Raw genomic sequence first — 72,089 nt, forward strand, 5'->3', positions numbered from 1 at the left:
TCTACTGACAGATTTTGCATTTATTGTTGATTCTTAAAGATATAAAGTAATTTTCAGTGGGCACCTTTACATATGCATTAATGTGCTGTAAATATGGCACATTAAGTTTAGTACCTGTAATAAAAGGTACTAACTTAATGTACCATAACTGGCACTATTGCGCATTAGCGTCGGCTCATGTCTTTTGCATGATTGATACTAATGCTCAGTAGACTAATTCTACTGCACATTAGTGCGTTAGCATGGCTTTCACATGGCTTTAGTCTACTGTACTTCTGGCATCTTGTGTAGATGCACCCAGTAGCAATAAAAAAATTGGGATGCAGAGATGATTTGGTAAACTAAGGACATGTCTACATGAGATGCTACTGCACAGTAGTTACTGTGCATTTATTTAGTACTTGTATAATCAAGTGTTAAATAAATGTGTAGAAACTGGAGTTACTGCACAGAAGCACCAGTGAACACCTTTTAAGTGACACTGCTGCGCAGTACCCTAGTAATACTGCACAGTAGCTTTTTTAGGACTGTTGGTGCTGAGACACGTTACTGCGCAGATTATTTTGCTACTGTGCAGTCAGCACCTCATGTAAATGCACTCAAATATGTGCTTTCTGCCTGATTTAGTTTGAGAAAGCAAAAGGATATCCAGGAGGAATTTTAGGAGATACATAAGGCTGTACAAAGAGAGAGATATCCGAAGAGGAAGAGAGACAGCAGCATAGAAACAGAAAATGAGAGTACCTAAGTTATCAGGAATGTAAAAGCAAATGAAGGAGCCCGGGTCCAATAACAAATCCTTGGGGAACAAGAACAAAAGGAGAAATTAGAGAACATAGTAGTGTACTTAAGGGGAGGTGACCAAGACAGATGCCACAAGGGCTGCCTTAATCTGGGGAGGGAGGTAGAACAAAAATAACTATGACTGCAATGGTAGCAGATCTCACCACTGTGTTCAGCACTGTTGCAGCTACCCTAGAGGCCACACAGTTGCCCAGGGCATGGAACTGACCTGCTATATCCCTGAGATGACAGATCTACACAGCCCATGAACAGATCTAGACTTTTGAAAAAGGGAGTGCAGTTGGCAAGGTGCGTCCTCACATATAAAATAACACATTTTTCTCCAGTTAAAAATAAACCTGAAGCTTTACTAATATGTTAGGGGCCTAGGTCTGTATTATTCATTTTAAGATTGAAGCAAAAACGAATATAACTTCATTGGAATGAATTAAAAACAATCTATAGGCCTAGGCAACTGGTAGGGGGAGCATGGGGGGACATGTGCCCCCCTGACAGGGCTGTCCCCGCCACCACCAGCCACATCTGCAGGTGCTCACCAGCCTTGTCGATGCTGCCACTGCTGCCGCTCCCACTTCTGTGGGTGACCCCCCCCAGACTCAGGAGGCACCAGTTGCCTATGCTTATAGGACTGTGAAATAGGCCTATTTGATGCATTTTGGGAACATGGGCCTTATGCCCACAAAGCAACGGTTAGCTTTCCCTGTAATTACCTGCCACACGAAAGTCTGTGGGGGAAGGGGCCATGGGAGGAAGGGAGTGAGGCTGGGGCTGGCACTGGGCAGGGACTGGGCTCAGGGCCAGGGTCCACTGCACCCATGCAACTGCCCCTTCCCCCACATCAAGGGGTCATTACCCAGTGCCGGCGTCCGCTGTCCCCCAGCCCTACACTGGCCCTGGTTGCCTTCCTGCACCAGAACCGGTTTGGCCGGCTGTGGCACCACACCAGAGATGGAGCCCGTGGGACCCCCACCCCACCCCATCTAAGTCATCCCTGGAAAGTGCCCGATGGATCCTGCAGAGTCCTGGTGCTGGGGAGCCAAGGCCCCCTCGTTCCCTGATCATTGTGCAGGGCAAGGGCAGGCTACAGCTGCGAAGTGAGCTGGGCTCTGCCTGCTCTGCACCTTGCTGCAGCCTTTGAAAGCAGCGCACCGCCATGTGTGTCCCTTAACTGGCCAGGCCAAGCCAGGCAGCAAGGCACATGGCGCTGTGCCATGCCACTTTCAAAGGCTACAGCAAGGCGCGGAGCAGGCAGAGCCCAAATTGCCTTGCAGCTGCAGCTTGCCCTTGCCCCTTGCAAAGATTGGGTGGGGACATATGCCCCCCTTGGCTCCCCAGCACCACAACTCTGCAGGAGCCACTGGGCTCCGCTTAGCCCACGACCCAGCCTGGCCAGGGCTCCATTCACCATGAACGGGGCCCTGATCAGGCTGGGTTGTGGGGCAATCAGAGGCCCGCTGCTCATCCAGGGCTGCAGCACACTGGGACCAAGGGGTTGGGGGAACATGCTGCCACACCCCCAGCTCCTCTGCAATGCACGCAGCGGCAGGAGTCACTGGGCTCCAATTGCCTCGTGACCCAGCCCAGCTGGGGCCCCATACTCCATGAATCAATCCCTACAGTGCACCACAGAGCTAGGCAGGGGCAGGGATAAATGATTTGCCCCTGCCCCTACTCTGCACCCTTCTGCACTGTGGGAATCTTGATCTCCCCACCCAAGTAGAAACCTTATCTACCTGCCTCTGCCTGCTGTGCTGAGCCACTGTTCCCCCTGCTGCAGCAGTCTGCAGGCGGGTTGCCCAGCAGCAAACCTGGAAGCACCACCTCAGTGGGGGCACGGCCAATCTTGGTGAGTGCGCGTGCACCACCTACACATTGCCAATACGACATAGCTGCCTTACAGCAGCCCCAAGCACATGATGAGAAGCAGGCCCAAGGCGTGGGCTGCTGCCAGCCCAGCTCAGCTTCCCAATTCGGCAGATGCTGAGTGAAGGGACAGGGCCTGCTCCTCGCAGGTGGGCCTGGGGGCAGCCCTGTGCATGCCTTCAGAACCAACCAGGCAGCAGAGCCATGGGAAGTTGGCACCAGGGTTGAATTACTGGGGAGCTGGGGGGAAGGGGCTGAGCCCCACATAAGAGATGAGAGGCCCCCCTGTATCACTGTAACTTGCAGGAAGGGTCTCCGATTATATTAGAGCATGGTGATGGACAGCCCAATTTTTTTTGCAGACCCCCGGGGACTCCAAGTGCAATGGCTGCCTGGGCTGCAGCAGCCAAGGGCGGCGGGGCCTGGGCGGCACATCTGATGCCCCCACAGCTCTGCACTTCGCTCATCTCCGTGCGCACTCGGAGACTCCCGCGCCCCGCGCTTCGGCTTTCTCCGTGCCCCTTCGGGCCCCTCCGCCTGGCGCGCGGCGCTGCCCGGCCCAAGCGCTTCGTGAGGCCTTCGGGCGTTTCCGCCTTCGGCAGCGCTCGGGCGTTTCCGGCAGCACTCGGGCGTTTCCGCGCGGGGCCGCGGCGCGCTCGGCGCTTGCTCCCTGGCTGGCGCTCCTCAGTCGGCCGCTGCCTGCCTGTCGCCGGGCTGGGAGAGCCCGTGTGTGTGAGTGACGCGGCGGAGGTGTAGTTTGACGCGGTGTGTTACGTGGGGGAGAGAATAAAACTGCGGCGAGATCCGAGGCGCGAACGAAAGCAGTGACGGTGCCGCGCGGAGCCGGTAAGGGGAGGACGAGCCCGGCCGAGGGGGGGGCGCCGCCGGCGGGGACCCGGCGCCAGGCGCCCGGCGCGGCCCGGCCTGCATCGCCCGCCTCAAAGATGGAGCCGCGCCGAGCCCGGCACCAGCCCCGCCGCCGCCGCCGCCGCGAACAAAGAGTAATGGCGGATGGAGCCGGCCCGGCCCGGCCGAGGCCGCTCGGGCTGCGGGGGGGCGCCGCCGCGGGGCCCGCCGCTGCCTCCCTCCCGGAGGGGCCGCCCCACTCCGCTCCGCTCCGCTCCGCTTTCCTCCCGAGAGCGGCCCCGCGGGCGGCGGGTCCCGGCCACGCGGGGCGGGGGAAGGCGGGGGGGTTGTTTTGTTTCGTTTTGTTTTCAAAGCGGCGCCGCCGCCTCCCTCCTCCCGGCCCCGCACAGGCGGATCCAGCGGCGGCGAGACGAGTCCGTGGCCGCTGCCGCTGCCGGGGGGAGGCAGGATCGGCCCATCCCGGCCCCGCGCCTGCTCTGCTGCTTGCCGCCTTTTTTTTTTTTCCTCCTTTCCCCCCTCTCCCCTATTTTTCTTTAACTTATTTTTCATTCCTCCAAAGCAAACTGGACGCAGCTAGGGCTGTAGGGCCTGGTCGGTTGCCTCTGCCGCTGCTGGCTTGGCTTTGCCGGGCTTCCCCTCCCTGTCCCCCGCACACGGCTCTGCAGGCCTGGCCCGCCTGCTCTACGTTTTGGCCCCCCCCCTTTTTTTTTTCATTCTGGCTCCCACCTCTACACTAGGAATTACCGCCCCCCCCCCCAATTTCCAGATTGCTAGGGCTGTGCGGTTCACCATCCTCCTCTACCGTTATATTAAAATATTGTGCCGCTCATTTTAAAGGCACAGTCTTTCCAGTCTTATTATTCAGTCTCATTTGTGTGGGGGGGTTTTTCTTTGACACCCACAATTGTCACATTTGTAGTTGGTTTAAAATGGATTTTGCTTGTAGTTTGACCGAAGTCATGTGACTGGTCTCTTCAAAAACCATTTCCACCCCACCTCCCCTTTTAACACATAAACTCTTGCCAGCAACTTGCTGCTCCTGGGAAATCTCTGGTCATCAGCCAGTGCAATGAAGAAAGTTCTTAGGGAAAAAAACACTTCAAGTTTTCCAGGTCTTGCATAGAAGTCTGAAAATACTGAGCATCTTTCAATCCTACAGAGAGAAAACTAATAAAGGTTTATAATACCATGTTTTGAAGGTTTTTTGTGATTAAACAATACCTTCCTCTGCTGTCAGGTACTGGGGGATGGTTGGGGGCGGGGTTGGTGAGTGGGTTTTGTCTTGATGGGCTTTTTTGGAGCCATTGCAGTCCTGAGTCCTGCACTAGATCAAGTTGCAAGATGAGGGGCCTTTGAAGTATAAGAAGATTTATACAACTGAAATCCCAAGTTTAACTTTTTTCCCTAAGCCAAATTACATGCAAAATGGTGGATTTTAGTATGTGAATTTCTCTTTTCTGTCATTCTACTGCATTGTGTCTGGTAACATGTTTTGGTACCCTGGAGTGCTGAGAGTACCATGCGCACCTAACACTGCTAAGGCTGTTAGGTCTGCAAACATTTACACAATTCACTCGATTGAACCCAAGGATTTCAAATAGGAATCTATTGTGTCACAAATATTCTGACCTGTGTTGTCTGAGGTCTTTGCAACAGAACACTTGCTTTATGTTACTTTTGCAGAGTCAAAAAAATGAGTAAAAGCTAAGAGCTGGCATTTTTGGAGTGGTGCCTTGTGTCTAAAAAGGTTGAGAGCCACTGCTCCATTGCTTTTCCTTTTGGAAAGGAAACCAAAAAGCATTTGTTTTGTGCTCTTCTACCGTCAAGTTCATCGTGCATATCAGAATGTTAAAATTAAGAGACCTGGTGCAAAACCCACTGAAATCAATTAATGTTTCCATTGTCTTTCATGAGCAGTGGACTTTGTCCTCGAAGTATGGATTGGCTAATAGAAATTTAAATACAACATGCTGCTGTTAGGTGTCACCATCGTGGTAGGAGGAATATGCCTTTATTAATAGAAAACAGGATCATAAACATTTGTACCTTGGTATACAGCTCCTTTCTATCCCCAGAACGTTCTACTTGATGGAAGAGTAGAAGTACCTAGTTCATTAGTTTTATGTCTTCCAAGATATATCGTTAAAATATTTGTATCCCTCAAAACTGCTAAAGCTTAACCTAGTTTGCTTTGAAATTTTACTCATGTTTTGCCAATTAAACTAATGCCCTTTTACTGTTTTGTGGGGAATTTTGCCCTGGGAAAACACTGAGCTCCTAAGTGTGTAAGAAAAATGCCTTAATCTCTTTGGAGGTTAGGTCTTGGCTACCCTACTGGACAATGGCTCTAGTGTGGTGAAATAAGGGTGTCACTTGAGCCTTGTAGCTTCTTGGCTTTATGCCTCAGAGGGAGGAAAGGGTTAGTGCTGGTAGAGTTTGTATCCCCCCCTTCCCCCCCCCCACCCCCAACCACGACTCGCTCAAGAGCCTTAAACTGAAATCTCTCATCGGTTGGGCAGATGATCAAATGTGATTGTTCTTCGTGTACTTTCTTCAGCAGTGCCAAAGCCTACGATACTGACCTTTTAGACTATTGTCATTTTTATAGAAAATAGAGTTGCACTGATATATCGGTCCGATATTGGATCGGTACCAATATAAAGAAAATTTGCTTTGTTGGATATTAGCCCAGTGGGGCCTGATAACTAGGCTGATAAATGCCTGTGCTGTGCGCAGCTGCAGTGCAGCATGGGGCAGAGCCGGCAGCTTGGAGAGCTGCCTCTAGCTGGTAAGTTTGAAGGGGAGGGGGCAGATCAACACCCCTGTGGTGAGGGAGAGAAGGGGTAGGGAAGGCCTGCGCTGCCTGCGGGGGCGTGAAGCTTGTGGGGGGGGGAGGTACAGCGGCTCCCACTGCTGTTTGCACCCCAGGAGGGGGGTGGGGTGTGCCCCCTGGGTCTGCACAGGGTGGGCTGCATGGAGCTCCTCTTAGTGGGGTCTGGGCTTGGAGCAGACACCAGAAACACTGGGAAGGGCTGTGGCCACCCCAAATTTAATTTCTGCTCTGCTTCCAGCCCCACGCCACTAGGTGCAGCCTAGCTCCATGTCCCACCTCCACCCATACATTGGGAAGAGCCGAGACAGTGCCAGGCAGCTGGTGGCAGTGGCAGTGGTGTAGGCAGAGCTTAGGCAAAATTTGGGGTGGCTGCAGCCATGCGCAGCACTGCTGGTACCCACTCCAAGCCCAGCCCCCGCCAAAAAAAGCCTTGTGCAGCGCCGGCTCCAGCCCACCCCGCCTTGCCCTGCACAGATCTGGGAGGCACCTCCCCTCCTGGGGCACAAGTGGTGGCAGGAGTTGCGTACCCCCCTCCGTCCCATGAGCTGAGCTGTCTCCTGTCCTGCCTAGGCAATGCCTGCCCCCTCTTTCCCTCACCATGGGAGGCATTGATCTGCCCTCCTACACCCCTTCCTTCCCGCCTCCTCTTCCACCACAACAGACATACCACTTGGAGGCAGCTGTATCAGATCAGTATCAGCTAATATGCCTTCTTAAATATTAGCTATTGGGATTGGCCCCCAACATCTCTATCAGTGCACCCCTAGTAGAGAACACTGCATCTGCCTTGGGTGAAACTTGCACCAGTGTGGCTATGCTGGTGCAAAAATGTAATGTACTGCACTGACCCATCTTATTTTAATTAATCAGTCTTCTACTGGAATAAGTATCTCAGCCATGTCTTGCAACACTAAAGAACAGGAGTGCTCAGTCTGTGACCCATGTAGTCATGTCATCTGGCCTGTGGAGCTCCTCATGTAACCTTGGTGACAGGGTAGTGGTGGCAGTTAACTGCCACCGTTTCCCTGTTGCCAAATTTCCAAGCCCTGAGGGCCAGATGACATGGTTGTATGGTGTGGCTCAGGTCATACGAGCCAAATTGGGGCCCTTGCTGTATCAGGCTTGCAAACTGAGACTGTATTGCTCATCAGACCCATGGGGTCAAAAGGTTAGGCATCACTGATAATGCAGCATTCTCATGCTATAGCTATGTAGATGCATATTTTTATAATGTAGACACGGTTCTAATCAGGATTCAGTGCTGCCATCCCATTGAACACATTTCGCAGTCTTTTAAGATCTGTGCAAGCAACCAGATTTCAGTTACTCATGTCATGTATTTTTCAAAGTTTCTACAGCTAGAAGGCCTGGCTGGAGTTGTGTGTGCATACTTGAAAGCTGAATTCATAGAAAACAATATGGCAGCATTTAAAAAAAACATCAACCTGGCCCAGTTTGAGCCTTGATCTGACACCAATTTTGTGCTGGTATTTTACAACACTTTTTGTACTGCCAATTTGTTGATTCTTTTTAAAATAAAGTGTCATGCTACTTGTCTTGCATGTGAGTATAAAAATCTGTAATCTTCTCAATAATAAGAAAACTTTCTGAAGATGACAAGTGTCTCTTGCCCATTTCTCTAATTTAGTTGACTGGTAGTCACTGATAACTGATTTGGAACATTGTATTTAGACCACATGTGCATTTTTATAGAAAGAGAAAGTTGGGATGAGGAAAAATGCCTTAGCTACATCTCTTGCATTCTTCTAAAACTTCCTTGTGATGCCTTGTAAAAAAGACTCCTGAGTGCACATTCTCATGCTGCTTTCCCATTGATGCCAAAAGAAGCAATGGTGTGAAACAGGTGAGGATTTCCCTGGTATCGTATTGCTACAGATAATTCTGTTTAGCCTGAGCATAGAATGGTATCCTCAGAATAGAAAGAAGACAACAGGTGATGGAAGAGCCTCTCAACACGAGAGGCTAAGGAAATTGAATGAAGTGCTATATATTTAGTTTCAAAATACAGTGACGAATATAAATTTGGTACTGTGGCTGATTCAGTGACACACGTGATCTCAAGCAAATTGTAATTAGCATGCTTCAGTTTCCCCCTTGAGTAAATGAACGCATCTGCCTGTCGCACAGTATTTTGAGATTTGACATTTGCTGTGTACTTTGAGATCATTGGTTACAAGGTGATAAAACATGTACACTTCAGTATGTCACTCTAAAACTTACCATTCTGGATCATAACAGTGGACAGTCTGGTCTGATTTATTTCCAACTCTAGAAAATACCAGTAGCTTCAGATAAAAGTGCAAGGCACCTTCTTATTTATTTATTTACACACTGCCTATGGGTTTAGTCTACATCAGTGGTTTTCAACCCATGGGCTATGCCCCCCCAAGGGTCCACGAAAGATGACTGATCAATTAGAAAAGAATGTGAATACATACGTTTGCAATTCAGAGGTGTTTGCACCTCCGTTCAACATTTCTTCCATTTGAATTTTTTTAGGGGTCCACAAATGAAAAATGGTTGAAAACCACTGGTGTACATTAGAGGCACTGCTGCCGTAGCTGTGTCAGCATGGCTATGTTGGCAGGTCACCCTGGTGGAAATGCAGAATGTAGTGGAGATGCCAGCTGGCAGAAGCAGTTTTTCTTTTCTGTCAACTTGACTATACTACCTGAATGACGAAAGCTGTGGGCTGACAAGTCCTTTTCTGGTGTATGCCAGCAACAGTTTGTGAATTCAGCTCTATCTCTGTTGGCCCAGGTGGTGCAATCTTTTCACGCCTGTGGCTAACAAAGATATGCTGTGAAAAATTTGTGCCATAGATTATACCTATATCGTTTGTACTTTTTATAGGGTATTTTTGTATGTATTCTGATAAAGACCTAATATTTAAATGCTAGTTTAGCGATAGCCTATTAGGTTGAGGACAGAATTCTGTCCCTCATTCCTATGGGAGTAAGAGTTGAGATAGGATCTTTCTGCGCCTAGAAATAAAAATCAGACATGGATTAGAGAAAAAGTGTTATCATCTGTTGAACTAGGACAAACAAGGGCATAGTCTGAAATTTGCTTGCTGCCCATCAGATTTATGTTTATAAGTTAGGATAAGCAACATAGACTCTGATACAAGATTTTATTTATTTGGTGGCAATACTGATCTTTGTTTCAATTTTTATATATGCACAGTATAAATAAAAATGGGAGGCAGTAGATTCAAGTTATTTACAACCACATGAACACATGTCTTATCATAAATACATATTTATTTATCTTGCTCTGACATTTTCCCTTTTTCATTATTCTTCCTAGCCTCCATAGACACTTCCTTGATCCTATTGTTTTCATGTGGTCTATGCATGATGTTAACCTCTACCCTCCCTGCCTGTTCCATGTGCTTAGTGTTGTTGCAGTTTCCCCAGTTTTCTCTAGCTGTCATAAAACTTTCCAGCTTTCCATCCCTTCTGATAAACCGAGAACACTCTAATCTTATGTTTGATCTCTGTGGTAACAGAGAAAGGGACCTTTTCTTCAGTTTACTGTTATTACCACATCTCATCTGGAGATTAATATGAGAATTCTTCCCATCTGGCTTTCTGTTAAAACCAGTTGACTAATAGAAATTCTTCATTTGCCTGTCTTACCCCATGTTGTGGTAAAGACTTCCTTTAGTTCTGCTCTGGCTGGCATTTATAGCAAGGGCTTGGGAGCTTATGGCCTGCATAGCTATTCGATCCAGCCTAAAGATGTGGGGCTTCAGTAGCAGTTGCTTTGCCTATGCTGCCGTGGGGTGAAGCAGCAGCAGATGGATTCTAGGGCCTGCCTGCCTCTGACCTGAACTAGGTCCTGGCCTGAAGCCTGAAAAGGTTGCCAACCACTTTATTGTGGGATAGAAGCAGAGTTTGAAAAATCTACATCTCAGTGCAGAAGATTTCTCTAGAAAAAAGAATTAAGCCATTACCATGAGCATAGGAGTCTAGTCTTTTCCCACAAAGCAGGTTGCAGGTTTGTCCATTTCATTCTTGTTGCTCCAAAAGTTCCAACAAAGTTAAGATAAGAGAAGGTAAAAGAGGAAGTAATTCCCCTTCTACCCTATTCCCACAGTGATACCAGTACACAAAACAAAACAGGTATATTGTTACTTCCAAGTTAAGGCAGAGGCAAACTTCAGTGATTACTTTCTTTCACTGTTTTTGTCCGTGGTCATGTTGGTTTCTCTTTTGTGTTGTAGGGAGGTGAAGAAAGTGAGGCAGAAGTTTCAGAGGCCTAGGACATACTTGTATGGGGAAAATAGCTGTTCCTTTCCCAAATACCAAGAATAAAGTGAAAAGAGGAGAGAAAATGAAATGGAATCATCATCCTCTTGAGTAGCCAGGTGACAATAGATGGGAGATCAAAAATTTCAGGGTCTTGCTATCAAAGCTTATATTATGAAAGCATCTTGAGTTTTATATGTGGTCCATACATAATACACTGTTTTGTGAAGATACCAAAGTTAGTTCTGAATGACCTAGCTTGGGTGTTCAAAGCAAAGTAGTTTTATTAGCAGTTTTCGGGGATAATTCGCACTACTACGAATGTAATACAGCTCTGCACAGTACTACAGTGTGCTGGATGGACATACCTTTTATCTCATCAGTTCTGTTGAAGATTTGGAGCGAGACAGATGGTATGGGGGTTTTTGGTTTTTTTGTTTTTTCACAGAACACTGCCCCTGTATCTCATTGATTATACTTATATTTTGTCAGACATTGGTGAGTGCTTTCAATATTACAAAATTATAGGCCTCTTGGCCTTTCTTGCTTGCTTCTTCTTCCTCTCCCTCCCATTTTTAAAGTAAGAATAATGAGTAGAACTGGATTAGCAGGAATGTTGCAAGTTAGGTAAAGGCATGTTATAGAGCAGTTCATATCTCCTAGCTGATGAAAGCCACGGAAAATAATGGTGCCCACTGCTAACAAATAAGATACCACATTAACTTCAATATAAGACAAAATTTCTCTGCCCCTCCCCCCATCAGTATGGGGGGAGGGGCAGTGATGCAAGATGAACGCGAGGGGAAAGCCTCCAGACCTCAGGTTGGGGAGGACCGGGTTGGAGAGCTTCTAGAGGGGGTAGACGTGTTCAAATCAGCGGGTCTAGATGCTCTCCTCCCCAGGGTGTTGAGGGAGCTAGCAGGAGTTATTGCAGGGCCCTTGACACGGCTTTACGAGGGCTCATGGTGCTTGGGCCAGGTGCCAGATGATTGGAAGATAGCCAATATGGTCCCCGTCTTTAAAAAAGGGAGGAGGGAGGACCTGGGCAACTATAGACCCATCAGTCTTACCTCAATTCTAGGGAAACTCTTTGAGAAGATCTTCATGGAGCACATCTGCAATGGGCTGGCCTCAGAGATGATGCTGAAGGGCAACCAGCACAATTTCATTAGGGGCAGGTCATGTCAGACCAACCTGATTGCCTTTTATGATCAGGTCATAAAAGCATTGGATGCAGGTGTTGCCATGGATGTAGTTTTTCTGGACTACAGCCAGGCCTTTGACACCATCTCCCACCCCATCCTCACTAAAAAATTGGGTGACTGTGGCATTGATGCCTACAGTCAGATGGATTGCAGATTGGCTGAAGGGTCACACTGAGAGGGTGGTGGTGGATGGGTCATATCGACCTAGGGAGAAGTGGGCAGCAGAGTCCCCCCAGGAATCGGTCCATGGGCCCGCGCTTTCAATTTCTTTATCAGCGATTTAGACGATGGAGTGAAAAGCAACCTGTTTAAATTTGCTGATGATACCAAAATTTGGGGTGAGGTGAGCACGCTAGTAGAGAGGGAAAGACTGCAGCAAGACCTGGATAGGTTACAGGGGTGGGCTAACAAAAACAGGATGCGCTTCAACACTGACAAGTGCAGGGTGCTACAGTTGTGCAGTAGTAACCAGCAGCACACTTATAAGACGGGAAACTCCCTTCTTGAGAGCATGGAGGCAGAAAGGGATCTTGGAGTCATTATTAGCTCCAACATGAACATGGGCCGACAATGCGAGGTCACGGCTGGCAGGGCTAACCGGACCTTGTCATGCATCCACAGGTGCATCTCTAGCAGGGACAAGGAGATAATCCTCCCCCTCTGTGCAACATTGGTCAGGCCATGGCTGGAGTACTGTGTCCAGTTCTGCGCTCCCCACTTCAGGAGGGATGTGGACAACATTGAGGGTCCAGAGGAGGGCCACCCGCATGATCCGGGGACAACAGGGCAGACCCTACAAGGTGACCTTCTATAAACTCGCCTGGCATAACAAGGAATAACGGCCACAAGTTTTTGGAGAGTAGGTTTAGATTAGACATCCGTAAGAACTACTTCACAGTTAGGGCGGCTAGGATCTGGAACCAACTTCCAAGGGAAGTGGTGCTGGCTCCTACCCTGGGGATCTTTAAGAGGAGGCTTGATGCCTACCTAGCTGGGATCATTTGAGCCCAGTTTTTTCTCCTGCCCAGGCAGGGGGTTGGACTTGAAGATCTACAAGGTCCCTTCCGACCCTACTTCTATGATTCTATGGGGGGGGAAAACCCATTGTCTTACATTTGCATACCAGGAAACCTCACTAAATACGTTGTCTACCATCAAACTGCTGCCAAAAGCAGCATGTGCTTAGAAATCAAGTATGAAGTTGACTAAATGCAGCCAACACTGAGCATTACTATAAAACACATGGTTTATATGGGGCAAACATACAGATGTAAATCCTTTTATTTTTTGTGTGGCTCTTAAAAAAAATGAGTGGGTGTTCCCTCTTCAGGGAACTCACATGACCTGGAGGTATTGCAATACCAGGCTGGCACCAGGAGGGTCAGCCCTGACACCCTACCCCTGCTACCAAAAATGCTACATTTAATTATAGCTAAAAGGCTGTGATGCTAATGGGAACCCACTACAAGAATAGGTTATTGCACCCTATCTGAATAAATAGTGTCCATTGTGCCCAGTCCCCCTCAGAATTTTCCATCATGGTGAGCTGCTATACTGCATACATTTTGACTTCTTCACTTCCAAAGGTGAGCTGTGCCTTTCTTTCCCATACCCAATGAGTCCTGTTTTTTAACCAGCCTTAAATGTCTGGCAAACATCATTGAACAAGGCTCCAAACAGTCACCCAGAAACCAAATGTTGAATCCTCTCTCAACCTGTTGCATATGATTAGTGTGGCCCTACACTCTATGAAATGTAGTTGGACATGGACCAAGTTGTCCTGCACCTCATCTGCATATAATTTTTGGAGGATCCCATGATTTGTGACAAGAACACCTGGTTCCAGTCATGAATGGGAGGCTACATGGGTCCTTCGTTGGGCGGGGTGGAATCTGACCTACTGAGTAGTGCTCAGCTTGGGGGCCACCATAGCTTGAAATGCTGTTGTCTCTGCCCAGCCCAGTGAACCATGTGGTAAGTCACGAGCCTTTTGGTTTTAGACTAATGCAGGAGTGGGCGAAATGCAGCCTGCCAAGCCATTCTATCCATCCTGTGGGGCCCCTAAAAAATTTAGAAAATTAATATATATCTACCCCTAGTTGATTTGTGGCCCTTGATGGCTTGCCCCTACTCAGTAAGCGGCCCTGCGCCTGAAATAATTGCCTGCCCCTGGTAATGTCATGCATAGTTTGTAGTATAAACAAGTAGATGCCAAAGTGCTGCCTAAAAGCTTGTTCACAGAGTATGCATGCTAAAGCTTGCAGCAGTTTCAAAAGAAGTAAAGTGCATCAATTCTGGATGAACTATGGGTACCTGTAGTAATTTCCCTCTATGTAAGTTACTATAGGTGTGTTTACTTCCAGGTCAGTGTTTTTAAATTTGCTTCTCACTTCCGTGTGCTCAGGAAGAGCAGCCTGACATTAAGGAATTGGAGAAGGGGCTGCAGGGGAAAGAAGTTCAGAGATGGGGAGCAGAGGACAAGGGGACTACCTGGCCCCAGATTTATTTTCTCTACTGTAGCAGTGAGAGGGGGACAAATTCAAGGCAAAACTCCAAAAGTTGGATTCTGTACCTGGAAAATGATAACAAATTTATAAAATTTCCATATGTGGGATCGAATATTGGGCTGTTGTCTTATAATCAAAGTTGTCTTGTATTTGAGTAAATGTGGTAGTCTTTTTTTTTCCAGAGAAGTTGCATGAAAAATATACTTATATTTCTGAAAAGCTTTGAAGTTATCCTATCTCCATCCTTCTATTGTTTAGCAATGTCATATAGTGATAACTGAGGAGGAGGAAGAGTTGTCCAGGTAGTGAGTATCCAGCATGTAGCCTCTATCAGTCTCCTGAATGCTTAGCAGTCAGGCTTCATAACTGAATGCAGCCAAGTCCAGCAGAGTTGGGTAGCTACCTGTTTTTAATACTCTTACTGTTAGCTGTGGCCCTGTAGCTTTGGCCACAACTAGCCACCCACTTTTCTATGCAACATAGTTAAAGCTGGGAGCAGAGAATTACATTGGCTCAAATTATTCTCCAGCAGGACATGGAGGGTAATGATGCTTCTTGTCCCAAAAACCTTTCCATAGAAGATCCCTTGAAGATCCCTCCTGTATCCTCCCCTCTTTAATATCTACATCGGACTGCATTGCAAGTCACTAAAGACATTGGTGCCAGTGGAATGCCAGTGATACCTAGTTCTTCATTTTCTTTCCCAGTAATGCAGCCAACAGCACTATAAGGAGCTACAGTTGCTTTAAGAAATAAATACTAGGTAGCTTGCTTAAACACAGTTAAGTCAAGGCAGAAGTGATGCTGGTTGGAACCAAGGGAAACGCATTTAAGAACTGACCTACCTGAACGTTTTCTTTCATTACCATCAAAAGTATCCCTTCCTTCCTGCACTGATGAAGTAGAAAGGTTTGGGATTCTGTTTTGAGTGCACGGTTAAAACTAAGGACTAAATGGCATTGGTGCTGGAATAAAACACCTTATTAAGCAATTCACCTCTTTGTCACAAAGGAGGAACTGGACACAATTATCCATGCATTTGTTAATACTAGATTAGTTTACTGTGTTTCACATTATCTGGGACTTATGTGGATGCAAAGCAGAGGCTCCATTTCATATAGACTGAGACTTGCCCTTCCTGAACAAGAATAGCTGCTGCTAGCTGCTTTTCTGTATGCCTTCAGCCCCAGAACCTACCAGCTCCCAGTCTGTTTCAATTACTACCATAGTCTTGATTTTCAAAGTCATCAGCGTTGTCACGACCACAACTATCTCCTACCAGGCTATGCTGCTGTGAAGTAATATAGGATACATAATAATGTAATACATAGTCCAAGATAAAGCATCATGAAATACATAGATCAGTTGTTCTTGATTGAGGCGGTTTAGGCAGAGAAGTCATATTAATTCAGGGTGTATCCATCTGTACAGCACATTGCAAGAACCTCCTCTTTTGAGAAAGCGTTCCTACTGTGACCACAGTTTTAAAAGATGTGAAAAATAAAAACAAAATGCATTGAATGCATGTTAAGGCAGAGAAATTTTGACTGAAGCTAGGTAAACAGGTTTTTTTAAAGGGGGAAATAGTACTGGAAGTGCTTCAGAAGAATTTTCACTAAGTTATAAGTCGGGGTGGGCAATTATTTTGAGTGGAGGGCCACTTAACAATGTTTGGTGAGCTTTCAAAGGCTACCTGAGTAGCCCTGCCCCTTGACAGTTGCCCTGCCCCCTGGTCATCATCTTGGGACCAGAAGTCCCACCCCTAACCCCTCACTTTTACCACCAGAAGTCCTTCACCTTGCCCCTTTCAAAGGTGGGGGAGGTTGCCATCTTAGAACCAGAAAAAAAACCAAATTATACACTAAAAGTCAAACACCTACTATAACATTTTAATTTTATTACCAAAACAACTTGTTTTGTCATGATTTGAGGTTGCATAGTGTATATAGAGGCGATTGCATAATAACTTGAAAATAAAGTCGTAGTCTTTTTATGTTGTGTGTGAGGGGTGTGGTTGGGTGGTGTGTATGGGGAGTTGGGAGGTGGCTGTGTGGGGGTGCAATAGTGTATGTTGGGGGGTGTTTATGTGGGGGGGTTGGGAAGACAGGGTGTGGGTATGTGGCAATTGTAGGTGTAAGGGAAGGTGGAGTTGTGTGGAGACCCCCCTGCACACTCCCTCCATGGTGTGCAGTCCTGCAGGAAGCTGCACCATCTTCAGGCAGGGGCACTCGGGGTGCCAGGTGTTGGTGCCCGGCAGCATACAGTGCTGGCCAGTGCTGTACATGGGGGCGAGGAGCACAGCCCAGCCAGGTCGCTTTCATTGCTGGGACTCCCCACTGCGCATGGGCAGCCCCCACACTGGAGGGAAACTCCACAAGCTGGAGGCAGCTGCCTGTGCCGCTTTCTGCCATGCAGTTCCTGGGACTCCTGGGAAGTGGAAGGGAGCCCCAGCCTCACTTCCCTGCAGAGTCCTGGCACCTGCCCAGCAGGAAGCGGCACAGGCTGCCGGCTCCAGCACGTGGAGCTTCCCTCCAGTGACATGCGAGGGCTGCCCACGCGCAGCAGGAAGCCCTGGCAATAGAGACAGCCCAACCGGGCTGTGCTCCTTGCCCCCATGTGCAGTGCTACCCAAGTTGCACACTGCTGAGCACCAGTGCTTGCACAGGGTGCAAGCACCCTGAGTGCCTCTTGCTGCTGCTTCTACCACCTGTGGGGCTGTGTGCCATGGAAGAGAGTGTGTGGGGGAGAGTCCCCACGCTCCCCCACCCTCCCTCATACCCTGCCCATCCAAGCTCTGTGCTCCCATCAGCCCCCCTGGGTGCAGGCTCCGTGCTGTCACCAGCCCCATGCTCCCTGCTCCAGCCCAGCTGCATCTTTCCCCCCCCCGCCCCCACTGATTCACTACCTGCTACCCAGAGCAAGCAGGATGTTAGGGAAGCCAAGCAGGTCCCCTGGCGACAGCAGCAGTGGCAGCAGCTGCCTCACCAAGAAGCTACATGCTGGTTGGGCCAGGCCTTTCTGCCCACGAGGGTGGGAGTGAGGCGCAATAAGGTATGTTGGCGGGTGTGTATATGTGGGTGCCTCCCACCCTTATGGGCAGGGTACAATGCTTTGGTGGGCGTCGCAGGCTGGATGACGTGCCAGATTCAGCCCGCGGGCCATATTTTGCCTGCCCATGCTATAAGTCTTCACATACTACTATAGAATGAATTTTAAAAAGTAGTTAATTGATGCAGCTCAATTGTAACAAGATGCTGTTACTGATAATTTTATTTCTGGAAGCTGAAGCTGTTGGAGGAGTAATAAGCATGTTACAATTTGAGCTGTGGCCTAAAATGCACAAACATTGTCTTTGGTTTAACACTAATACATTTTGTGAATAGAAATAATTCAACCAGAAATAAGAACCAGACTTGTAGAGCCGTGATATTTTTTCCATGTGTACTTGGGATGTATTATACTGTAGATTTTTTGGCAGCATAAAGAACTAAATATACATTGCCAGTCTGTAAAGTTAACAAAGAGGCACTTTGTATTTAAGGAAGAAGTAAAACTTCTAAGTTTTAACACACTTTTATATTGGCCATAGGTTTTCACTTTAGTGCACTAAACACAATTGCCATTCTTAATGAGATAGACAGAAGTTTCTGATAATTACCAGCTTCTTGTAAATAGCTGTTTAATTTTAACCATCTCATAGTTAGAGTAACCCATTAGAGAATTTTAAAAAATCATTTGGGGGCAAATATTCATTTTTGTTTAATTTTCCTTCTGAACCAAGAGGTTTTAAAATAAAGTCTTGTCAATGTTCCTTACGTGATGCAATTTAATATTCTTGTCCTTTGTGTTTGAATACTTAAACTATCATTTATATTTTGGACATCAAACGGATAGAAAAAGTTTTGACATTGTTTATGCCTGTAAAAGCTGGGAGCTTATACATGAAACTATATTTTGTATCAGCTGATTCAGTGTGACCAATGGATTAAATACATAGCAAATGAATCTGAATGTTCTTACTGATGACCAAAATCTGAGCACAGAGACAAGAACTGTTGCCTGAAATATGTTCCATATTCCCTTTTGATACCATGTAAAAAATAACATTCCTGCACTGAACATTTTAACTCAATTTGGTAGCTTTCTGACACAGTGGGTAGGCTTACAAGAGACTCTTTATTGCGCAGTAGTGTAGTTTACTACCCAGTAAGCATGTGCGCCTATACATGTACATACTTAGTACATGATTACATTTTTAACCTGCAAATGCAAGTAGCAAATTTATGTGTGATTACTTATGGCACAGTAGCGCTCATATAGAAGCCTGACTGGAAGCAAATCTGCTCTTGGTCAGCTCGCCACCAGGGGCCAGGAGATTGCTCCCTGCCCCGGGAGCTGCCACCGAAGCCTGGTCAGAGACTATGTGCCCCTGCCCCAGGAGCAGACAGCTCCAAGCCCCCCTGCTTCACCATCATGATTGGGATGAGGATATAAGGTCTCTCAGTGCCAGCTCTGCAACCATGTAGCTGGTGCTGAGAGGGGGCTGGGGAACCTGTTCTCTGCTGACCTCCATGATTGCAGAGCTGGGCGGGCAACAGACTCCCCAGCCCCCAACCTGCGATCATGGAGTGGAGGCTGGGAACTGTCCCAATCAGGGGTAAGTCCCAGTCCTGTGGCACAGTCAGGTGATTGAGGCATGGTGCTTGGAAAGAGTTGCAGGTGTGAGATATTTCCCAGCTTCCTGCTCTGATCTGTGGGGTATGCAGACAACCTGTCAGTGGTACATATTAACAGATTTATTATAATTACTTTTATATGACAAAAAATTGCTGGTGGTACTTAAGGTTGTATCATTTTAAATTGGTGGTGCACAGTCTTTGAAAGTTTGGGAACCCCTGACTTACAGTATTCAGAATCCGTGTATTAATATAAAAAATAGGAGTGGCCTGGAGAATCAAATTTAAGCTTTGCTGCTCGTAGTTTATCATTTTTGGAAGATTCAAGAGTTGGAGCTGTCCTGTTCTGGGTAGGGAGAGAAGATGTTCCGTTGTCCACCATCCAGTTAGTTCCCAGAATGCTGGGATTTCCTTGAGGACTTTTGTTTCAAAATATAAGTCTACATATTTATTAGATCAAGGTGGCACTTTTAATCTCATCATGATCTGAAACGACCATCAATTCCATATTATAGTGCACCAGTCTGATCCATATAAGGCACAGGTGGGCAAAACGTGGGCTGTATGCAGCCCACCAGGCCATTCTATCTGGCCCACGGGGCCCCCCAAAATTTAGAAAAGTAATATTTATCTGCCCCTGGCTGCCTGTCATGCGGCCCTCAATGACTTGCCAAAACTGAGTAAGCAGCCCTCCACCCAAAATAATTGCCTACCCCCAGTATAAGGTGTGCATTCTAGTTCACACTATAAAGATAACCAACGTTCCACAAACAAGTGAGTTGAAAGTTTATAAGTAATGTTACATTAAATAAAATGTTTTTGGTAAGAAATGCATGTATGCATCTGTGATGCTAGTCTTGTTAAGTGTAACCATTTAAATACAAGGAAACACCTGTGTTGAGGCAGTTTCCTTGCTCTTTATTCTATCTACCATCATTTGTAATGGTCAGTCCAATTACAATATACTCTGTTTATACTCTTAAACAGTATGTGCACACTTACCTAAACTCAATGCAAGCAATGCTCATTAACGACAGAACCGTTCAAACTTTTCTGATCTTATTAAGGCTCCTCCTCTTATTACTTAGGGAGCCTCAGCCTCTCAGTAGCAGACTTGAAATTGACAAGGTTTACTTAGTCTGTTTCACCAACTATACACCTAAGCAGAGTATAGAGTAAACTGATGTTAAGAATCTATTGCTTGAGAGGAACCTATTCTTTACCTGGAGTTATAAGTTTCTACCTTTAAGTTACATTGGCCAAGTGGGATGTAGTAAATTATTCAGTGAGCTATCAACCCGCCATGCTAGGAAAATGAGCATTCCTAAATTGTATTACCTTTAATATTGGCACCTTTTTAAAAAAAGATGTGCCCTTTATATACTTTTGGCCAAAAGGAAACTTGTTACTCATATTTAAAAGAATCACAAAAATACAGTAGAGCTGAAAATGTTGGGCTTCCTGATTAAAATATACATGAACTGGAAAGATACCAGATTCAGTGAAGCATGGCAAACTGAAGTGGTCTAGGTTTACTCCATAAATAGCAAAAAATTATCAGCAAGTGAATAGCGCACAAACCCTGCAAATATTTGTGCATGAGAGAAAAATGTTATGTGTATTAAAGTGTTTAAAGGATCTCAGCACAAAAGCATAGTTGTGCTTGCTCTCTGAAAGTATATAGTAAGAAATAAATTGCAGTTTATTACCAAATTCTCTCTTTCTTTAAAAAGTGTAATGCAGAAAGTACTAGGTATCAATGTAAGATTGAAAGCCATGAATCAAATGTTCAAGTTAAATTCAAACAGTTGAGAATGTTCAGGCAGCAGACCCCCTCCTCCCCCCCTTCCTCCTTGACAGGCAATTTGCTAGTCTGTATATATAATATTTTCCTGCCTTAAGTACTTTGTTCTGTAGCTCTCATGAGCAAATCAGAAACTGGCCTCTCTTTTTTGTGAAAGCAAAATTTAAGGATATGAACAACTGGAGCTCCAGTAATTTGTGACAGAAGTTTTCATTAAATCATTAATAAACAGATTAAACAACACTAGCCAAGGACAGAACCTAGAAGCATTTTACTGTTTGCCATGATTTCATCCTACTCTGCTTTCCTGCAAGTTAACCAATTTTTGATCCATGAAAATGGTATATATTCATGCATCCAGCATGCCCCAGAACAAGATATGTACCTTGTTTTTGAGCTACTCATTCTGCTCCCTGTGGATTGCATATAGGCTTACTTTTGTTTTTACCTGCCAGAAGCTTAGGTGGCAGAAATTGCTGATGCTGTATTTCCTTACTTCCCATTTGCACCCCAATAACCAAGATGCTGTTTTTTGAAAAACAAGGTATATGTTGTATATGAGAAAATATGGTATATTGCCTCTCACTCAAGACCATTTAATTGGTAATCTTTTTTGAGAACCTTGTCAAGGGCTTTTTTTGAAAGGTTAAATAGATGAAGTTAGCCAGTTTTACCTTACTTGCTATGTGACTGTCAGTGTAATGGAGTTTGTCTTTGCATAAATGATCCTAGCTAAAACCTATCATGTCACAATATCCCACAATAGCTGTTTGTTTATTCTATAATTATCATTTCAACTAGTATACAAGTTATATTTATATGACTTAATAGTTTTTAAAACCATGAAGACTTACTGGATTACTGTTAAAGCCTTTTTTAACTTGTTAGTATAGCATTTACTATTTTCCAGGTCACAATATCCATTTTTAATGAGCTCATGTTTTAGTTATACCCATTCAGAAGTCTTGGATGTGTATGATCTTAGTGTAATGACTTAAAGCTTGTTAAATGATCTATTTGTTCTAGCACCTCTCTTTTCTGGCACCTTATCTCTAATTGCATTTAAAGTTTTACTTGAAAAAAGATCTAGAATAGACATTTCTTGGATTGAAGATCGATGTAAAGAAATCATTTAGCTTTCCAGCAATGTTCTTTGTGGATTCCCTTAGCTCCTGATTTATGGTTGAATTTTGGATCTGAAATGATCAAACATAGGAAAGTTGAAGAGTTCTCCATTTGGGAAAGTTTTGTTATAAATAAAGTGTTCTAACCATACCCTGACTAAGATGGTCTCCTAAAGTTGATTTTTTTTCTCTGTTGTTCAGAAGTCCTATAGACAAAATTATTTAGGAAAATCAGGCTGGATTTAAATCAGATCAGTTTAAATCACTGGTCAGGAAGCCTCAATTTAATCACTTTTAATTTAATACACACAAAAAGTGTATTCTTGTTATTTTATATCCTTTATTCATTTAACTTCTGGAAACTTTGAACTTTTAGAAATGGGTAATTATTTGCATTGGATCATCATAAAGCAAACATTAACATCTACTTAATAACTCTAGGGTCTCCTCCACACATGCAGGCACATGTGCGATGGGATCTAATGTGTGATCCACACAATCACACTTCCTGCTGTGCTACATGTGGCATGGAAGAAGGCACAATTGTGGGTTTGTGCATCAGACCCAATTGCACCTTATTTCCAGTGTAAGGGGAGCCCAATCCTGTGTGTTCCCCCTGCACTGACAAGGACCAGAGTCCCATGGCTAGAAGCTGCCTTTGCTAAGGTGGTTTCCAGCTGTGGGAGCTATGTTCAGCCAGGATTAAGAGTCCTGTGTGGGCCATGAGTTTCACGCGTCCCTGAGCCTTGGGGATCACAGCAGCCATGATCCCCAGGGCTCAGAAGTTTCACATTGGGCACAATGCACCCAGCAACTAGAAGCCCTAGTTGGTGACAGGGCTCTCAGCTAGTCTAGTCAGGTGACAGGGCTCTCAGCTACAGGGGAGGCCCTGCTACATGTGCAAACTAAAGCTCAGTAACAACCAGCTATAAAGTTATAATACATTTTTGAGGTCTTCATTTTATAGCTGGCTGGAGTTTTTTATTGTGTGATAGCTACTTTACACATGTAGCTGGTCTTAAGGTGATTGCACAAGTAACCAGTTACTTGCATGATATTTATGTGTTGAGAGGACCTAGGAGATCAGGCCTGTTAAAGAACTAGACTTCATGAACTAAGCAATACAGAAAGGTAGTTCAAAGTTAAGGTTAGATGACATTTAAAATAATTTTGAACTATAGAATAGAAATAAAACCCCTACTTAAATATATCAAATCATGAGTTAAATTGTCTCAAACTGCCTCATTGCCTGTATTATTCTTATTATACATATAGTCAAATTCCATTCATTGGATGTTTTTGAGCAAGCAAATCCTGTACATTTCAAACGGGACAAGATCATTCCCCATGCATACACTACATTATTCCACAACTGGAATACGAATGTTTCCCTAATCTGCCAACTGAATGGCCAGGGTATCTCTAGTCTGGTGTCCCTGATTAAGCAGCAACAGCACCAACATCTTATTTTCTAGACTTCATGTGCATAAAGACCTATCCAAACTTAATCTTATCTTCCTAATATTGTTTCCTCAGACCCACCTTTGGATGCAAGGCAACAATCTTAAACGATTATGATCCTCATTGACAGGCTTCAAGTGGATGCTTATAGGTGAAAACTTTATTCTGTGTATGTACAGCTAAGTAGACCCTACAATCTAAATTCTGTTGACATTGTTTAGAACAGTGCTAACAGTTTAGTTTAAAGGGGAAAATATACAAATGGCCGTAACTATTCAAAATGTTGTTTTTTTGATCAGAGTAGAGAACAAATTTTAAATTTGTTACATTTCTGAAGTCTCAGCACTATAGTAATACAAATAAATAGCATATAAGGTTATTTTAATGACATTGTGATTTTTGGAAGAAGTGGAACATGAAAAAATATAGCAAAAAATAGGCTTTATAATGTTTCCACAGCCATAGGCAGCATATTCCTTGAAGTTGTTAAACCAGTTATAAATTAGGCTTAATGAATCTTAAGCAGTTTATGTAAGATTCAGGCAGATTGCCACATTTGAAATCCTTAAACTAATATTTGTCTTATATAGAACATATAAATGATGGTAGGTGTGGGAAGCAAGGCAGAATTTGGGATGCTTAGGAGAATTTAACTGGTTATTTCCACACAAAAAAATTGAGTTTTTGTCACTGTTTGTTTGTTTTAATTTAACTTAACTTTGCTTTTTTTTCCCTTCCTTGTTACAGTGTTTGGGCTTGAGTTTTTTTCTTTTGTTCCCAGTGTTCTAATATTTCCTTTAAATTAGCAATATTTAATGACAACCTTGATTCCATCTTAACCAAGACTCCTATAATTATTCCATACTGATACCAAACTACATCTATAGTACTTAAAAACATCATCAAGAAATGACAGTTAGATTATTTTCTATTACTTGTATGCCCAGGGTTCGGTTTATTCACTAAGTTAATTTCTGTATTTTAGCAAAGCAAGCAAATGTATTTATACAAATGGCTTTCATGTACCATAGCTACAGCAAACTGATCCACAGTTATATTGTGGTCACTGTGCCTGAAATTCTATATTTAATGTTCTTTGTGTCTTGTTTTTCTAATAAGCAGTTAATATAAGACAGATTTCATATTTTACTCAGGAGAGACTGTCCCTATTTCATTCAGTATATATTCCCAAAGAGCATACTTTCCAGTAATACTGAATCACTGCTTTTGTTGAATTAGAGGCTTCTCTGATCTAATGTTTAAAATTAAATATTTAGACCACTAAAGAAGTAGTTAATTTTTCCATATATATGGTATCCAGGTGCTCATTGACTGCTAGTTAATTGGAAGACATTATCAAACTTTATTATACTGTAAATGTTTTATTTAAACATTTAAAGATTAGAGCAGCATTTAGCTTTCATTACATTCTGCCTATAAATTTGCCTTTTGAAGTTATGCACTTATTTTTATAGAATTTTTTGTTCTATGGATACAGGCCTATTCATTTAACACTTCAAAATAAATGTGTTAGGCGATGTCTAGAATGCATAACTTAGCCTAAGAAAATTTACAGTATGCCTTTTATAAAAAATGTGTTTGTGATATATATTCCAGACAATGGGATGTTTATGAGAAATCTTGCCAGATATCTTACATCCATTCCTTTGGCAGATGAATTTTACCCAGTGTAGTTGTGGGTAAAATTTTGCCTGTAGGGCACATCCTTTTCCCTGGAATGGATCATGATGACTGGGGGGTGGTTCCTGCACATTTTTGTAAAGTAGAATTTGTTTGGGGATAGAGCATGTTCAGTGCACACAGAATATAGCTGCTAAACACCAAATCTGTTACTGGTCATGTTCCAAACTGTTTTTAAGTGATTTATCAAATTTGGCCAGATTTCGGCAGACTTTCATGGGGATGGCAGAAGACAACCACCCCGCCCCTTCAATTTTAACTCAGTGTTTTGCCATATGGAGATGTTAGATTCTCAACAAAATGGCAGTAACACTTTTTTAATGTGGGCAGAGAACAGAGTACTGTATATTCCCCAATTAGTCCTTAGTGAAAATAATTGAATTTTTTTTCCTTCAAAGCTTTACAGAAAATTTTGCCCAGGGCAGAATACTCAGCATTAAAAAAATTCAGCCTGAATGGTTCTATTTTGCCAGTTTAATAAGCAAATGAAAAGAGTATATTGTAATAGAAATTTATGGCTATCCTACGTATGAATGTGCAGATGCATGTCATGAAAGAGAAAGCCTCACTCATACATATCACTGCAATTGTAGGTAACTAAATGACCATGGAATCTGGTGCAGAGAACCAGCAAAGTGGAGATGCAGCCGTTACGGAGGCAGAAACCCAACAGATGACCGTACAGGCACAGCCACAGATTGCAACTTTAGCCCAGGTATAAAATGATTTTATCCAATATTTCTACAGTTTTGTTCCCAAATTATAAAATATCCAGAAGTTAAACTGTCTTCTGATGAGGATGTTCCATGTTACATGATTCTGGAACAGCTAGTACATGCATTTTCTTTAATCTTTAAATTCATCATATTCTAGTACAGTAAAATCTCTGTTACCCAGTACTTCACTAGCTGGAATACTCTAACTGGAGTTTCCAGCCAGCCAGCTATGCCAGGGTTGGGGGGAGCTTGCATACAGCAGCCACCGCTGCCACCCACCACTGCCCCCACCACATGTCTACCCCCCCCCCACCCCATCCCTGCTCCTCCTCGTCTGAAAACCCTGCCAAGTTATTTCAGATAACCAGAGTTTTTATGTAACCAACATTCCCCTTACCCCAGGGATGCTGTATAACAGAGATTTTACTGTACTGGATGGTTTAACTCTAGAAAATACTGGAGTGTGTTGTAGCTGAATTATTTCTTTATATATATGGAAACTAATGTTTTAACAGATTGTTCAGTTGTTTGTTTTTCCTCTGCCATCCCTGTTGCTGTTTTTTACCACCATCCTTGGAAAATTCTGCAAATTTTGACTTGCCGTGATTCTGAAATGACTTGCTTAAACAGTTTGTTGGTTTTACTTTTTTTTTTTAATTGGCAACTTTTCTCTAACATTATATTTATATATTAGGAAAACAAACTGTAGACAATTCAGAGACTTCATCAGCAATCAGACAGGACAAGTATAATAACCATTAAGAGCAACTGGAGGACCATTTTATTTGTTTGCTCATGTTTCCAGAAACCCAAATTTGGCAAAGCGGTATATCTTTTAGCAAGGCATTAATAGAGCCTCTGTTGTCAAGATTATTTTGAAGAGGCAAGAAAGTATGCAAATGAAGCATAATACTGTATTTTCCCAAATCCAAGATGACTTTGAATTTAAGATGCACCCCCAGAATTAGATTCTGTACATGGAAAATGATACTTTTGTTATAAATTTCCACATATAGAATCTAATTACTGGAGAGTTATCTTAAATTTGTTGTTCCTCCCCCTCTCCCCTTCCCCCCACTACAGCCAGGAAAGCAGCAGCAAGGGCTCAGTCTATAGAGAAAGCAGCAGTGGGAAGGCAGATGGCTTGACCCCTTCCCCTTTACTCTCCCCAAACACCTGCAACCCTGGCCCCTTTTCACCAATTTCTCCACCCACCCAACTGACTGTTTGCCCTTCTGGCATGGCTCACCCCATATGAAGTGCTATATGCAATGGCTCTGGCCCCAGAGGCCTGGTCAGACAGTTGCAGCAGCTGTAGCAGCTGCAGCGATGGCACTGGGCCCAGAGTGGTGGTCAGGGTTGGACTGGGGCCAGAGCTGCCACCTGCCCAGAGTTGGTAATCCAATCCAAGACAAGCCTTTTCCTCCCCTCCTGCCCTGTCGTGTTGAATGAAAAAAAAAACTTGTCTTGGATTTAACTAAATACAGTATGTGAAACCAAATTCTGTCCCTGATAAATATTGAATAAATGAATGTAGAATATGGCCTGTGGGCCTTGTTTGCATTTCTCCATATATGTAAAGTACTGTGTTTTTCATATTTCTTTATTTTTTGAATTTTTTGTCTTTTATAAGGTAAAATTACTAAATCGTTTACTATTTTTATAAAGTACTTCCATGCTCACAAAAATACATGCCATCTTTTAATAAAAAACTGTGTTTTCATCTTCTCTTCTATTTGACAGCCTTCCTCCATTCCTATAAGCATACAGGTTTTGTTTACGTATGGAGTTGTACACAAGCCATTGTTCTATCTGCTACTTAGCTCAAGCCAGATCTCCTCCTTTGCCAGACCTGAGGAAGGGTACCTTGTGCCCAAAAGCTTCTCTGAGATTTCTCCCAACTTGATCCAGTAAAAGATAATATCGCTCCAAAAAATCCTTGCCTTTCATATGTGTCCTGGATCATCATGGCTGCAACATCACTCCAACACTACCACAACTTTTAATAAAGCATAGTTGAATTCTGTGCTGGGATTATAGTCTCATGAAATTGAGGGCATTGTAACACAGAATTATGGGCTCATCTGTATGGGGAAGGAAGTGCACAGTAAGATAGGGTGTGAATTTATAGTGCACTGCTTTTGTGAGAGGTGGTTTTACTTTCAGAGTAGAGTGAACTGCTTCCTTCTTAATATATACAAAGTGTGTTAGGGCAGAATAAGTGATATGCAGTAAATTCAAACCTAAGTTCGCTGCATGCCAACCTTTAGCTGCCTAGTCAACACTATTTACTCTTGCAAAATAATGTTATATTGTTCTAATATTTTCAGTATATAGTATGAGTATGCCACACTGGATGGGGTAACCAATAGAGGTTTATGCGTACCTACATAAACTGTATTATCAGTTTAATTCTTTCATTATCTCCTTCACATAAAATCGCTATTCTTCAATTACTTCAATGTCTATATTTTTAGTGAATTCGGGGAAAGTTCTGAAATAGAAAGAAAAATTATACGGGCTGTTTTGAATGAGGTAACTGGTCTCATAAAGTATAAGTTAAACACATCTGCTGAAGTCATGTTTGGCTGTTGGCTTAGTTAAACAGCAGAATGGCTTTTAGTTGATCAGCTTTGTGATCATTGGAAAGGACTGCTTTAGTTAGTTGGATGCATTATTAAAAAGGAAGTTTGATGATGGAATAACTTGTTTAAAAATTATATTAAAAGAGGATTTTAATGTAGTTTAAGGTTTAATAGATTTATAACCTACTGACTTAGAAGTGTATTGCATGAATTGTTCACTACCTTTTCTTCAGTTATCTGAAATCCATGAGGCAGTTAGTCCCAACAGCTGTTAAAAAGCAGTGCCATACTAACATTTGTCCTAGGTTCTCTCAGGACCAGATGTCAAATCACCTGAGTGTTATTTTATAGAAATGCATTCTGTACAAAGAAAGGAAGCAAAAAGAGAGGCACCAAATCTGGAGCTATTAAGTACAGGCACAGTCAAGTGCACTTTCCTTTTATTTTCTTGATAAGCAAGATTCCATAAAGTAGGGGTGTGTGAAATGGGCCATATTGGATTCGGATTCAGCCCAAATCAGGGACAGTGATTCAATTTGTTGATTTGGCTCACTGTCCTGATTTGATTGGGCGATATCTAAATCTGAAGATTTTGATGTTGATTTGGAGAATGAGCCATTCGGCCATAGACACAGCTTTAAATGTTTTTTCTACAGAACTCAAGGTACTAGGCGCGGCTCATGAATGCTGCAATGGTGGGGCGAATGGAACGTCCCACAGGAGCGCGGTGGGGCACCCCGCGTGCTTGGTAGCGAACCCAGAAGTGGACTAGAAGTACTTCTGGCCCACTTCTGGTCTGCCTCCAAGCATGTAGCGGGGCCACTGCATGTCCTCTCTGGCTCAGTGATGGGCCACAGGGTAAATTCATTTTGCTTGATGAATGTATTTACCTATGGGACGCTCCATCTGTCCCAGCATCTCAGCATTCATGAGCTGCCTGGTACCTTGAGGTATGTAGAAAAACATTTAAAGCTGTATTTAATGTCTGAATTGTCAAATCTTCTGAATCGATTTGGAGGGTTCCGATTCAATTCAGAGAGATTAAAGGGTCTCCTGATTCAATTTGGATTCAGCCACTGAATTGGGCTGAATCTCCACTGAATCAAATTGGTGACCAAATCTTTGCACAGCCCTACCATAAAAATTCAGCTGCCAAAACCCATCATATATCAGGAGGCATGCTTGTTCATTTTTGCATTTTGATCAAGAGTTGGCAGTGTTTTTGGGCCAAAAAACACCTGCAACCTTGACTTGTGAGATGTTGGCATGTCAGGGTGGACAGCAGGGGAGCCATGAGGGGCCTGATCCTTGTTGTGGCATCACAGTCCCAGCCCCCTTCTCCACCATCTGCCCCAAAGTGTGCATGCCATGCAAAATGCCTTCATGTGCCATGCTCTAGTGCCTGTGTTGGGGGTTGTCTACCCCTTATTTTGATAAATATTTTTGAAGATATGTATACGATTATTTGAGACTTGTAACAGACAGAAATAGAATGAAGTTAGGCATCAGCACCTAGGTTTCAGCACTCAGGATTTTAAAACTTAGAGCATTATTCTGTGTACTAATAAATCAAATCTCTTAGTTGTGTTCCTTGTAGTGCAGAATTAAAACAACTGTCAAGAAACAATTTGTTTTCATTGAAAATGTGCATTGTTGTTCTAGCTGAGCGGTTGGTCATTTAACTTCATTTAGAAATACCTCGCTAGCTTCTTTATTGAATGCACTTTGTGTGGTTATACCATTAACAAATGTGAAAGGTTTGACTCCTTACTAATTTTGACTTTTTACATCTGACAGATATTTTTTATACTCTGTGAACAAAAATAACTTTTCTGCCTTTGTCAGTAAGAATAAGTTCCAGCAATGTTTAACTCCAGAAGCAAAAGGTCTCTCACACACACACACACACACACACACACACACACACACACACACACACACACAAAATGGAGATGATTGTATTTCCTTTTTTTTTTTTTAAGGGATACTTAGAGACTAGTAAACATTCTTCCATGGGTTGTAAACAATAGGTCAAATGTTAGGCTTAATGAGATGTTGATGTTAACTAATGTATATTTCTTCTCTCTTTTTTTTTTTGTAGGTATCTATGCCGGCAGCTCACGCAACATCATCTGCTCCCACTGTGACATTAGTACAGTTGCCTAATGGGCAGACAGTTCAGGTCCATGGAGTTATTCAGGCAGCCCAGCCATCAGTTATTCAGTCTCCACAGGTCCAAACGGTTCAAGTATGTATTACAGGATTTCATACTGTATTGTACGAGTCTCATTCTTCTAATTTCTGTTCTAATGTATGTTTAGTCTTTTACAGACTTAGTACATTTTGAAAGAACGATCTTTACAGAATTTATCACATCACCTTGTTCTATTTTTTCTTGATTTGACTTTCTTTTGAATCAATGCGTTACTGTTTCATTTCCTTCTAGAACTTTGTTAGTGAATGTAAGTCTAGTAGTTTTCTTCTGTTTGCTACACGTACTGTATTTGGCTTTTATCTGCTATTTTGCATGCTTGTTTATTAACTGAAATGTCGTACCTGAGTATCTGAAATAAACCATGACAATTTTAGGGGAATTATGCTTCTGGATTACTAATGTCAGCTAATGTTTGCTACTTGGGAAATATTTATAATGATTTTTATCTCTGTCAGGTTGCAACTTAATGGACCTTAAAGAAGAGATTTCATATACTTTATTAAAATTATTTTAATATTTGTATTTTGATTGTTAACTTTGTAAAACTTTAATTTATGCTTTATAAACAATAAAAGATAATACAGTTAATGACATGTAGGATGAAGGGCTAATTCTAAAATAGTTGAAATGTATAGGGGGAAAGTTGCCAGTAGTCCACAAGCCTTTGCTGTCATTCCCTTTTTGAAAATTCTGTAATTGTCCTTTAATCCATTGTTGTTGAACTTGGGAATAGATACGAATAAGGATATCACCAACTGTATGGGAAAAGAATGGTCTCTCATTTCTCTGGTATTAGGAGCTATCATGATAAGAACTATCAAGATTTTAAAGCTAACTTAATATTTTTCTATACAGATATTTAATCAGATACCAAAAATTGATGATACATTCTGATGACACATTCAAATGTTTATTCACTCAGTGTTGTATTTTTACCAGTCTCTGACTACTTCTGAGTTCAGTCTTTTGCTTATTTGAATGTGGAGTTGAGCAGATTTCAGATGATATGGGGCACTGGTTTCCAGCTCTAGTAATTAAAGATAAGAGGCTGATAATGAAATCATACTGGAATTCAAAAGAGTTCATACTGAAAGGCCAGAATGTATTTGGAATATTTAGAGTCCAGCACTTCAGAGTCTGCCATGGTTATAAGCAAATATTGTCAGTGAAAGTTAAGCACAAAACTGCCATTTGTACCTGTAGGCCATCCTGCATGTGTTTGTTCCTGTTGGCTAATAGCCCCATTGGTTTCTATACATTTAACGATTACATTTGCTAGAGGGGGAGGGGAAGAGTCTCCGTGTTTATACATTTTATAACCTGAAACTCAAGCTTGTGTCATCTTTCTGATACAATGAACTGTCAAAGCATGTCCTCCTGGCCTCAAGTGGCCAGGTCAGCCTCCTTGTCTGCCCTCCAGCTGGGTCCCCAGTGCTGGCCCTGGCAGGCTTCTCTGCCCTGATCTCACCATTAGTCTCACCAGCAGAAGTCTTGGTGTTTCCTGTTTAAAAACTGCAAATTCTCTGATAAACCCACATTTTCTCATTAAAATACCCAAAATCCATGTTCTTCTGTGATTAAAATGAAATGCTACTATGTATAGAGACATCAGTTGGGCAATGTTTTATTGATATATTTACAATTTTAAAGCTATTTGGACGCTTACCAGTGCCTCTGTCATAATCATAAACAAATTCTAAATAACTATACACTTTGGCACTTGCTTTGGGTTTTTTTTATCATGGAAAAAGCAGAGCTGTCCCTGCCCCCTTGGCTTACCAGAATGTATGGCGCTGAGCAGCACTGATATGCCAGTGCCCTGCTCCTGCCCCTTGCCCCTCATGCTCAACCCACAGCCTCCCACCCCCGAGTGCCCCTCACTCCTGACCTATAGCCCTGGCCTGCCTGCACTAGCTCCCTTCCAGCAGCTGATCCCTGGTCCTGTTCCCAGGCCCCAGCAATCCCCATGCCATTCTTGGGAAGCCCTTGACTGGGGCTTAGGGACTGAACTGGGCAATTCCCTTCCCTTCCAAGCCGGACTTCCCCTGCACAGGCTGCTTTAGGTGGGTGAGGGGCTCTGAGCCTGACTCAAACAGCCTTTCCTACTCAGAGCACTCTCCCACCCCCAACCCCCCCATATCTCTCTCTTTTATACACACACACACGCATGCACACTGCTTTGAGACGCCGCAGCAGGCACATGCGCACTTGTCTGGATGTGCCCTATTAAACTATGGAAGCCTTCTTCAAGTTCCATTATACTCTCAGTGTTTTGTAATTGGCTCCATCGCAATTTGCATTGGTTCTCTTTTTCTTCAGACCCTTCTATTTTCAATCCTGTGTTGCTTCTAGTTACTCCATTTCTAGGCTATCTATTCTGCTTGCTTATTTTTTGAATTGGATGGAAGCAGGTTAGAAAGAAAGAATAACAGAAAGCAAAAAGTCGGTAGAACTCTCTCTAACCTTTAATAAGTGATCTACTGTTACTATTGATTTCCTAATTGGAAGGCATGTACAGTTGTTGCATTGGTGGTGCATTTCATGTAATGTTTAAAAAAGTCCTTTGTATGTTCTTTACTGTGTGCATTTTGTTAAAGTTGATTACAATGATAATTATTCTTGCTTACAGATCTCCACTATTGCAGAAAGTGAAGATTCACAGGAGTCAGTAGACAGTGTCACAGACTCTCAGAAACGCAGAGAGATCCTTTCCAGGCGACCCTCCTACAGGTATAGAGATTAAAAGTGGAAGTATTTTGCTTGATGAATGCATTTACCTAATGGACAGACAAATAGTTTGATTCTGTAATTCAGGGGTTTTGAACCTTTTTGGATCAGTGTACCCTCGGGGGTGGCACACAACTGAACACGGAGTGGAGGCCACTGCCATGTGCGAACTTCCCTCGTGTCCAGCCAGGCAGGCAAAGCCTGTGCAAGGTGGTGCATGGCGGTGCTCCATCCCTGCCTGCCCGCACGTACCCTCTAGGGCCTTCTTGCGTACCCCCAGTTGACAACCCCTACTGTAATTCATAGAATCACAGAATCATAGAAGTAGGGTCGGAAGGGACCTTGTAGATCTTCATGTCCAACCCCTGCCTGGGCGAGAGAAAAGACTGGGCTCAAATGAGTCCAGCCAGGTAGTCATCTAGCACCACTTGCCTGGGAAGTTGGTTCCAGCTCCTAGCTGCCCTAACTGTGAAGTAGTTCTTTTGGATGTCTAATCTAAACTACTCTCTAATAATTTGTGTCCATTGTTCCTTGTCATGCCAGGGGGCACTAGGGGAAACAGGGTCTCTCCCAAACCCTTCTGGTCCCCCCTAGTGAGTCTATAGACAGTCACCTGTTCAGCCTTCTCTTGTGAAGGCTGAACAGGTTTAGGTCCCGCAGTCTTTCAATGTAGGGTCTGCCCTGTAGTCCCTGGATCATGCGGGTGGTCCTCCTCTGGACACTTTCAGTGTTGTCCACATCCTTCCTGAAATAGGGCGCACAGAACTGGACGCAGTACTCCAGCTGTGGCCTGACCAGTGTCGCATAGAGGGGGAGAATCACTTCCCTGGCTCTACTTGAGATGCACCTGTGGATGCATGACAAGGTCCAGTTAGCCCTACCAATCGTGACCTTGCATTGTTGGCCCATGTTCATCTTGGAGTCAGTAATGATTCCAAGATCCCTTTCCGCCTCCGTGCTCTCAAGAAGGGAGTTTCCCATTCTATAAGTGTGCTGCTGGTTACTACTGCCCAAGTGCAGCACCCTGCATTTGTCAGTATTGAAACGCATCCTGTTTATGTCAGCCCACTCCTGTAACCTATCCAAATCTTGCTGCAATCTTTCCATCCCTACTAGTGTGCTCACCTCACCCCAAATTTTGGTATCATCAGCAAATTTAAACAGGTTGCATTTCACCCTGTCGTCCAAATCGCTGATGAAGAAATTGAACAGCGCAGGCCCTGGGCTGCCCACTTCCTCCCAGGTTGAATATGACCCGTCCACCACCACCCTCTGAGTATGACCCTTGAGCCAATCTGCAATCCATCTGAATGTGTAGGCGTCAATGCCACAGTCGCCTAGTTTTTTAATGAGGATGGGGTGGGAGACGGTGTCAAAGGCCTTGCTGAAGTCTAGAAAGACTACATCCACGGCGACACCTGCATCCACTGCCTTTGTGACCTGATCATAAAAGGCAGTCAGGTTGGTCTGACATGATCTGCCCCTAATGAAACCGTGCTGGTTGCCCTTGAGCATCATCCCTGAAGCCGGCCCATCACAGATGTGCTCCTTGAGGATCTTCTCAAAGAGTTTCCCAAGGATAGAGGTAAGACTGACAGGCCTATAGTTGCCCAGGTCCTCTCTCTTCCCTTTTTTGAAGATGGGGACCACGTTAGCTATCTTCCAGTCATCTGGCACCTGGCCCGAGCACCACGAGCCCTCGTAAAGCCGTGCCAAGGGCCCTGCAATAACCCCAGCTAGCTCCCTCAACACCCTGGGGTGGAGAGCATCTGGACCCGCTGACTTGAACACATCCAGCCCCTCCAGAAGCTGTCTAACCCGGTCCTCCCCAACCTGAGGTCTGGAGGTGTTCCCCTTGAGTCCATCTGGCATCACGGCGGGGAAGCCCCGGTCCCTGCACAAGAAAACGGGGGTGAAGAATTGGTTAAAGAGTTCCGCTTTCTCCTCTGACGCATCCACCAGATTGCCCGGCGTACTTTGCAGGGGTCCTACATTTCCCGGTGCCTTCTTCATCCTCCCTATATATTTGAAAAAGGACTTTTTATTATCCTTGATCTTGGATGCTAGTCCTAAGTCTATGCCTGCCTTAGCTTTCCTGACAGGCCCAAGCAGAGGAGGTATACTCCTCTTTGAAGATAGCACCCCCCTTCCACTGGGTGTACGCCGCCTTTTTGGTAAGCAGGCATTCCCGGACGCCCTTGGGCACTCTTGCCCCCCTTGCTTCTTGTTGGGATGGATGGACTCCCCTTGGGCCCTGAGTATCATTTCCTTAAGGAATGACTCGTCCTGTCCCCTACCCTCAAGGGCCCAAGCGCCTCATCCACTAGTCTCCTCAACTTGTTGAAGTTGGCCCTCCTAAAGTCTAGGGCTACCGTCTTGCTGCAGGCCCTTGACACCCTGCGCTGGATGGTGAATTCCAGCAAGCGATGATTGCTATCACCCAGGTGGTCAATAACCTGGAGGCTCCTTACCGGGTCATTGCCTGTGGCCAGGACCAGGTTCAACAGGGCGTTTCCTCTGGTGGGACCATGCACCTCCTGGATTAAGTGGAGGTCCTGTATCTCAGCCAGGAACCTCCTGGAATGGTCCGTCCTGGCTGACTGTTCCTCCCAGCAGATGTCCGGGTAATTAAAATCACCCATGACAACTACATCCCTTGCCTTACGTGCCTCTGCAAGTTGGCCCGAAAATTCCCGGTCCAGCTCCTCCCCTTGGTTGGGGGGTCTGTAGTAGACCCTCACCGTCAAATCGCTCTCCCCACGGTCCCCTTGAATCTTAACCCAGAGCACTTCAGCCTGCCCGTTGTCTAACCCCATTCTGCTGGCAGAGGATGTGTACTGCTCCTTGACATAGAGTGCCACACCCCCACCTTTCTTTCCTTCTCTATCCTGCCTGTAAAGCCTGTAGCCCCTAATGCTAACTGCCCAGTCATTAGTATGAGAAATAACTTTTTACCAAAATACACCTTGAGTAGTGCCTCTCCATGATAGGGGATGTCATATGATAAGCAAAATAAGCTGAAGAAGAGAAAAAAAATCTTGTATTTCACTGAGATAAGAAAGGAGGTCATCTGAGCATAATCTGAATTCTAAATAAGTCAGATTTTGGTATATAGCTTTATAAGTGTTGTGTATTCAGAAACCACTATGATTAGTGCCTTAGGAGTAGCTAGAATAGAAATTTAATATTTGCAGTACTACTGGAGCGTGTAGGTAAACTCTTAGGGTACACTCTGTAATCTGTGCATAATGACCTTTTCTGTTTATTATTAATGTTGAAACACTGGCAATAGTCAAATTTTATTCTTTCCACTCATGAGACTTTCAATGAAAACATGATGCTGCAGCTCATTAAAACTGGTGCCATTAGCATTTCTTAGAATTTTCTATGTTTCGTAAGTGGAAACTGGCTAATTCCTAAGGGAGATTCAGATGCTCATATCAAGGGAAATAGTTTAGTCAATTTACATGGAAGTCTGAAATTAAAGCTAAGCATGAATAGCTTCATTTTGCACAGCAGGTACTTATGCAGCAAAACAATTGATGTGTTTCTTCAGATCACGCATGCCTGTCTTAATACTCTTAATAAGCACTCATGAACACTGCAAGGAACAGCTTCTATTGATATGGTATCATTTTCTTGTATTGTGACTACTGTATTTGCTCAAATCCAAAACAAGGTTTTTCCCCCCATTCAGCATGGGTGGGGCTTGGATCCAAGTATGGGGTGGGGAGGTGGCAGGCAGTGACTGTGGCTCTGACCCCAGGCTCAAGGGGCTTGAGCTCAGAGCCACAGCCCTCCCACTGTTTACCCTCCTATCTCAGCTCTAGCCCTGATTTGACATAGAACACATGCTGACTCCTGCCTCTCTGCGATCCACCTCCCCTTCCTCCTCCTGCAGCCAAGCAGCAGCAGTTGAAACAGTGGCAATTCCAGCCCTGGCTGGAGCTGCTACCATCCCAGTCACTGCTGCCTGGCCTTTTAATTTGTCTCTCACATGTGAAGTTTTTAGAATGATTCCCGAATCCTAAAAAACTATGAAAGAACAACAGTGGCAACATCAGATCAGGCATTTAGATTGGAATGAGCCTAGAGACCTGTGATTTATGTCTACTCTAAATCTCTGATTTTGGGGTCCCCAAAGTAAATACAATCTGGCCTTTCATTTCAAAACCAGCCAACTATAAAGTTCTAAGGAGTAACCAGCTTCCTTTCTCAGGCCAGCACATGGGCCATGGTGGAACAGGATGGCTATGTTCAGCCAGTTCTCAGCTTATGTAATGTGGCTGCTCTAATTTGTATCGTGGCTATTGAGTGCAAATTGAGTTATAGAACTGAGGAGCTATAACATTGTTCTTGATGATCCATCTCTCACCCTGTTTCTCCACTTCTTATTTTCTGTGCCAACTTCATACATATAGGAAAGGCTTAATTTTGCAAAGCCAGCTCTTTAGCCTCCTTTAAATCCCTTTAAACCTACCTCTGCCATGATGCCTGCAGATCATCTCTGTCTGGCACTGTTTAAGCAAGTTGTGAGCTGTAACTTCTGCTACATATTGATTATTTGTATTGTTATCCCATTCTCCCAGCTTGGGATGTATATCACAACAAAACTATGCATCTACTTTGGTGTTTCTCTCACGTTGCTTGGTAAGCTGTCTGTCATCCTAACATAAGGAAATATGTGTATTTTGACTACCAAAATCTTAAAAAAATTATGCATGAAAATGCAGTGTAGTTTTGTGCCCAGGATCCTCAGCTTTTTTTTTTTTAACTTTACCACAAGCCAAACTCACTGTGAGTACTAGGTATAAGTTCTACCATAAAACTGAGAAGAGGGTGACAAAAAAGGCCTCATCCTGTTGTTTAAAATGTGTATGTCTGTCAGTTGCAGTTCGTGGGTTACGTAGTTAATAAAACTGTGTTTGTCAGTCTTACATATTCTTGGTAGAGTTCCTAGTCAAATTATAGCAGTTTGGGCACCTGTTAAATGCTAAACATGTTGGGTAGCTATCCCAGTTTGTTCAAGAGTCATGTTCAAAGAGATCTATGGTCTTTATGATTGTCACATTTTGTCCCATGTTTGAGTGTCCATGTTGAGTTTTGCATAATCAAGCAAAGTCAGTAACTAAATCAAAATTTTCCATTTTCCTCTTTATACTTGTGAATCCCAAACTTTTCCAGAGCAGAACCGTTACATAACCTGTGAACTCAATTGTGTGACTTTTACTCAGGTGCTCAGCATCTTCCTGAACAGGTGCTAGGTCATGAGCTGATAACTCTTTACAATTATTTCTGCTAGGTTTTTTTGTTAAACTAAGTCTTGGCTAAAACAGGCTGAGGCTTCTATGGTGTTTGAAGCAAGAGCATTTCTACTGGGAGTGAATGGCTTAAACAAGAAGGTTTGTTGCATTGTTTGCTCACGCTTTCTTTTACACATCTTACAATAGAAAGAGTATCAGAGAGAGAAGTTTTTGAAGAAAGAAGGAAAATACAAGTACTTGATACAAGTATGCAGAAATGAATATGCTGTTTTAGGGACTCTGCCATACCCTCTTCTTATGACATTTTTAACAATTTCTCTACACTGTTTTAAAGTTTGTCTTATGTTTTATTCCCATCTTGCATATTTTATTTTTGGATTTGCTGCACTTTCTGGCTTTCCCCAAAGCTGTGTATTCAGTAGAATTCATTTAACTTTTGTATTAAAAATTTCTGCAACATGCTGTCTTTGCCAGAAAAATTTTGAATGACTTGTCCTCAGACGCCCCAGGAGTGCCAAGAATTGAAGAAGAAAAGTCAGAAGAGGAAACATCAGCACCTGCCATCACCACTGTAACGGTGCCAACTCCCATTTACCAAACCAGCAGTGGGCAGTACAGTATGTAGTCTAAATCTATTGGTAGTCATAGTAATTGGGTGCTGGAGTAGAAAAAACTGTTAAATTTTATTTGCATGACTGTTTATGCTGGAAATAATACAAGGGACCAACATAGTATAATTTAATTTGCCTTTGATGCCTTGTACCATGCTCAAGGACTTCATTAGTTCCAATCGTACCAAAAAGTATGATTTTTTCTTTTTACACTTTCTCACTGTAAGTGTGTGTAACGTACATCTTACACATACAGGGAGGGCCTCCAGGTTGGCAAAATAAAAACCAACCAGACTGTTTATTATTACAAACTTTGGTGAGGAATCTGTTGAGACCCTGCTTTCTTACTGATATTTTAGTTATTTTAGTTTATAACCTTTTTCTTCTTAAATATAAACCAAATATAAGCAACTTTCAGCTAAGAAGAAATCAGCTTAACCTAATTTAAAAAATATAAGTATCATGTTCTATGTTTGCAACTATAACCATTACATTTTATGGATATATGGTACCTTTAAACTAAAGCATTGAGGGAAGATGCAGTAATGTAACTGCAGTTCCAGAACTGTGCAAGCCAACAAATGCACTCAGTGTTGAGTATACAAGAAAGGAAAGAAAATATCTTTTTAAGCACTTAACTCCTTAGCTGGCTTCCCCAATGTCTCCCTCGATTTTTATTGCTGATGCTAGACATCTGTTAGTGCGGAAATACTGTTCATGATTGTACACATACACACACATTGCACACACACGCCTCTCTTTCTCTCTCTCTCTCGAAACTGGAATACATTAATGGTTTGAAGGGGAATCTTTGTGATTCCCCTTATACCTGCAGCTGCACTGAAGGAGAGAGAAATAAGAAAGCTGATACAGGATGAAAATTTTTTCTATAAGGAGTGGAGAAGCTGGATGTGTGCATGTACAAATGGGGGTAGGAAATGGGATATAAGCAGGAGAAAAGAAAAATGGTCAAAGGGAGAAAAAGTTGAGGAACAAGATAGTTAGGGCTAGAGGAAACTGGAGAGGATAAGCATGTGATTGTGAAATTACAAATGAGAGAAACAAACAAGCAAAGAAGATGGATGCTTGCTAGCCAAGAATTAAAATTCAGCACTGAATGAATAGAACAATATTTGATTCTACTTTTGAGGGGCTTGCAGCTCCTCAGTGACATGATCAGAGAAGCAAAGGTGCAGGTTGAGCTACATTCTTCTCCAACAGAAAGGTGGTAACCTTAATGTAGAGTGGAAAGTTATTAGGTCACTATTGAATTGTTCTTTTTTAAAATAGTCACATGGACATGTATTATTTAAAAGGTACATAGTTGTGCAAGGGATTTAATTTACACAGTGTTTCAAGAAGCTCCTCCACATCTGAGTTGTCATACACTGCAAGTAACTATGCATAAATTAATTATATTGAGTACATTAATCTTTTAATTGCTATATTATATTTATTTGTTCTCAGTTGCCATCACCCAAGGAGGAGCCATACAGCTAGCCAACAATGGTACAGATGGAGTACAAGGCCTCCAGACATTGACCATGACCAATGCAGCTGCAACCCAGCCTGGCACCACCATTTTACAGTATGCACAAACTACTGATGGACAGCAGATTCTTGTACCCAGCAACCAAGTTGTTGTACAAGGTAAGAGACATCATACTAGATCAAACTGTAACGTTTTCTCCTCAAAAATCTGATTGGCAAAATAATTCCTGTAAATATGTCAGAAAAGGAATTGCATGTTTTGGCGCATATCATTTTATAAAATGAGCAAAAGAAGTTCTACACAAACCTATTTGTAATATTTTCTTGGAGCTCTTTCCCCTCATTCAGAACAAACTAATATATTTGTGGATATAAAAAGTACTTCTGTCTTAATTCCTAATTTACTGATTGCTCTTTGTTTACTTATATTTCCTTTGTTCTTTTAAGGGAATTTTACACTCTATGCCCCAAGAATTCATAGTGCAGATTCCTTTAGAGCAGGGGTGTCAAACATACAGCCTGTGGGCTGGATCCGGTCCACAGAACAATATGATCCAGCCCGTGGGTCACTGGACCCAACCCTGTGCTCTATCCCTGGTTCCACAAGCTGCATGCAGTGTACAGGCTGGGTCCGGTACACAGGCTGGACCCAGCACAGCATAGAGGTTTGGTCTGCGGCATGTGCTACGTGTGGCACTCCACCAGACAGGCCCTAAGCATTGACTCCAGGGCTAGTCCATATTGGGTCATGCTAGAGCCAGCGCTTGGAGAAGATCCAGAAGGGCACTACATGCAGCACACATCCCACGTCAGCCACCCGTGTTGCATGCAGTGTTCATAGCCAGTCCAATCTCATGTGCTGTATGCTGCCTGCACCTGCTGCCAAACTTGCTATGCACATGGCATGTGGGGTCGCTACAGGGTATATGCTGCCTGTAGCACTGGGTCCAGCCCACACACTGTAGGCTGTGCTCACTGCATGCCAGCCCCATATGTCATACAAAATAAGCCCTGGGACCTTCAGAGGGTCAGTCCCAGTTAGGCCTGTAAACCAGCCCAGTGACCCTCATCCAGCATGACTTTGACACTCCTACTTTAGACCTCCTGGTTTCTCTGATGATAGTAGACTAAATGTGACATTTTAGAAATGTTTTCCTCCCATCTGGGCTAAGTTACTGAAAACGTTCATTTTGTAAAGCAGCTTTCCTTTTATTAGCCATTTATTTCTCTTAGAAATAACTTTTCCTTTCTAATGCTGGCATTTTGAAACAGCGATTGTTTAAAAAATTACGGTTTTTAATTTAAAGGATCATTCTAGAGAAACAGCAATATACAATAAGCTGTTTCAAAAGTGAGTTCCTAAATTGCTTCTGTGCCTTTTCTAGAAACAAATCCTCTGCATACTTGCACATGTAATTACCAGTTTGCACCTTCAACTTGTCGTTTTAGAGCACACAGAAAATATTGTTTGCCTAAGAAGATTCAGCTTATTTAGATTTATGACTGTGAAGTCTGTATACAAAACAGAACAGTCAAAAATACACTGAAAGACGGCAGGATCAGCAGCTGCAGTTAACAAACACAATTAATCCCTCTTCAGCGAGAATAACTGCAACCATGAATATATTAAACTAAAAATGAATTGCCATCGATGATCCAGATGTAATCTTTCATACACTGTAGTCCAAAACTTTTGCCTCACTTTTTTTGGTTCACATGTTTAGATAATGACCAGGTGTTGTTCACACAGTATTTTAACAGTGAAGTCCCACAACGCTGTTAAACCTAACACTATGCTTCCTTGTGGCTTTTTTATGTCAGCTGCCTCAGGAGATGTGCAGACCTATCAGATTCGCACAGCACCCACCAGCACCATTGCACCTGGTGTGGTCATGGCATCATCTCCAGCACTGCCTACCCAGCCAGCAGAGGAAGCTGCACGAAAGAGAGAAGTGCGCTTAATGAAAAACAGGTATATGTGCTTAGTGTGATTGTCTAAAAGCTTGCATCTCAAAGCTGTGTATAGAATTAGTGTTGAATATTTAATATAGTATACACATCACATTTCTCATAGGTATGGAACAGTGGGAATGTAGCTGTCTATGCAAGAAGATTTGTAGTCTCTCATCTTTTTCATGAAACACTGGGGCTAAGTACAGACATTTGGGGATGTTGGGGAGGTTAAATCAATTAAAAATGGCAGCCCATATTAGGTAAGTCAGGATGAGGATAATAGTGGGGGATTTGGGAGTAAAGCAGGCTGTAGGGGATCAAGGGATGGGGGGGCAGGCGCAACCCACAGGTGGAATGAGAGGGGTTCCCCTCTCCCAGCGAGCTTACACCCCCATCCCTCCCGCCTCTCCCCCCCACCAGGACTTAACTTGCTTGGCTCTGACAGCGGCAAATGCTGATAAAAGCAGCTGCATCCAGAGTGGCTTGTGGGATGGGGGTTGCAAGGGCTGGCTGGTTCAAAGCAGGGTGCAAAAAACAGACCAGTGTAGGGGTTGGCAGGGTGAGGGGGTGGTAAAAAGAACAGCCCCAGGGCTAGGGCCAGTGGCTGGGTTTTCCCAGCCCCAGAGCTGTGCAGAGAAAGTGTACAGTAGTGTAGTTTGACCTAAATTGAATAAGTTTGATACTACATAGATCCAGGTTTATCTTAAACTGGGTTCTGCAATTTTTAGACTGGTTTGTGTGCCTGGAATTTCTATACAGTGACAGGTTTAGACTTACTGAGACTGGGTCTGTAAGTGTAAGGTCAACATTGGGATGAGCTAAGTTTAAATTGGGTGGCCATTTTGGACCTGATTTAACCTCCTCAAATGTTTGTACTTATCCTATATAAAGGTTAATGTTCTCTAAAAAAGCAAAATAAGAAATTGCATCAAGTAGCTCTGTGCATTGTGACTATGAAACCATATGCCAAGGACCTTCTATGAGAGCTGAAATATCCTTTCTGTCAGAGTGTGTGGTCCACAGTAAATAGTTTACTAGTAAAAGGGGAATCTTGTGGTCTTGTTTTACTGAAGAGAATGTCTTAGGCAATGACATTAAGTATTTTTCTTCAAGGTAAAATTGTTTTTAAAGTAAATACATTCATGCAGTCTCCTTCCTTCTGTCCTTGATGTTGATCTTCTCTTTGTTCCCCCTCAGTGCTTCACTTCTAACTCTGGATTTTCTTTGTCTCGCCCCATTCTCATTTTTTGGGACTTTGGTTCCTTTAGTGTTGATCTCTGGAAGTGGAAGGGACCAAGAAGTGCATCTACATGTGCAATTAATGTGAAGCAGTAAACCCCAGAGCATATTGCCCCAGAATGTATTGCTCCTATGTGCTCCGTTTGAACGTGTGCACAGGACTGCAGCACATTGAGAGGAGGCGCTGGCTGGGGCACAAGGGTGTTCCAGTATGGAGCTAAATGCCAGGCAGCCCCCACACTGAAGCACCTATATACCCCAGCCAGCCAAGGCAGCATCTACATGTGCGCATGCTGTGGAGTTAATTAGTTTATTCCAGCCTAATAGGGCACATGTGTAGATGCGTGACATTTACTGTAGAGCTAATTAGTCTACTCCACAGTAAATGTCTTGTGTAGAAACACCCAGGGAGAAAGACTTCTCTGTTCCTCTGATAGTCAACAGTGGTAGCAGGGGTGCTAGAGTCTTTACTCTGGGCCTTGAATGGTTGGAACAGCACAGACTGTTGATGAAAAGAGAAACGAACGCTCCTTGATCCTGTTGCTGAGGCTTGGTTGTAGGAGCAAGAAGTAAGAACAGAAAGAAGCTGTGAAAAAAATTCCTTAAAGCCAGATGACATGATGAGCAGATGTGGCTACTTGGAAAGGAGAGGAGAAGAGGGCTTAGTTGATTTTGCCCCATCACGTTTGAGATTTTTCTCAGGTCCCCTCAACTGGGATCCCACTTAATCGCAGCAGGCCATGTGTTTGATACCTCAGTTTTAAACACCATATTTTAGGGAAATGGCAGTGCTTTTGGCATCTCTGTTGCTAGCAGAGGACATTAAAGGTTTAATTGAGAGTGGCTTGAATGAAGAAATAAATGCTGAAATGCAGAATTCACTTTTGTTCAAAAGTTCACATGCCATCTTTCTCTGTGGCTTGTCAGATACTAGTAAGTAGTTGGTATAATTGTTTACCTTGCTGTGCCTACTGCTTTTAATAAAATGTAGTTAAAATTCTCAGACCCTTAATTTAGTCAGAAAAGTTACTGTACAGAAAGCTTTACTACTTGGAGAATGCCAGAAAAAGATGGGAAATTAACTCAATTTGTGTTAAATAGATGTTTTCTACAAGAGTTATGTTATGCAAAGTTTTGCTTAGCTTGCTCATTAAATGGGTTTTCAGAAGCTAAGTTTCATAGAGAAGTGGGGAAAATGAGCTGGGAATATCTGAGGTGGATGGGAAGATGAAACCTACTGAAGCAATACATCAGATATTTACAGACAGTACTGTATAGTGGTTTTAAAACATTGTAATCTAGCCTAACTTCCAGGATTCTTAATAGGAAAAGGATGCCCAGAAACTTGGTTGTGAAACAGTCACAGTTGCTAAATACATAACATGACTAGTAGAGCTGTGCAAAGCTTCAGTCTCTGATTCGATTTGGCCCAATTCAGTGGCTGAATCTCTGCATCCAAATCAAATCAGGAGACCCTTTAATCTTGCTGAATAGAATCAAAACCCTCCGAATCAATTTGGAGAGATTCAGACGTAGACATAGCTTTAAATGCTTTTTGTACATACCTCAAGGTACCAGGCAGTTCATCAGTGTTGCAGTGGTTGGGTGGATGGAGCATCCCACAGGAGCGCGGGGAGTGCTAACCAGCATGCTCAGCAGCAGACCCAGAAGTGGACCAGAAACACTTCGGGTCCTCTGCCGGGAAGAGCATGGGGGGGGGGGAGCACCCAGGGTCCCCCCACAGCTGAGCCAGGAGGACGGAGGGGCCCCCCTGCATGCTTGGCGGTGGACCTGGAAGTGGACCAGAAGTGCTTCTGATCCACTTCCGGGTTCACTGCCAAGCACATGGGGGGGCCCCCCCGAGCTCCTGTTGGATGTTCCATCTGCCCCAGCATCGCAGCATTCATGAGCTGTGCCTGGTACCTTGAGGTGTGTAGAAAAAACATTTGAAGCTGTGTCTGTGGCCGAATTGCTAATTCTCCAAACAAGCATCAAATCTTCAGATTCGGATTCAGGTGAATTGAATTGGGGACAATGACCTGAATCAACGTATAGAATCATTGTCCCTGATTCAGGCTGAATCTGAATTGAATACAGCCCATTTCATACGCCCCTAATAACTAGTACAAAGCCAGAGAAACAGGGTATTCAAAAGCTGTCATCCAGCAATGCAGGCTCTGTAGGTGCATAGACAAACATAAATGTACCACTTTTAGAGGCTTCTGATTCAAACTGTTAGGATACAGTTCTTTAGTTTGCATGATTCTGTAGCAAACATGGAAGTTCTGTTGCTCCAGACTTTAACCCTGCTTCATCCAGGGGCAAAATCAGGGTGTTTTAGTTCACTTATATCACTAAAGGCTCATGCAGCTATAACAGGTGCAGCATAACAGGTGTTCCATGCTCCTGAGCAGCATCTCCTCGTCGCCTTTTAAAACCTTTACAAATCTCTGTAAAGCCCTAATCCTCTACCTAAAAGCATTATTTAACCTTGCCCATTAGTGCATATAGTTTCACATATTACAAATTAAAATTGCCTTAAACAAGGGGTCCTCAACCTCAGCCTGCTGGCCAGATCCAACTCCTGGAACCATGTCCTCCAGTCCATGGGTCTTCCCAGAGAATTCACAGTAAGCCCATGGGCCTTGGCCCTGCACACTATATCAGGTGCACAAGGTGGTGTGGGACCCAATCTGGCATGCAGGGGCAGCCCGTGGACTGGCCCTGCACCATTCGTCTGGCCCTCTGAGTCCAAAGCTTTAAGCGTTACATTAAGCCACATCCAAGTTTCAGAACTGTGCATTATATGAGCTTCACTTACAGTTCATCTCCCTACAAAATTTTGGTTAGAATGTAGAAAGCATTCTTCCACCTGCCCTACAGAAGAAACGCAAAAAGATTAGGAGAGATTCACTAGTAATGACTCCATGGTAAGATTGAATCCTGAAACAGGCTTAAAACACAATTAATTCCTGATTTTGTACATGTAGAAAACTGTCCAGTTTTGGTTTGACTTCTTTCATGAATTTTCTATAGGAAGCATCTGAAATTTGTCTGAGACTGATGTCTATCTATGTCAGCCTGAACATTTCTTGCTTCTAATTGGTGATGTGAGGTTTGACTTAATTATTTTAAAATGCTTTGATATTCCAGAATGAAAGACTTTCTGGATCCCAAAGGCATCCAGCCCTCTTGCACTCTGACCCCAAACTAGCATAGCCACACTAACAGATTCCCCTAGCTGGGGGGGATGGTCACAGCACCACATTAACTGGGGTACACCCAGCCAGCACAGAAACTTCACATTGACTGTCACCACTTTCCTTGATGAGGTTAAATATTGCCCTTCAGAAATTCCAGTTACTCCAAGTATCTATTGGATCCAAGTAAGCATTAGTTACTGGTCTTTTCAGGTGGAAAAAGAAGTTGTCTTTTGTCACCTTGGTGTTGCCTTAAAAATTTTTACAGCAGTACAAGAGTGAAAGCAAATGGACTTCCATACCCTTTGTCATACCACACATGCCCAAATTTGTGGTCGTGAGCAAGTTAGTAATAAGCTCTGCTGTTTTATGGTGGCAGGCATCTACTTCCTTTACAGTGAGGGAGCACAGGCTTGGACCTGTCAATCCTGAGGTGTATCTGCCTGGCTTTCCCTGCTTCTAGTGACATGACCAACAATCTTTGGGACTCATCTCTAGAAACAGGAAAAGGGGAGGCTCTGACTTTCCCTGCTTTCAGAGACATGTCCCAGAGATTTCTAGGGATATGTCTGGAGGCAAGGAACATGTCACCAGTTGTCCTACAAAATTAATGGGTGACATGAGTTTCACCCAATGAAGTGATCAGCTGTGTCAGCATAGCTGATCTGCTTCATTTGGTGACATCTATTTCGAACCTTAAGTCTGATATACACACATTCATTTTTGAGTTTGTTTCCCGCATGTGCTCTATTTCAGTGTTGTAACTTCATCTTTTTAACTATTTTTCCTCTGAATGTTGTTGCTGTTAATTTTGGTGCCAGGTTCATTTTTTTGCTTCCATTTTAAGAATGCTTAGCAAAATGTTGGCATTACTAAGGCATTTCCATTGATGTTCTTAGCATTTTGGCACCAGCAATCATGCTACTCTACTGTCTGAATTGAGCCCAGCACTACAGTTTTTATAAGTGTTGAGGATTCATCAATGCTTCTTGGTTCTAACATTATCAGTACAATTGACAGCGGTAAGGTAATGAATTGTGCCCAGGTAGTTGCTAACAATGAGTTATAGTCTCTTAAAAGTGGGGATGGGGGATGATCTATCATTTGAAATATTTTAATTATAAATGCAGTGGCATGAACCATATCAATGAAATGAATATATTGTTAGCAGGGTTTAAAGTATTGCAAATATATGAATACCTTAAGTCTCACTTCTGTTGTATTAGGCAAGTGAGTCTAATAATAATAATCATTGTGGTCATTACTTGGTTTTTATGTACAAAAAGAAAAATTAAGCTGGGTCAATGGATGAACATATTTATTTCTTTTTATAGAACTGGTAGTAAAATACCATATTCTATACAAAGGATGTTGTGATATATTAACAAAAAGTACCTTTCAAGGTTACATTTTGACTGGCAGATTTTTTTGGTGTTGACTTTGTTGGTACATTGAATGTAAATCCTTGTGATTTCGAATGTGGACAATTTGAGATGCGATTCAATACAAGCCTACCATTTCTTCCTAAATTACAGTCGTGTGTAGTTCTACATCCATGTTCTAAAATGGGTCACGTGAGTTTGACCAGAAGAATCAATTAAAAAACAGCTCATCCAAATTCTCATAGTTTGAATATCATCTTTTGCTTTACAGGGAGGCAGCACGTGAGTGTCGCAGGAAGAAAAAGGAATATGTGAAATGTCTAGAAAACCGAGTTGCTGTGCTTGAAAACCAAAACAAGACATTAATTGAGGAGCTAAAAGCACTTAAAGACCTATACTGCCACAAATCAGATTAATTTTGGATTCCCATTTTCATTTGTCAAGGTGGGATAGAGACTAGTTTTGGCCACAACCAGAAAGACAAAGTAAACTTTTTATTTTCTAAACATTTCTTTTTTTCTATGCGCAAAACTGCCTGAAAGCAACTACAGAATTTAATTCGTGTGTGCTTTGCATTAAACTGTGAATGTTCAAACACTTGCCTCCACTTCTCCCCTCATCACCAAGTCTCCTGAGCATGATGAAGAAGAGAAGACTTCTTACTCATCTTCCCATCCTCTTCAAGGAGTAATAATGTTCATTTTGTGAAGTTTTGCTGTGTGGGAGGGTTCTTTTATAATGATTTCAAGAATCTGTGCTGAGCTTTTTTGATTGCCTTAGGGACACAGTCACCCCAGCCTCTTGGCCTGAAGTACTTTGTAGACTACATATATAGAATAGGCCTGGCGCAATGAAGAAGCAATGGTTGCCAAATTGATGCGTGCTTTCACATACTCATTATAACAGTAAAGATATACAGCTGAGTGGCATGCCAAACAAAGGGAGCTCCACAAACAGATTCTTTATATGGAGACATGGGAGGGAAACTTCTTAATAAAACAAGCCCAGGAGGCTTTTTGGTGTTTAATCTGTAGTCTGTCCACCACTCCTGGATTGATAAAACTTCTCCATGCCTCAGAAACAAATGCATTATGGCACCAATTTTGGTCAGCTATTGCTTCTTGAAGCAATTATGTATATTCGGTATTCTGAACACATGAAAAGAAATCACCAACTGAATGAAACATAGTAATATTTGGATGGGAAATGAACTCAGAGTAAACAAAGGTACAGTAGCGGACAGCTTGTGTTTAGAAGATAATTTCATGTAAATGAGAGTAATGCATTAAAGCACTACTTGTTTTTATGCAACTGAACAGTTGAAGTATAGCCAACTTCATGTACAAATTGAGTCATGAAAATGAAATTTCTTGCTGGTATCCCCCATTCTTTCAAACAGTTTGGTTATCTGCATTACATCACATGATCATAGCTTTTCTAAATTCTTTTTCAAAACTTGAGGCTCCTCTGTATACTGAAATTCATATCTTGGAGTGATATCTTGATATCCAGAAGGATCTTGAACATTGAGGAGGACTAAACATGAATAAATTATTCATCTCTAAAACCACTCTTCATTGAGCAATGCAGAAGCTGTTTGAGGAAAATAGCAATTATTAATATGCCCCTATTAAGGTTAAATTACATAATTTATTCATTGGATTGGTATTAATATAAAGGGTTGGACTGAGCAAAAGCTTTACACATGTGAAGAATTTTACTCTCATTTCAAACAATCAGGCTCTTGTGTGTGCACTGAAGGGACAGCTGTCTTTTCCCAGAAATACATTTCAAGAAACAGTAGAGGGTATCAAGTTCAAAAAAGTGAATGCTGTACTCAACATTCGTATATCCATTATGTGTCAAAAACAATCATGTTCAGTTTAGTTTATCGGTCCTTTAAAGCCAGACTGATATGTTAACTTGGTCATTTGAACTAAGTTTGCTTTGGGCCTCAGGTCCTGGTTACTATTTCAACCTGTCTGTATATAGACATGCATACAAAGTCTCTGGTCTGTACAAATACTGACCTATCCAAATATTAGCTGTATCATATATTTTCCCATTCCTTAAATCTGTTTTAAGATAAATTTTCCAATTTGAACTTATTTTAAAGAGTTATAGTCAGTGTGATATTATAATAAAAGATTATTGGGAGGACTAAAAGTAACTGAGTCAAATAACTCTAGCAGTATTAAAGGTTCTGGTTTCCTCATTTGGGAGGGTGCAGTTTCCAAGAGACTTAAGAATGAGCAAGGTTAAAATCGGAGCATTATAATTTAATTTAGGGTTGTTGATAACTTTGGGGCCAGTTTTGTTTGTATGGAAGTGAAACAAAAATGGAACAGAACTTTTGCAAGTATGATAGGATGAGTTTTCGAGTCTGAGTAATTTTTATATGTGGTCTATTTTTATCTGCCGTAAAGGATTGATTGTTCTTTTTTTTTTTATGTAACCAGTTGCAAATTTATTAATTTCGCGATCAAACCTAGAGAAAACCCTAAAATTCTTAAATATACTTTTATAATCAACAGATTTGTAACAATTCAAAATATATATGTTATAATGAATTAATGCCCAACTGTAGACAAATGGCTTACCAAATGCATGGTATTTTTTCAGAAGTAGTGCTACAAGCAGAAGCCTTTATGATATTGCAGGAGTGATCTCTATAATGCTGAGCTAATTTATTTCCTCATTTAAGCAATTAAGTGTAATGGCCCCTCAGCTTTGAGAAATTAAATAATGCTGGATGTGCCCTACATGAAGCAGACTATTTCTTACTATAGATCCAGTTATTTGCAAAAACAGGTTTAGTGATGAACCTGCATGAAATTAGTAGATTATTTCAGATCTGTTCCTTGTAGATAATTGGCACTAATTAGTACCCTTGCTGATAGTCTCTTAGCAAAGCATCCAAGAACTGAATGATCTGTGGAAACTGAGCTGCTAGCCCCAGATATGCTTCTTTATAGGGCAGGGTTGAAATGCTCATGAGGCAAGTAGAAAGCTCCTGTTGCCATTGTCCATGTTGTAAGTGTTCTTTGAATGCAGCTGTTAGGGTTATCATTATAGAACCTGTCAGCATTCAAGTCACACTGAAAAGAATCTCATTTTAAAGTATACAAATATTTGCAAGAATTCTTATTTTTATTTATGCAGCACTGAGGTTTTAGGGACTTGGATTTGGTTCATAGAAATTTAAAAAACAAATGAACAATAAAATACATATTATTATTTTAGACCAAGTACAGGGCTGGCTGAGTTTACCTGTATGCTTTACGTTCATGTTGGCCAAAAAGGGAAAGACAAATACAATCCAGGAATCCTTTCATATGTCATTAACACACCAACTAGCAAATAGTAAGGTTAGGGTAGTCATCTTTTTATGAATTATGGGTTAATTGGCTGTAGATCAGAAATTCTGCTGAAAGTAAATGGAGGACTTAGTTTTATATCTCACAGTTCTAAGTTTTCAAGAGTTGATAGCTTGGTTTAAAGTGAGGGTTAGAAAGGGCTAGACCCATTATGTTCATAATAACCAAGAATTGGTTTCAAATATAATTTTTGTAATATCGTTTTTTTGCAAAACAAAAGCACCAAGCTGGCAGTTAAGATATTGTCCGAGGTGCTCTCTTTAGATATTCTTGGAAAATAATACATATGTATAATATATGTACATATATATATATATATATATATATATACACACACACACACACAGTATATAATCTACAGCTCTGAGAGCTTTTAAGTCAGGAATGCTGAGTATTATAGTATATTGAGGTCAAAAAATTTTTACGTGTGTGTGTGTGTGCGTGCGTGCGTGCGTATGTGTGCTTACATTTTTCAGTAGTTTTGGGCTGCGTTATTCTGGCGCTGATTTTTTTTTTAATTTTGTTTTGTGCTTTTGTTCAGTTATCCATTTTCTAGAATTTTACTTCATCCTTCATGGCTCTTGTGTTTTTCTTAGATGGAGATTTTGAATTATGTAAGCAAATGTTTAAAAACTCACCACCCCTCAAAATTACTCATTTTTGTGCTTTGTCTTTTTGGCAGCTATATAATAAAGGCAAAGGCAAATGGGAGGGTTTTTTAAGGAACCACTGATAAGATTTCTTTTCATCCTGGGTAGACCCTATGCATTTTTATTCAATCAGTGATGTCACCAGATATTGACAGTGGCCACGCAGCGTTGCTAGTATCTGAAAGCACAATTTCAGTCAGTCATGCCCTTCAGGACAAAGTCATCTGTAGGGTTCTGGCTGTTCTGTCATTTGTTTTTGCATCTCAGACCTACTGTCTTTTCTGGTTCTCTGTGTGGACCAGAAAGTTGGTGGGGTGTTTGGAACCCTACAAAGGCTCAGGAATAAAAAAAAGTTTGATTTAACAAGGAAAAACAGCTCTGTATGTAATATTTCCAATGTAAATTTATACTATAATTTTTAATCTGGGCTTCCATTAGACAGACAGCAGCTGCAGGCAGTCATCTGTTAATTAAAACTGACATCTGCTTATTTTTAATTTTTAAAAATTGGTAGCCAGTGCGATTAGCAGGTTAAAGCAAAGACAAGTCTACACTTTGAAGTGAGTTCATTATCAGTGGTTGCAATTGTATGGCAGTTCATAGGAGGGTTTCAGTGAATTTGAGACCCTGTTCTTATTGACATTTTTTGCCCTGAAAACAGGTTGCAACATAACATCCACCCATGACTTAACAAATTGTGTATTTATTTTTGTTACATGATATCCTTTGTAAATGTTTGATAAAATATGCACTTTTAGAAACAAAACTACAAAAAAAAATGAGATCTTGATGTTAGTTTTGTTTGAGAAGCTCCCTGGCATGGTCATTACAGACAGCTATACATGTGTCTCAGTTGTCTCCAAATATCAGTTGATACTTTCATGAATTAACTTTCAGGATGAAGCCCATCAGTACCTGACTTTCAGCAGGTACTTTTTCAGAATGGAAAGGGATCTGAACTGGCAGTACCAAAGTGGTACAGAGTGTAGTGTCTCTCAGCAATATGAATGTTGAATTATTTTAAGACAGAACTAGTGTAGAAATCTCAAATGAGAAAGGGGAATTAATTTGGAATAGAAAATAACACATCTTCAATCTCTTTACTCCTCTTTCCCTCATTTGTGAGTTAACTGCACATTGCAGGAGCTGCAGCCCACGAAAATAGAACCGATAGGATTTACAAGATCTTGGTACTAGGAACGTGAGTTGCATTTAGTGATGATATCTTGTCCATTAAGGTAAAAAAAAAAAAAATTAAAAACTACAATTAACTCTTTGGCAGGGGCAATGAGGGGAGTTGATGACTTTATTTTAAGGAAAGCAAACTTTTTAAATGCACAGTAAATTTAATTTATGACTGTGGGTAGGGACTGGTTTCCTTAATTTTCTGAATTTACTAGAAATAAAAGACACTGATCATAGAAGAACCTGAACATCATGAAGCTGAATCATTTTGGCAGGTTAAACCAAGGACAAGTTTACACTTTGTAGTGATATGAAATAATACTATGTTGAGAGGGTAGTGTCTTTGCTTGTGATTGGTTCAGCTCTAGTGGTTTTATCACAAAATCTTCATGTCTTTGGAGAAGAGGGACCAGATTCAGTTTGTGAAAGAGGTTTGTATTTCAGGTGTTTTACCTTGGAATGTGTTTTTAATGTATTAAAGTATAGCCTGTTAAGAGGGCTGAGCCCATAAATGTGTAGCACAAATTAAAGACACTGATCTGTCTGCATTCTGATACTGCAAGTGCAGGTCCCAGCTAGAGTTTTTTGGCTCACTGTGTAAGATAGTAATTTTAGATCTCATTTTCACCAGCAAAAAGTGGAGGGGAGTCAACTGTCCTCAGGAGGCTTACATTGGGCAGGAAAAGGGGTGGGCGTAGGGGGCAAAATGATCCAAGGTTGGCATACTTTAACATAAGCTGACCATTTACTGGACCTGGAGCATTCAGTTCATTGAGTCTCAGCCCTCACTCATGTCATATTTATCTAAATGAGAGAGAATTGGAGATAGAAATTAAAAGCGGGGAGAGGGACACAACAACAAATAGGCATTGTGCCAGTTGGCCATCTGGAAATGGCCAGTTAAGACCTGGGAATAGTAGGATGTTCTCCACAAGCTGCATTTTGATCCAGGTGCCACTCCATTTTGTGTGTGTGATGAAATTATTTATATTTAAATATAAAAAGAAATAAAATTATAGAACTGCAAATTTGTATGAAATTTGACACTCTACTGCTTATATGGACTTTTGTGGGGTGGGGAGGGGAAGGGGCAGAAAGAGGTGCTAATTAGAACCTGTCCCCCCTCCACTCCTCAAGAACAAACTTGTCCACATATCAGATGTTAATGTCTAAAATAAATGATTTCTAGTCCAGATTTATAATTTGAAACTTTTTTAGAAAAATGTTTTTCAGGGAAGTTTCTAGAGTGAAGGTTGTTGTTCATTATTATTTTTAATTTAAGAATGAAAATGTAAAGCTCATCTCATCCCCATTTTTGATTCTTCACCCAAAACTATCAGCACAAAACAGGGTATTCAAAATTAACTTCAACATTTCTCTGGGAGTTAAAACTACTAAATAAAGAAATCTTAATGGGGGAAATAAGTTCTGTTACCATTTCCTACATTCTAGAAACATCCCTGTTTTATTTTTTTTTACTTAATCTTTTTGTGCTTTATCTGTGTTTAAAAACTATTGTACTGAGTTATAATGCATTTTATTAACACTATGTACATATTAGCCGCTTTGTGTTTCAGAATGGTAGTAATTGCTTTGTATATTAAAGTGATCCTTGTGAATTTGTGAATTATTGTCATAAAGAAGTGCTTTTTCTTACTGTAACCTTTTGTGTATAAACTGTCATAATGCCCTTTTTACACAAACATTTATGTGCAGTCACATAAACATGCTTTTAAAAACTTTACAGAGTCTCTTTTTTGAGGATGGATGTTCCATTAAACTACAGGAGCAAAGGCAGCTAGGTAGAAACATAGGAATATCTGCATTTAATCAAAATTTTGGTCTATCAAGTCCAATATCCTATCTCCCTCAGTCATAGCCTGCTGTAAGTGGTTATGAGAGAAAATTCCCATTGGGAAATTTATTTTAACTTTCGTTTACTAAATGAAATTAATGGGAGATTAGCTTATGCCATGAAGCACAGCAATTCCTGTTCCTTCAGAGCCTGGATTTTTTGTTTTATTTTCAGTCCTCTGTTGTTTTATCTGTATTTTACTCTGGTGGCAGAATCTGATGTGCTGAATAGATTATGTTGTATATAAAAGAGTTTCCATTAATTATTTTTAAGTTTGCTACCTATCGGTTTATAATCTCTGTAAGCTCTGTACTTTTTTTCTCGCCTACCATCCAAACTAAACATCAGAATAAATACAGTGAGGTGCTGTGATTGTGCATAACTGGATTGTTTAGTCTACAAAGTTAGTTCAGACTATAGGTATAAAAGCCAATAGACAAAGTCAGCATCTATGTAAACAGGTACCTTTCCATTAAAGTCAATAGAGAGCACTACGGTCTTCATCACCACCTCTTTATGGGTAAGATCTTTTAAGTTTTCAGGGACTACATATTTTCTTAATGGTACATGTATTTCTGCAGAAAATCCATCGTTCCTTCAGAAAGACAACGGTTATTTAGTGAGTATTGAAGCGAAAGATGGCTTGAATTTCATTTGAAAGAAACTGGGTAATGATGTAGTGTGTGAAGTCAGTAGTGGCAACTGCTAAGCCAACAACGGGTCATTTCATTTATGCTTTTGCTTATTTGGTAGATTATACATTCATATTTTTTTTCTGATTTAAAATATTAAAAGTTTTACCCCTGTGTTGCAGGTGTTTGCAGCTGTTCTTCTGACTAGAATGGCTTCTTTGTGTGACCAAAAGAACCCCATAATATACAAGCTGCATTTTCCTGTGATAAGGCCAAATACTGCCCTTGAGTTTCAGACACATTATTTGATTAAACGAGCCAACTGGATTTGGCAAAGAGCTGAATTTGGCATTTACTGTTAAAAGTTTATTAAATGTCATCTTAATCTTATTACCATTTTCAGTTGTTTGCTGTTTTATTGAATGGCTTGCTTAAATTTTCAGTAGTAGCCTGCTCAATTTCTTGAACATCTGTCTGTGGCTGTGTTTTTCAGTAGCTAGTAATTTTCTAATGGAACACTTTTTTTTTTAAACTACAATTCATCATCTCATCAGTGAGGGTACAATAAGAGCCAAACTATCGATATCAAGCCAACTCTGGGGAAAAGAAAAATTGTTCTTATCCACTTTCTCCTCGGTTTTATTTACACCTGAAAGATGAAAATGTCGGGTCTTTTTTCATGCCTAACTTTAATGTCAAATATCCAAAGCTTTTAAAATAGAAATGTAATAAAATAAAATGGACACATGCCTGTTTTCTCCCTTTTCCTCTTAAAAGTGTTAACTGCTAAATAGGATTGATTGCTTTAAAAAATTATTCTTAAGCATGCATTAACTTGTATCTGCTTTCCCTTGGTACTTACTTTTATTTACAACTTTTGTACTTCAGCAGGTTACCTTTGTGGTTTCTTTTTTTCCTCTACCAACACTCCCGAAGCTCCAAGCAAGGCCAAGACCACGCCTATTGTTCCTTCAGGAGACTTTTATAGTATCTGTGTTCACTCATGCTTTTTTTTTTTTGGCTGATCACTGTTTGCTGTTGCAACTCAATGCTATATTATTTAACTTAAAAAGCAAAAACAGTTTTCTTAACACCCTCTCTATGTAGAACTGCATTTCTGTAATTTCTTAGTGGTATCCAGATCAAAAGATATTCAGTATAGAACCGGGGGTAGGATTTTTGTTACATTCAACCTGGGATCTGCAAATTGAGTGTCTATCTTTTTTTGTAAATCATCATCTTTAATTAAAGGTTGTTTGGGACAAATTGTTGTTAGGGACACCTACATATCCTGTGGGTGTGTGTGGGTGTGGGTATGTGTGGGTGTGGGTGTAGGTGTCCCTGACAACAATTTGTCCCAAACAACCTTTAATATATATTACACTTGAAGCACTTCAAGGCAAGTATACCAATATTAGTATCATTAGGTATATATATGTTGCCTTGAAGTGCTTCAAGTATAATGGGCTAGACCTTAGAACAGGGGCGGCAAGCCACATAGGCAGTTCTGGGGAGCTGTTGTGGCCTGGTCAGCACCCCACCACTCCCCCCCACCAGCCCAGAGCCCATATGCCCTGTGGCTCCTCCCTGCTACCACCAGTGTCCAGCAGCAGCTGAAAGCACAGTCCTAGCCCTGACCCTGCTCCAGACCAGCTGGCACCTGTGCACATGGCCCTGACCACAACCCACCCTGCACCTGCTCTGGACTCACCCACCCACGCTGAGCAGCAGCAGTGGCTGAGCAGAAGCTGCTGCTAGGAATGGGGGATAAGCATCTGCCTTCTCTCTCCCTGCTGCTGGGCCTTTCTTGCTGCCTGGAGCCTGTGCTTGGTGAAAGAGGCAGCCACTTTTCCCCCATGCCTAGCAGCAGCTCCTGCCTGGCCACCGCCACTGCTGCTGTTACTCAGCATGGGTGGGTGAGTCCGCAGCGAGGGTGGGCCAGGGTTGAGGCTGTGCACACAGGTTCCAACTGGTCCACTCTGGCCAGTGTGAGTCGGGGGCAGGTGCAGGGTGGGCCAGGGTTAGGGCGGCGCATGTGGATCCTTGCCAGCACAATGGGGCTAGGGCCAGTGCAGTGGCAGCTGGAAGGAGCAACCACCACCTAGAAATGCACCCCAGCTGCAGAGCTGCCCCAGCCCTGCTGTGTGCCTGGGGATGGTGGGACGCACCATAGGCCAGGTGGGACTGAGGGACCTGCTACAGGCCTAATCTGGCCTGCAGGCTTTTTGCCCACCCCTTTCTTAGGGCAGTGATTCTCAACCAAGTTGCCTTTTAAGGGTGCCACACAATATTAGTATCATTATCATTAGTATTAGGTATACAAACACCGACACATAATTCACAAGGTAAACCCAAAGATTCCTTAGGAATCCTTAGGGTATTTTTATACGTGCTCCGGGAGGTGTGGGGGTGTGTTTTTAATTAGTCATGCTAACTAAAAATACCCATACGTCACGTGTCGGTGTCCCCGTTGATGGAAAAAAGGCAGCATGGCACTTTGAACTAAAGTTCATCGAACAAGCTTTAGTTGAAAGTGCTCAGTGCAGGGAGGCTGATACATGTGATGCTAGAGTCTGCTGGAGCATGTTTATTTCTGTGCTTCAGCAAACTTGATGAATCTGCTTGCGTAGAAGAGCCCATAGTGTCCAGTACATTCTGATCTGTTATGATCTTTCTGATTTCTTTGCAACAGAAGAATCACTCTATTCTCTTTCCATAGTTAAGAAAAATGTGAAAGCACAGAGCTGGCATTTTCCCAGGGGTGGCTTGAATCTAAAAAGGTTGAGAACCACTGACTTTGAAAGTAATCGTGGTGGTGATGATGTACAAGAGGAAATGGACTCCACTGCTACCCTTTAAGCTCTGAGGGATCAGCAAGGCTAACAAAAACCAGGCAAAATATCTTGTAACTGAAATCAGCTGCAACTGATTACATACTCAAGGAATATATCTGAGAGAGGCTTCAATTTTGTGCAGATCTTTTTTGGTAGCACTGCCTGTATACTTTAAGTACTACTGTTCCAGTCACAAGCCTTAACTGGCTGTAGGTTTGTTGGAGATTTGTACAATTATTTGGGAGTAACAGGGGGACAATTAAAAAAAAAAAAAAATGAAAAAATCCTTCAAATTTGGGGAATTGTTTCCTGACAAAATACTTACTTTTCTATGCATCAGAAAAAAATTGAGGCTAGAATACTATCATTTAAGAAAAATAATTTGAGGAAACAACTTCAGATGTGGCTGTCTGAGACTGTGATTATTCTATAACAAAGATTTAGAAAAATGAGGTATGTATGAATCTATGGTTGTTTAATTTTTAGTCAGTGTTACTGGTCCTTTTTAATTTCCTTCTGGTCAGAAGGAAGATCTGAAAAGTAAAGAAAAAATATCTGTACAGATGAATGTTCTTAATGGCTTCTATCACCTTGCTCATTCAATTTAAATATGAGGGAATTCAACCACAACAACTTCCTTGTAAACATCCTGCAGGGATGGTACCCAAGTAATTTCAACGTGTACATCCAAGCAGGAGAGGAGAAAAAAACAATAAGTAATATTTGACTAGGCATGGCAGCATGAGGAGCTCTACAACATAATTTCTTCTCAACCAACAGATGGCAAGCTGAATACATATTCATACACTGAGTGTCAAGAGTAGTCTGTACTGGTGATGACGCCAATATAGTGCCCCCGCTTCTCCTGGGAAACTTATTTTGATGTCAGGAGGGGAGAAGCTTCCTATCTGGTTTTGAATCATTTCCTTTCCCCAAGGGCGTGTGTCTGATCTTAGCTCTACTTTAAAAGCCTGGGGGAACTGAGTGATGATATGAATTCCCCAAGGCTGATGATGAAAGTTGCCTTCTGTATTAGGGTCTTTCTAATAAGTGCTGAAAAGCAGCTGAGCCCAAGTTGTACTTAAAAGGATAGTGTATATGTAAGCCATCTGTACTTTCCCCAAAGTGCAGTATGCTGAGACACAATCAGCCAAGCTAAACTTAGCCAAATGAGATCAGGGTGGGCAATTTGTCCTCTTTCTTTGGTGAGTACAAGGCAAATAAGACAGGATGGCAGTTCTGATGCTGTTCATACTAGATCCACCAGTGCCCTCAGGAGTTTAAACACAGATCAGCTGCATCTTCTATTGGCAGTAATTCAATTTCTGGGGCTTGATCCTTTATTTTCTTGTACTGTGTGCAGATCAGTATGAAGCAAGTGGTGCTGCCAGATCAAAAAGATAGCATTTTATGTTCCCTTTGTCATGAAAATGACTGCACAAGCTGAAAGCAAATGGAGAATCAGGCCCCTTATGAAAAGATTTGTTGTGTCCCAGCAGGAAGCAAGTTGGATGCAGTAGAACAGAACTGTTCACACATGACCATGGTACTTATTCGCTACTCTGTAAGTTGTTCCTGCCAGATCAGTTTTTCACTTGTGTTTAACTGGACCAGAGAATTAGTTTTTCTAAGGGGGACATAGGAACGTAAGTACCAAAATGCAGATCCTGTAAATCCCTGCCTTCCCCCTAGATGAGCCTAAACTCCTGCTGTTGGCCATGTGCAGGACCACCCAGCGTTTGATCAGTGGGATACACAAAGTAGGCACTGCCCCAATTTGCCTAATGGGCTCAGTCTAGTTCACTCAAAGCCAAGGAAGAGAGGTGCTGTTGGTGGTTACAGTACTTGCTGGGGAGTTTGGAGATTTGAAATCAAGTCTTCTCTACTCGATTGGATTTGAACCCAGCTCTCCCACCTCCTAGGAGAATGCCTGGTTATATGAACCTATGAAGTATTAAGAGTTGATCTATCACCACCCCTGCTACTGAAGCTGTTACAGGTCATATTAAATATTTATTGGATGAGAGAGAGGACAAGTTGTCGGGATGCTGAGCTGGGAAGTTGGAGAGTCAGATTCAAATCTTTAGTGCAACTAATACTTAATTTTTCAGGTAAAGTGGAAAGGTTTTAACACAAGAGACTCACCAAGCTCCAACCAGCCACTGTACCCTCATTGGGATATTCTCCTAGGAGCTGGGAGACATGGGCTTAAAAATAAATCAAAGGGGGAGAGAATTGAACCTGAGTATCTGAATGTGTTTACAGTGTGTATATACCGAATGAGTGTTCTAGCCAAAATGGAGAGGGGTAGCATTCCCTTCTCAACTGTTCAGGAAAGGGCATTCACCTGCCAGCACCTAGCTTCAGAAAATTCAAGGTTTTAAGTCCCAGCCTAAAGTTAATCATTTAACTCTGCAGATAGAGCCGTAAAAGAAAAAACAAATGTACGGTAACCAAAGGCCGTTAAGTGCAAGAAGAGTAAGGATGGAAGGCAACAAGAATGGGGCCAAGGGGGAGCTAACTGAAAGCTAGGCTTGAGAAGATGGCCCAGAGCCATTATTATTATTGTTTGTTCTATAATTTCCTAACTCTGTTTCACTGATCCAAACATTTATTTATAGAATAAATTGCATTTTGTGTTAAGTTATGGATTTAGTTCAGAGGATATTATTTGATAAAAATTTCCCCTTCCTCCAAATGGAATTAACCCTTGTTTTCTGGATGCTAGTTGTCTTTAAACTATGTGTTTACAACTTTAGTGGCATCATGTGGCCTGTTGAGGTAACTGCACCGATACACCAAAGAACAGAGCCACAGAATAGTGCCTACAGGGTGATTTCTTCTCCAGCGCTTCATGGGAACTTTTAACTAACAGGACTGACATGGAATCCCTGGTGCTAAGAAATGTGGTCCCGACTGATTTTTGACCCAGGAAAACATAAAGCATACGGTTAAGTCGACTTAGTCCACCTCCTTAAAGATGAACATGCATTTCAAATTCTATCTTGAACTCCAGCAATAGAAAGACTTTCAATTAAGACAAATAATACTAATCTTATAAACCAGTGGAGCTCAACCTTCAGAGCAGCATTTCTCAACCTTTTTTGTACTAGGATCCATTTGTAAATATCAATGGCGAGTCCCAACCCAGTGCCCCTCACTCCCAACCTGTCCCTCACCCCCAGGATGCAGGCCTCAAATGTGTGGTGTGGAACTCTGCCAGCCCACAAGGGAAAAGCCAGTTTCCCATGTTTTAATCCTTTTAAAGAAGAATCCACTTTTAAAGTTTGTTCATGACTCTTTTGTATGTTCTTGCAACCCATGAGTTGAGAAACACTGCTTTAGAGGACTGGGCCCAGTGCTTGTGACCTAACTGCACCCTGATTCCCCTCTGGTAGGGAGGAGGAGAGAGGGGGGAGAGTGAGGTGGCTGCCAATGTCAGACTGAGGGAAGGGTGGGGAGGGAGATAAGTGCACCTGTGGGTAAGCAGCACCTGCCCTAGGGAAGGAGAGAGCAGGGAGGGTTGCAGGGGGTGAAGGGAGGTCGGCAACATAGAGCAGAAGGGGCATATGGGATCTCCCTTGCTGGATCCAATCAATTTACAGACTAGGATCCAGCCCGCAAGCCATAGTGTGTGCACCACTGTTATAAACCATTTGTGTACCTTTTGTTTCACAAATAACAGCTGTTCCTAGTTACATATTTGAATGCTTTTGGTTTCTCACCTATGCTTTTCTCCTTTTTTCTCTTTGTCACCTTTTCTATTTCCTGTTTGGTTCTCTCCCTCTCCCACCATTTCTTTCCAATTAAATTGTGAAGGAGCGGTACACTTCCCTACAAACAGAAATTGGCACTCAAGGAGGGTGACTTGAGACCCTCTGGGTTAGAATATGAGGAGAACATGGTGAAGGGGATATAACTGTAGGAGTCTGCTACAGACTTCCTAACCAGGAGGAAGAGCTTGACCGCAAATTTACTAGGGAACTGGCAGAGGCTGCACGATTTCAGTGCATGGTCATCATGGGCGACTTCAACCACCCTGACATCTCATGGGAAGAGCATTCAGCCAAATCTGATCGGTTGCGAAGCTTCCTCACTTGCATTGACAAGCTCCATTTGGCTGAAGAAGTCTACGGGCCGACAAGAGGCTTCTGAATTGGCCAAAGGGGATGATCTAGTCAGCAACCTGAGGATCGAAGGGAATCTTGGTGACAGTGATCACGAGTTGATCACTTTCTCTATCCATCACAAAGCTGGCAAATCAGTCAACAATGCAGAACTCCATGACTTCAGGAAAGTGGACTTTCACAAGCTCAGGAGGTTGGTTGTTGAGGCCCTGAGAGACCATGATCTGACAGGGAGGAGAGTCCACAATGAGTGGTTAGTCCTTAAGGACATGATCCTAAAACCACAAGGGAAGTCCATTCCAGCCTGTAGGAAACATAGATAAGGACTGGCTCAGTAGGGAACTAACAGACCTCCTGAATCTGAAAGAGAAGCTTATAAGGATTGGAAGTTGGGAACCACCACTAAGGATTATGCAGCACTGCCCCACACCTGTAAGGAGTGGATCAGAAAAGCCAAGGCTGAAACTGAACTCAAATTAGATATGGGAATCAAGGACAATAAAAAGTTCTTCAAACACGTGGGAAGTTGACCAAAAAAAAAAACCAAACAAGGGCAATGTCAGACCCTTGGTGAACCAAATGGGGGAGCTGACAACCAACACCCAGGAAAAAACTAATCTCCTCGACAATTACTTTGCATCAGTTTTCCACCAGCCCAAGGGGATCACCCTGCCTGACAGGACACAGGACTACCAGGGTAAGGGTGATTGTTCTTTGTCTTTGTCTGTCTGTCTGTTCGTAACACTTGATTAGTACTCTGATTGGCTGACTGAAACAACCAGAGTGCTTCAAGAGCGGACAGGAGATGGCATGGTGGAGTGCTGCCGTGTTGGGGAGGGGTAGGGAGCACAGTTGGCCTGCCCCAGCCCTGCAGGCAGTGGGGGAGGGGGCCCATTTCCCCTCCTCCCAACTGGATGAGAAGTCAGGGTGGGGCCAGACTTGGGGGGATGTGGACCTGTCGGGCCCCAACACAAGCCAACAGGTATGGGGAGGGAGATAGGAGAGGAAGAGGGTGGGGTATGGTGGCAGTGCCCCGCTGCTGCTGTGCTCCAATAACAGCCTGGGGGGTAGGGAGCGGTCCCGAAGTGGCAGGAGTGAGGTGGGGGGAGCAGGCCCATTCCCCTCCTTCCCTGACCGGACAAGAAGCGGAGGTGGGGCTGGACTCTGTCCCTGCCCACCACGACTGTGGGGAGTGCACTGCCACCATCCCACCACCATCAAGCCCTAACAAAAGCCAGCAGGAAGGGATAGAAATGGAGGGGAGCTGGAGGGGGAGGGAGAGGCATGGTGATGGTGCCCCACTGCTTCCGCCACTGGGCTCTGCCAGCATCTGGGAGGGTGGGAGAGGAGCGGGGAGGGGAGGCAGGTGGACATGGGCTGGGCAGTCCCAGAGCGTGGGGGTGGGGGAAGTGGCGCCTGAACTGAAGTGGGGGGAGGGGGAGAATAGACCCAAGGAGGGGGTGGGGTTGAACAGGCCCAGACTCAAAGAGGGACAGGGGAGCAGGTCCAGATCTGAAGCATGGGGGGGCTGGAAACTGGCCTCTGTCCCCCCCCCCCCTTGTCATTCTTGATGGGCAATTGACTAATATGCCTATAACTGGCAAAGATCTTGTGAGGGAACAGCTTAAGAGGCTGCAAATCCACAAGTCAGTTGGCCCAGACGGTATGCACCCAAGAGTGCTAAAAGAGTTGGCTGACATCATAGCATGGCCAATGGCAAGGAGAACTTGTGGAGCTCAGGAGAGGTTCCTGAAGACTGGAAGAGAGCTAATGTGGTGCCTATCTTCAAGAAGGATAGGAAGGAAGATCCAGGGAACTACAAGGCAAGCAAGTTGACCTCATTCCCTGGAAAGATCTTGGAAAAAATCATCAAAGAAACCATTAACAACAGGCTAACACAAGGCAACGTTCTGAGAGGTAGCTAATGTGGCTCCGTTGCAGGTAGGCCTTGCCCCACCAACCTCATTTCCTTCTATGACCAGGTGATGGATCACCCGGACAAAGAAGAAGAGGTTGATGTCATATATTTAGACAATGCCTTTGACTCGGTCTCCCATGATGTCCTCATGGTAAAATTGCAGAACTGCAGCCTCGACAACCTCACGGTCTGATGGCTTAGGAACTCGCTCTGTGGTCAGATCCAGAGAGTGATAGTTGATCGAACTGAATCAACATGGCACGTGGTGACCAGTGGTGTTCCCCAGAGCTCAGTACTTGGACCGATACTCTTTAATATACAGGTAGTCCTCAGCTTACAGCATTTTGAGTTACAATGTTTCGCACTTACAACATTTATAAATTGACACCCTGTTTCAACTTTGTCAGTTTTGACTTTACAACGCTTGATCTGACGCGACACCATGTCAGCAAACAAGTTCACTGTGTCACCCATCTCCCTGGAGAACATCTGCCCAAACTTCCTTGGACACTTTCTTTAAGAAAGCAGACAAGACTCCAGAAAAACCTGCAGCCAAGACTCCTGGGAAGACTCCAGCCAAGAACCCTTCAAAAAGTCCAACCAAGAACCTTTCAAAAAATCCAGCAAAGTCACCTCAAAGAAGTCCTTCCAAATCAATATTCTTGCTATTTACAATATAAATACATTAATGTAGCTATATTACTCATCTATAATTGATCGAGTACAACATTCTGTGGTATTTTTAGTGAAAATAGGATTCAGGAACCAATCCCCGATTTATAACATTGTTTCTTATGAGAAAATTGGTTCTAAGTTGCAACCTTTTTAACTTTAGATGCGGTTTTCAGGAACCAATTGTGTCGTAAGTCTGAGGACTGCCTGTATTCATAAATGATCCGGATTCAGGTGTCAGAAGCAGACTGACTAAGCTTGTGGATAACACCAAATTATGGGGAAGTGTGGTCACTCTAAAAGATAGGCTGGCAATTCAGGCCAACCTGAACAGGCTCACAAGGTGGATCAAAACCTGATAACATTCAACATGGAGAAATGCAAGGTGCTCCACCTCAGGAAAAAAAACCCATTTCATACTTATAGGCTCAGCAGTGCTACACTCACTAGCACTACAACCGAAAAGAGACTTGGAGGTCATGACTGACCGCAAGATGAACATGCGCTACCAATGTGAAGCTGCAGCTGGCAAAGCAAATAAAACTCTATCTTGCATCTACTGATGCATCTCAAGCAAGACCCAAGAAGTCGTCCTCCCGCTTTAGGAAGGATGTGGAGAAGCTTGAGAGTCCAGAGAGCCACATGCATGATTAGAGGTCAAAAGAACAGGCCTTATGAGGAGAGGCTGACAGACATGGGACTCTTCAGCCTGGAGAAGCAAAGGCTCAGGGGTGACTTGGTGATAGCCTATAAGTATATAAGGGGTGCACACCAGGAACTGGGACAATGTCTGTTCACCAGGGTACCTCAAGGGAAGACAAGATCTAATGGTCATAAACTGCTGGAAGACTATTTTAGACTGGACATAAGGAAAATATTTTTTACAGTCCATGTCTCCAGGATCTGGAATAGACTCCCCCAGAAGTGGTGCAAGCACCTACTCTGGATCTCTTTAAGAAATGCTTGGATGCTTATCTTGCTGGGGTGATCTGACTCCTGCTGACTTCCTGCCCCTTCGGCAGGGGGCTGGACCCGATGATCTCATGAGGTCCCTTCCAGGCCTAATGTCTAAGAAAGCTAAGAAATTCTGTGTTAACTTGACAACTTGGGGTTTTTTAGATCCCAACACTGCGAAGACTCGTGCATGTAAACTTCACTCCACACAGTCTGAGTAATTCCACTGAATGCAGTGGAACTACTCACAAAAATGCATAAAGTTAAATATGTGCATGAGTCTGCAAGATCAGTGTGTTAAACTGATTGCACTTTAAAAATATCATGTCTGCACCATTAACAGGTGCAGTTACAGGAAGTTATTATTCTAACTTGCAGAGGGCCAGGTCATCTTTGTCTTACTCAGTGGTAAATTGATTTAATACAGTAAAAGTGGAACAGACACACAACATGAAGCTCTGCTACACAGTGGGCACGTCTACATGCAATTAAGGTGCAGCAATCAATTCCAGTGTTTATCATGCCAGAGTTTATTGCTCCCAGATGCAACATTTGAACATTTGCCCAGGACCGCAGCACACTGAGCCAGAGCAGCCCCGGCTGGCAGGGAGCCCCAGGGGTCAGCCTGCCAGCCTAGGCCTGCTCATGCCCAACTCAGCATGCTGCGGAGGGGCTGGCTGGGGCACAAAGGTGCCTCAGTGCATGGCTAGTCAGTAATCAGCCCCTACACGGAAGCACCCTTGTGCCTCAGCATCTACATGTGTTACTGTGGAGTAAAAACTCTGCAGCAGGTTAGTATGTTTTTACAAGTACTTCCCTGTTGCAAAATTTATTGTTGCCTGCTGCCTAATAGGGCCACACGTCTAGACACAGAGATCTTTACTTTGGAGCCAATTAGGCAGCTCTGCAGTAAACATCTCAGGCAGATGTGCCCAGTGAGTCACTCTGTTCCAAGGTGAACTGGAAAGTACTCCTTGAAAAATATGTAGTAATTTTACATGGGAAAGTTACTAAGTGAAATGTGGAAAGGTGTGCACACGCATGCCTGGATGCACTCCAACAGTCAGTTTTATTCCTGAGTTTGCTCAGTGCAAACTAGTTCTCACACCTAGTGGGAAAGTACTGTAGTAGCAACTACTGCAGCTGTCAGCTTGGGAGAGCTAGTCACATGTCCATTCCTTTCTACTTGGAAAAGCTGCAAAGGAGAAAAGAAAAAAAAATGTTCAAGGAAGCACCTCAACATTCAAAAAAAAAAAGGGGGGAGAAAAAAAGAGAAACAAAGCAAACCTGAGAATAATCATTATTTAATTTACAGGTACCAAAAGTTACATGAACAAAACAACAACAACAACAACAAAAATCAAAGCTATTCCTGCAAAACATGTTTTCAACTCCATCTCATTTTTGCTTGGAGATATTTTCCAGTTAAAAATTTTAAACCAGCTCTAAGAATTACCTTTTTGAATTTTGATAACAGTGAAAAGTGTGAAAGTATGCTTACCCAGACTACAGGGATGGTCAGGTATGCCAGCAGATAGGTGCAGTACATTGTGGTACATGAAGCTAGCTAGATACTTTTAAAATTATGCTTTTTGGTACAAATAGAAATAATGGTAGCTGGACACCAGCTACTGTTTGATTCTAATACTAACATACACAATCAAAGGTCTTCTTTATGAAAACTTTTCTGTGCTTTGAATATATGTACATCTTTACTAGGGTCATGGTGGACCTCATGTACAGAGAAATGTCCCTTCAGCATCTTCAGGAAATTCTGATCCCGTTCATAACGAATCCGGCATGAAAGCAGAATCGTGGTGTGTTCTGAGCAAAGATGCTCTAGTGTCTCAAGCAGATCCACAAACGTTTCTTCCAGATAAATGATATCTGCACCCAAGATAAAGTCAAATTTTCCTGGAGAGAAATTCTCCAAGTTTCTTCCCCAAGTCAGTTCCTTTACCACAGCTCTTGACTGGTGTTCAGAGGGTAAGTTAGCCTGAATGTTTGACTCAAGAAATTCCAGGGCTACTGCCCTGTCTGTGATGGTGACATGAGCACCTATGACACAAAAAGCATACGTCTCAAGACAAAATAATCAACATCCATCAATATGACTTCCAGGGTACATTTTAAGCAAAGCAAGCTCTTCAGTTCCCACTAAGAATTAAAAATATTACCAAACAAAATTAAAAATTTACTAAACTAAGCTACTTGATTTTAAAAAGAAAGAGACACTTGAAATAATTTCATTTCCATGCTAAGATAGAATTACTCAAATAACTTTTTTTTAAAGAAAACAATTATTTAAAGAAAAAGAAAAGTTGCCTTCTGCCTTTCCAACAGGCAGCTACAGGCAGAATAAATTAGAGATTATTACAAAAATAATCCCCTCAAATTCAATTTCTGCCTTGATGTGGTATTTGATTACGCAAATTAGCAACAGAGATCCAGGCAAAGCAGATGGACGCTGAAGAGCTTTCTCCATGGATATTATTTTTAAAGTATGTTAATGACTCTGCTATTTTACCTAAAATATTTGTTCAAGTTTTTAAAATCTCTTTTAAATAGAGCCTGTCACTTACTCCTTTGACTGTTATTAAAATGTACAGCTACTTTTGAATGTAGTCATGCCTTAACCTGTATTTAAATAGCAAGGTGCAAAAGGTAAATTTGAGTTCAGCTCAGTGAGGCTACATCTGTGTGAGAGTTGGCAACACAAGTTTAGACACAACACAGCAGCATGTGCCATCTAAGTAGTGTATAGTTGCTAGTTAACACAGATCCTCAGCCAATGTAAATTGTCACAGGTCTGCTGACTCCAGTGCAATCATTAGGTCAATTCTGCCCAGCAGAGTAGATCCCTAGCTGGTATGAACTGGCACTTTGTTGGCCTACCTCTACTCCACCTCACCTCATAAGTCATGTTCTCCAGCCCCTGAAAATGGTTAGGGGGCTGGGGAACATGACTCAGGAAAGGCTGAGGGAAGTGGGGTTATTTAATCTAAAGAAGACTGAGGGAGGATTTTAATAACCACCTTCAACTACGTGAAGGGGGGTTCCAAAGAGGATGGAGCTGGACTGTTCTCAGTGGTGACAAATGACAGAACAAGGAGCAATGGTCCCAAGTTGCAGCAAGGGAAGTTTAGGTTGGATATTAGGGAAAAACTGTCTTACTAGGCGGGTAGTAAAGGACTGAAACAAGTTACCCAGATAGGTTATGGAATCTCTATCCCTAGAAATTTTTAAGACCTGGGTAGAAAAAGCTTTGGCCAGGGTGATATAGTTGGGGACGGTCCTGCTTTGACCAGGGGGTTGAACTAGATAATCTTCTGAGGTTCCTTCCAACCCTAATTTGCTTTGATTCTATGATACTCCCAGTTAAGTCAATAGGAGTTTTACTACTGATTTCAGCAGCCCCAGAAAATCCCAGCCAACAGCTTCCATTAAGCCCTCCTGTATGGATCTACTTGTAGCATCTGACTTGAAGGCCACAGGTAATAATAATAACAAAAAAGAGTATGACAGGTGAGGAAGATATCAAGTCCTGTTAATGCACAAAGCATTCAACATAATTAAAACATAGACATTTCTCAGCTAATGTTGGCTATTAAGGAGCTAACTTTAAAGCACTCAAATGCAGATTTCTTTTAAACTGAAAATCAAACTAATACTAATGAGGCTGAGCATTCACAAATGTACTGTAAATTCTGAAGTGGTGGCTCAAACACCATGAAGCATCGTATCTTATTCCTTTACTGTGGGATAAATCTGGGGTGTCTAAATAAACGTTGAGATGATTGATGAAGACAGAGAGAAAACAAACGCAAAGCTCTGAGATACAGATTTATTACCAATACCAGTGGTGATTTAAAACTGCAGGGGCTCATTATGCACATCCCCAAATAGGGGAAGCAACAGAGAAGAGCAGAGCAAAGCAAAGCACACAGGACAGCTGACTGAGCTAGAACACTTATGTTCTATTCCTGGCCTCGCCACCAACTCATTGTCAGACCTTGGGCCCATTATTTAGTCTCTCTGGGCCTTGGTTTCCCTGCCTGTAGAACAGAATTAATCATGCTTATGCAACACATGCTGGGATACCTTTTCCAAGCACTGTGGCAGTACCATGTATTAATACATCTGAGTGACATAAGCACAGTATTTATTCCCTTGAAGGAGAATAGCTACTGAACTTAATACCACTGAGCTGACTACCATGGTAACTATAGTCAGCATAAGAGGATTCTGATATGAACAAATCTGCTCTGGCACCATCCCCACAATAAATGATGCGGTAGGCTCCAAAGATTAACAAGAAAGGGAGATGACTCAGAGGGAAGGTGTCACAGTAAGTGTCACACAGACTCTGTGTTAACCTTCATAACAACCATGTGACCTAATGTGTGAATCTAGCTGCAGCACCAGTTTCTTAGAGAACTTACCCAAGAGTGTGGCCACTATTCCCACTAATCCAGTCCCTGCTCCTAGCTCAATCACTGAGCGCTCTCGGAGATCAATAGCTCCTGTCTCCAGATAAGAACACAGGACTACAGCCTAAGCCAGGAAACACAATGATTAATTAAAAATGGGACTTTTAAATTGTAGTATTTCCAATATATACCAGTAGAGAAGGTTGCAGGAAGGGTATGGACAATCAGGCACCTCAAGTATACAGCTATTCTTTGCCAGCAACTCTATAAAAAACCTGACAGGAAGCAGTGAGGACTGTTTCCTGCACTGTAGGAGAAGAAAAAGCAGGTTAAAGTGAAGGTTTGGATTTCATAAAGAAAGAAACCATCATATAATATAAAACAAAAAATACTGTAGCATGAAGAGAGGAAAAGCTGGGGTTCTGGTCATGCAATGAGGATCCTAAAATGAATGCAAAATTGAAGAACTGTTGAAAAGTAAATTAAGTTCTTATGTTTATGACTATTGAAAAGATTTAGATTTAATCTTGGTGCATGCTCTCTTCCATAAAATATATGAGAGTGAGAGTGAAGCAGTTGACTGTACTGAGATGAGAGCATTTCTACAAGTATAGATTACATCCAACATAAGCAACAGTAAAGTCTTCCAAAACCAAAATCATCACTTAGGAAGTAGCTGAATTTTCTATAGTGGATGTTCTTACCATTCAATTTTGCCTTAGGACAACTGACAAGTGTATTAAAAGATATGTAGTAGTTAATACAAATAATTAAACATTATTTATGACCAGATACAGAAACACAAAGTAATGGGCAGACCAAAAGGACCCAGGAACAAGTTCTGCCACTGAGTCCACCCGTCTCCAGTCATGGATAAGTCGTACAAAACATTTTGCTTCAGGTTGCTGTTTGTAAAATGGGACTACTTCCACCCTTAATCATGGTGCTGTGGC

General features: G+C 42.6%; 2 protein-coding genes across 7 annotated transcripts in view; one reads left to right on the forward strand and one right to left on the reverse strand.

The window, feature by feature from the left end:
- Positions 1–3,298: 3,298 nt before the first annotated feature.
- CREB1 (cAMP responsive element binding protein 1) lies at positions 3,299–56,856 on the forward strand. 3 transcript variants are annotated; one of them, XM_090044844.1, is made up of 9 exons: positions 3,299–3,513; positions 23,494–23,587; positions 25,713–25,834; positions 30,522–30,668; positions 33,265–33,365; positions 39,101–39,243; positions 40,705–40,887; positions 42,550–42,700; positions 48,774–56,856. In XM_090044844.1, exons 3-9 carry the CDS (start codon positions 25,721–25,723, stop codon positions 48,916–48,918), a joined length of 984 nt encoding a protein of 327 aa, XP_089900970.1. In that variant the 5' UTR covers positions 3,299–3,513; positions 23,494–23,587; positions 25,713–25,720; the 3' UTR covers positions 48,919–56,856. The 3 variants fall into 3 exon arrangements, with proteins under 3 accessions (XP_089900970.1, XP_089900969.1, XP_089900968.1); XM_090044843.1 differs by having other exon boundaries at positions 23,494–23,569; XM_090044842.1 differs by lacking the exon at positions 23,494–23,587 and having other exon boundaries at positions 48,774–56,855.
- Positions 56,857–67,994: 11,138 nt separating this feature from the next.
- Positions 67,995–72,089, reverse strand: part of METTL21A (methyltransferase 21A, HSPA lysine) — a 9,336-nt gene continuing 5,241 nt past the window's right edge. For all 4 annotated transcript variants that reach the window (XM_090044849.1, XM_090044848.1, XM_090044845.1 and 1 more), the window contains 2 exons: positions 71,149–71,260; positions 67,995–68,764 (listed from right to left, as the gene is read on the reverse strand). In XM_090044849.1, coding sequence (XP_089900975.1) covers positions 68,367–68,764; positions 71,149–71,260 — 510 coding nt within the window. In that variant the 3' untranslated portion in view covers positions 67,995–68,366. The remainder of the gene's footprint in view (positions 68,765–71,148; positions 71,261–72,089) is intronic.

The sequence above is a fragment of the Crocodylus siamensis genome, chromosome 4 (genome assembly GCF_052110815.1).
Source record: "Crocodylus siamensis isolate JL-2025a chromosome 4, ASM5211081v1, whole genome shotgun sequence".
NCBI classification, from domain to species: Eukaryota; Metazoa; Chordata; order Crocodylia; family Crocodylidae; genus Crocodylus; species Crocodylus siamensis.

Excerpts from the sequence above, each read along its gene's own strand:
- CREB1 (XM_090044844.1), top strand. The coding sequence starts at position 25,721 with ATGACCATGGAATCTGGTGCAGAGAACCAGCAAAGTGGAGATGCAGCC. Across the intron at positions 25,835-30,521 it reads AGATTGCAACTTTAGCCCAG|GTATCTATGCCGGCAGCTCA; the intron begins GTATAAAATGAT and ends TTTTTTTTGTAG. Across the intron at positions 33,366-39,100 it reads TCCAGGCGACCCTCCTACAG|AAAAATTTTGAATGACTTGT; the intron begins GTATAGAGATTA and ends TGTCTTTGCCAG.